Below are 72,089 nucleotides of genomic sequence, written 5' to 3'. Positions count from 1 at the left end.
TTAATTCCTAAAAACCACCTTTAAGAGGAGAAATGCAAATATTTTGACTATCCTATTAGCATTTTATAGATATTTAATACCTTATCAAACATTCTTCAAATTAATAGTGATTTCCACCTGAAAGTGAAATATTTTGCATAATTTTTACATTAAAATGAGATATTATGTAAATAACAAGCTTATCAGAATTCTTAAATTTTGGGGGTTGGAATACAAAGGTACAGATTCAGATGCTTATTAAACCAGGTGAGTGATCATTATATCTTTTTCATAATTATAAAACATTCATAGTCCTGATATCATACACCATATAGTATTTATGTCACTTGTGCAATGAAATCTGTACATACTTCAGCAGTAGCATAAAGCAAAGAATCTGCACTATTTCTAAAAGTCTCTTAAACTTAAAGCATCGGCTCAGAATTGCACAGAAAGCTCCAATTCATGAGAAAGGAGAAATTTTTTAAAAACTTTGAATTAACAGATTTTGCTTCAAGTCTCTAGTCGTATCACCAGTAGAGATAGCTACCATTATTAAGCATCTCTCCACATGAATGATGATTTTTCTGTAGACCTTAACCTTCCCTATCACCACTTGCCTATTTTTAGAAAGAAAATCATTTATGCTTAAACATTAAAATATGACTGAATATTTTATCATCAGTGCAAACTTTGGAAGTCTTCCAGCAGAAAATAGATTATACATGAATGAAAAGTGTTGTTTTCTATAAGCACCATTGATTTTTCTTTCTTTTTCCAGCATATAGATGAAAAATCCAGTAAATTCATAAGGCTGAGAGAGCTCACTCCAAAATACGTATTGCCCATCTGCTTATTCTGTATCAGTGAGTAGCATGGGCCCAGAGAATGTGAATTTTAATGGCTCCTCCAAATGTTTCTGATGTACATTGTCCCTATATTCCATTTTTATATTTGTTTCTCCTAACAGGATGGCATTGTATTGTAGTGAAACCAACAGATCATGTTATACAAGAGTAGAAGTTTGAGCTTGGTGTGAGGGCTTACACCTTTAATCCCAACAAGTAGGTGAATCTCTGAGTTCAAGGCCAGTCTAGTCTACAGAGCAAGTTGCAAGACAGCCAGAGTTCCAAAGAGAAACCCTGTGTCATAAAACAAAAATCAAATCAAAACAAAGCAAAACAAAATTAGAAGTTTGAGAACTAGAACAGGCACTCTGAGTTTGACTGCAGAATTGGCCTTTATCACCATGTAGGCAAACATAGTTTTAGATATTGTACTTCACCATAGTTATTTTTCTGTTTTCTGTAAAAGGTGGAAATTACTATTTGTCATTTACCTCTTAAAATATTATGGAGGTTAAAATGACATAATGGTCATTTGCTATAAAAGTAATATTATGTGATAGCGAACTTATTTTATTTTCCCCCTGATCACAGTTAGATTACCTTTTCTAGACTGTCCACTGCAGTTAACGAGATCATGTAGTTATTTTCTAGTCAATGGAAAGTCATATGTATTACAGTTCACCATGCCTCATCACTGACTCTGTTCTTATTTAAACATCTATATATTAATTTCCTGATTGGAGACAAGACCAAAACCCTCCCCACTGCATTAAGGCTGCACACAGCACCTTTCCATAGAAAATGGGCTCCAAAAGTCAGCTCAAGCACCAGCAAAAGATTCTGTTCCCACTGTCAGGGGCCCCACAAACAAACCTGCCCACACATACAGAGGGCCTAGTTTGGTCCCATTCAGGCTTCCCAGCTGTCGATCTAGAATCCATGATCTACCAGGAGCTCGGATCATTTGTCTCCGTGGAATTCCCCACCATGGTATTGACCCCATTTGCTCATATATTCCTTCCTCCCTCTCTTTGACTGGACTCCTGGAGCTTGGCCTGGTGTTTGGCTGTGGATCTCTGCATCTGCTTCTATCAATTACTGAATGAAGGTTCTATGATGACAGCTAAGGTAGAGGTAGTCATCATTCTGATTATAGGGAAAGGCAATTTAAGGTTCACTCTCCACTGTCCCTAGGAGTCTTAGCTGAGCTCATCCTTGTGGATTCCGGGAATTTACCTAGCATATCATTTTAGTGTACTAAAAAGATACCTGCTGAGAAATTAAAACATCCATTTTTTTATGATCACCTGTATACAGTGTCTGGAATCCTGGTCATTCTAAGATTCTTTAATTCATGGTACTTACCCAAGGCATTTGATGAGCTAGTGATATAGAATAATGAAAACAGCTTGTTTCTAAGGACTGGGACAACCTTCTGAACTGATCTACATCATGAAACTTGGAGTACCATAGAAGAAACTGAATTTATTTGCCTTCAAACACAAACAAAATTAGTTATTCCTGTAGTAATGAAAGCAAAGTGACACATACAAAATTGAATATTTATAAACTTTATGAAAACACTCAAAATATGAGCTTAGTTAACTAGTTAACTTTTTTGATTAGTTTAATTTAAATGTTTAGAAATGTTTTCATTTTTCCAACTTAACTGAAAGTACAGCTCCTGGACCAGATCATAGATTACAAAAAATGACGAGTTTTGTACCCTAGGAAGATAGCTCAAGTGTCAAAATATTTTCCATGAAAGTACAAGGACTTTTGTTCAATTGCCAGTACCCATAGAGGAGAATAGGTTATATATGATCAAAGTGCATTTAATTGATATATAGAGTTCTCAGAAAAAGACAAGAAGGATATATTAACAATAGACGTGCAAAAGTATCAAAATAAATATATAAAAACAGTTATTAATTAAAAATAAGTGGCCTATTTCAAAGAAAAAATGGAATATATTTTTTTAAATGTGAAATCATCTTGAGTGATATAGTACTGGGGATTATGAGACTGGAAAGATGGCTTAGTGGTTAAAAGTCCAGCTGTGATTGCAGAGGACCCAGGTTCAGTTCCCAGAACCTATTTGGAACCTTAAAACTGTCTGTAATTTTAGTTCTAGAGGGTCTAATGGCCTCTTCTGGCCTCTGTAAGATACTTGGTGCATAGATATGCATGCAGGCAAAGCACAAGTACATAAAAAAATGAGTGATTAAGTTAAGGAAATTAAAAAAATTAACATGACATTGTCTGACAAATAGTACTCAAAGTTGTTCTCTGGCCTTTATTAGCAAGCATGTACACCTGGATACACTTAACTCCAGTCTTGTCAGAATATGTATACACACAAAAGAAAATGAATATTTTGGAAAAAGAAAAATGCAATGAAAATTTGGGGATGACTTGCTCTAAACATAATAAATTAAACCTATCACAACATAAAAATGCTATAGTAACGTAACACTCAAATAGTCTAATCCAAACTAATGATGTAGTTTTTTGACTTTTGTAAGGGGACCTGTCACAGCAGAAGACATGTAATGAAACTTACTGTTTCAAAGATAGCTGGATGGAGGCTCTGGGATAGAAGATTATTATGGGTGGTTTCAGTCTGCCCAGTCCCAGAATAATCACACAGAAACCATATTATTTGCAAAACTGTTTGGCCAATACCTTAAACGTATTTCTGGCTAACTCTTACATCTTCAGCTAGCCCATACCCATTAATCTGTGTATTGCTATGTGGCTGTGGCTTACTGGATAAAGTTTCAGTCCCGGAATCTATCTCTGACAGGGCTATTATGTCTTCTCTAAACATCACCTTCTTTCTCCCAGCATTCAGTTTATTTTTCCCTGCCTACTTATATTCTGCCCTGCACAGGCCTAAAACAGTTTCGTTATTAACCAATGGTATTCACAGCATACAGAGGGGAATCCCCCATCAGAAAATTACATATTAGATTGTTTTACTATCATAAAAATTAATTTACCATTAAAATAAATTCTTAAACAGAAAAACAATGCCTGAGTTTCAGTGAAAAGTTTAATAGTTTCTAATGATTTTCTTAAAAAATTAAAGGAAAAAGCTAGCAAGTAACAAATATTTGTTTAACAACAACAAAACAAACAAAATTACAAAAATCAGAAAATTCCATAGGAATATATTATACATGGTAAGATGACATATGATAACAATTCATTATAAATGCAAATGCCCATAAGTGCCATTTATTTAGTAAAACTAGACAATGAGTAGCTTTTATTGGAAAACAGACTCACCAATACATATGGTAAATATCTGACTATAGCAAGAGACACATAGCCATGTATTGTAGGCAATATTGCAGGACTGATTATAACAAATGAAGTTCAGTAAAAGAGAGAGATTAAGCAGAGTGCCAATTTGGTGACAGATTAGACTAACTTAAGCAAGGGAGGTGTCTGAAATCCAATGGTGAGCATCTCTGGCTTACATGTCTTTGAAAAGATTGTCAACCTCCTTCTGGATACTGTGTTCATTTTCATATAGTGTGATCTGGTTAGCTTGATAGTCTGAACAGAATATTCGTTCTTAGCATCATAATAAATCTGAGCAGGCTCTCAAAGAAAGACATATGTGATTTAAACTTAAACAACAACAGAGCATAATGCCAAGGAGGCAAGTGGGGAAGTGATTATTTATGGTCTTAAATACCACATTAAGATATGCAAATTTTGTCCTCAGGGGAATGGAGAGCCATCTTGTTCTGAGCAGACAAGGTATGTGGTCATATTTGCATTTTAGAAAGATCATTCTGACTTCAGTTTAGACAACAGAGTAGAAGGGCAGGACAACCCATCTAATTCATTTTTACATGAAACATAATGAGTTCTGAGAATGTGGTAGTGGTGGTTAGGCTAGAGAATGTAGAATCTGGCAGGAGAAGTGTGATGAAAAAGATAAATCATAGAGGTTCCACTGAGAAAATTGACTGGCCATTATACATTATTGGATTTCAGAGTATATGGAAGAAGATACAAAATTATCCTTTAAAATTCGATCTGAATGGATGGAAAATAAGTATTTAAATTATATGTTGTAATAGTAGCGGCGGGGCTGTGTCCCCAGCACGCCGGCCGCCTGCTAGCTTATGCCTGAAATAACAACACACAAACTGTATTCACTTAAACACTGCTTGGCACATTTCTATCTAGCCTCTTCTAGGCTAACTCTCGCACCTGGACTAGCCCATTTCTTATAATCTATGTAGCCCATGAGGTGGCTTACCAGGGAGATTCTAGCCTACGTCCATCCTGGGTCGGAGCTTCATTGCGTGCGTCTGCCCGGGAGAGGGGAGCATAGCATCTCTCTGAGCTCACTTCCTCTTCCTCCCAGCATTCTGTTCTGTTTACTCCTCCCACCTATGTTTTAGCCTATTCAGGCCAAGCAGTTTCTTTATTGCTTAACCAATGAAATCAACAGATTGATATGACACTCCCACATCACTTCCCCTTTTTCTGTTTAAACAAAAAAAAGAAAGCTTTAACTTTAACATAGGAAAATTACATATAGCAAAACAGTTATCAAGCAAGAATTACAGTTAAAATATTTATATCTATATTATCTTTTATCATAACAATGGCAAACAATAACTATAACTATCTATCTATTCTGCAACTCCATCAAAGACTCCAGAAGAATACAATATTACCTAAGCAAACAAAAAGTAAGCAATTTTCAAAACTCTAGAAATGACAGAGACATCTCGCTGCTGGGACAGTCACCCAAAGTTCCTCTGTACCATTGGGGCATCAATCTTCAGCCTTCAGGCCCATAGTATCCAGCAGACATTTCCATGAAGCAGGAAAATTCAAAGTCAGTTCAGTCACTATCTGTTGTGTCCTGCAGAATGTCTTGCAGACTCCTTCATGAATCAGGAACCCCGAAAGATCATCTCACCTTTAGGCAAGTTCAGTAGTCCTCTCTCTGCAGGTTCTCTGTGTCCAGTTTATGCAATAGTCCAGGCAAGAGCAGTTTCTTGCCCAAATGGCTATCAAACTGCATAAGGTGCCTCTTCAATGCCCATCTTCTTCTTGAAGTAGATTGGTGCCGCCAGGAGCAGAGTGTCTCATTGTCATGAAAAGTGCTAAATTATTAAAACATTAAATGTCCTATTCTATAGTTTTTGAAAGATATGAAGAATATCTATCTAAAATATATCTATGTACATCTAGAAAATCTAACATGACTACAAACTTAACTATTATAGATGACTATCCATTAACAACCTATATACATTACATTTTTAAATGAACTATACAATCACAATACCTTAATCAAGATCAGAAACACATATACATATAACAAAATTGATCTTAAATTTAAATCACTAAAGCAAAATCCATATCAATGTAAATTATTCATACCTATATCATATCCCCATTAAATATAAAAGAACATTTATAAGCAATATTTGGGAATATGGACGTAGTTATTTCTCTCCAAACTGCTTCCTGCTGAATGGGGGCATTGTTAATTAGGTCTTTCATGGTATAACCTGTGTGCTTGTTTCATCTCAGTTGGCAGTTGAGCGAAGCAATTTTCTGAAGATGTTCACAGCAACCCTTCAGGAGGGCGTGGTCCATCATACCATATCGGAATAGAAGAAATGAACAGGGTCTCACCCTCTGTGAAAACAAAATAAGAAACTCCTTCCAAAGTATCATATCCTTAGATCCAAATTCTAAAGTCAAGGTATTTTCAAAATCTCTACATTGGGTTAGTTCAGCAGCATTTATAAACAAATATCTTTTAGCAGCTGTTGCTCCTTACTTAGCATTCAAACAATTCAAAGAGAGCATAATAGCATACAGTATCAAAATTCTCTGTTTATTTTCCATCTTTGTACACCTTTGTTTTAACCTCTATTTCGTTTATTTTTACTTTTAACTTTTTGCTTTTTGAGCGTATATCTTTGACCTGGAATAACTCTGTAGACCAGGCTGTCCTTGAACTCTCAGAGATCCACCTATCTCTGCCTCCTAGGCATTGGGATTAAAGGTGTACGCTACTACACCTTGAACTCACAGAGATCTGTTTGTCTCTGCCTTCTAGGTACTGGGACTAAAGGCATGTGCTACCACACCTTGAAGTCACAGAGGTCAATCTCCCTCTGCCTCCCAAGTGTTGGTATTAAAGGTGTGTACTACCACACCCAACTACCCTCTTTCTTCCTTTTTTTTGCTTTTAAGAACTTTTAACTTTTAGCTTGCATATATTTTTAACACACTGTAAATCATTTAAAAATTTTCTTTGTCTTTGACGCTCTCTTTACTGTATCTTACTCTGTTTTACTGACCACATGAGTCTTTAATTTACCAAGCAATCTCAGTAGAACTAAAGCCATGGCTTTGACGGCTGGATCCAGCCCGTTCCTTAGCTTTCAAGCCTCATGACTGAGGTACTGCTGTAGCCATGTTTATTGCCACAAGTCTACTGTGTTTCAATGTCCCTGCCAGCAAGCGAACTTCAGCAGCCTGTGCTTGCAAACCACTTGAACCTCCTGCGTAAAAGAGTCAGAGTTTGCCCTGGCAGGACAGCCCCGAAAGCTGGCATTTTTAAACGGTGCACCTTTTTTCCTGCTACGGCTGAAAACCGAAAAACATGAATTCAGCTTTTCGTCAACACCGTTTAAGTGTTTCATGGCAGGACCTCTTAAAAGAGCTGCAAGCTTTGCAGCTAAAGCTGAGTCAAGAAGCCTCTCTTAGATGAGAAAACTTGCTTGCCTCTGGCAAGCAGAGTAGACCCGAGAATTGTTGCTACCATGTCGGGCGCCATTCTGTAGCAATAGGAGCTGCAGGGCTGTGTCCCCAGCACCTTGGCCGCCTGCTAGCTTATGCCCGAAATAACAACACACAAACTGTATTCATTTAAACACTGCTTGGCTCATTTCTATCTAGCCTCTTCTAGGCTAACTCTCGCACCTGGACTAGCCCATTTCTTATAATCTATGTAGCCCATGAGGTGGCTTACCAGGGAGATTCTAGCCTACGTCCATCCTGGGTCGGAGCTTCATCGCGTGTGTCTGCCCAGGAGAGGGGAGCATAGCATCTCTCTGAGCTCACTTCCTCTTCCTCCCAGCATTCTGTTCTGTTTACTCCTCCCACCTATGTTTTAGCCTATTAGGGCCAAGCAGTTTCTTTATTGCTTAACCAATGAAATCAACAGATTGATATGACACTCCCACATCAATTATATTAATGTCTATACAAAAGAGGAAATATATATTGATAGTAATATTGAGTACTTGGGAAACATAGAAGAAAGTAGGAAAATGATAAAACTCCAGGAATATAATAGATGTTTGTGTTCACCATTTATATCCCCAATGCCTGGCTCAACAAATATTAGAATGATAAGAAAACTGAAATAAATTCTTTTTTTTGGAAATATCATTAAAGTAATTTCAATATATGGATTCTAAAGAAATCTCAGTCTGTATATTGACCTAGGGTTACTGAACAGCTATTATAGACCAGATAGAATTTTAGGCACATGTTGACAAATACAACAACATAATGAGGCTACAGAATGACTGGAGGTTTTTGTTTTGTTTTTTGAGAACGGGTTTCTCTATATAATATCCCTAGCTGTCCTGGAACTAGCTCGGTAGACCAGGCTGACCTCGAACTCACAGAGATCCATCTGCCTCTACCTCCAAAAAATGTGGGGATTAAAAAAAAAATATGCTACCACCACGAAGCATGGTAGGGTGATTTTAAAAGAAATTTTCAGGGACTGGGGAAATGGCTACAAAACTTTCAGCACAAGCATGAAGACCAGATTTCCAATATCAGCAGTGGCATTAAAGCCAGACATTCATGGCAATCTGCTTATCATATTTGAGCTCAAGATGTAGAGACAAGTGATTCCCAAGGCAAGGTATCTAGTAGCATACTGAATTGGTGAGGTCTAGCTATAGAATGTTTGCCTCAGTACATAAAGTGGAAATCAATTGAAGTAGACATAGAACATCAGCCTCGGGCCTCCATAAGCACAAACAAACATGTATATATGTATACTTAAACATATGAAAGAGTACACACAAACAGAAAGAAAAAACAAATAAAAAGTTTTAAGTTATAGTTTACTGAAAAGGTTTTAAAACTGAACTGAGTGAAATGGAGTATATATCATGTGTCTATCTGTGGGGAAAATAAACACAGCAGTTAAAAACATCCAATGGCCCAGCACTTGGGAGGCAGAGGCAGGCAGATTTTTGTGAGTTCGAGACCAGCCTGGTCTACAAGAGCTAGTTCCAGGACAGGCTCCAAAACCACAGAGAAACCCTGTATCAAAATAAATAAATAAATAAATAAATAAATCCAATGGCAGAGATATACTGCCACCTTTATGTTCAAAGACTAAAAAGCAGATCACTGTGAGGCAGGGAGTTAAACAAGAGAAAGAGAGAAAACTGATAGGGTCAAAGAAAGAAAAGACTAGGCCATGCAGAATTTAAAGCTATTTTTGACATTGCTGCTTAGTCAGATTGAGTGAGAACCACTGGCTGGTTTGGACCTGAGAAGTGACAGGGTATAATTTGTGTTTTCACAGGATCACTTTGGTATACAGACAATAGTTAGTAGAGAGTCAAGGGAAGAAACAAGTGGACCAGTCAGAAGACTCTGAACATTAATTTTGCAATAAGTTTTTAAAATATTTGTCTTCTTATCTATTCATTTATCTTTATAGCTTGCATCAAGGTAGAAACAATTGTAATTGATTGAGTTATAGGTGTATTTCCTGATTTATTTTATTTTTATTTGTTTTTTAATATGTTATTGATGGGGATTATTGTAGTTATTTCTGTGTGTTATGGGATGAAAAGGAAAATAAGGCTGATGGCAATACATTGTAAATAACTACAATTAACTGAAATGGATAAGATGGCAAGAAGGACATGTTTAAGGTTGGCTTATTATTTGGTATTTGTCAACCTCACTTATAAATAATGCTTATTTCATACATAGAGTTAGCAGATACATGAATCATTATTTCAGGTGAGAAGTTTAGTTAGGGGATGTCATAACCATATAGGTAATGTTATAGCCATGCAACTGGTGAGGATTAGCCAATAAATAAATGTAAATAGAAGAGAAAATAGATCTAAGGTTAATATCGGGTCAGGAAGGTAGGTATAAATTATAAAAAAGGATACAGCATAAGAGTTGTATACTAGACAGCATCCTGATATTGTGGGAAGAAAGAAAAAAAAAGCATTAGATAAACAATTTCCAAGGAAGAAAAATTCACATTTGCTGAAATGAGAATTACAAGAAATCTCAGTTCCCTGTCAGTTGACCTTGTTATTTTGATAAACCAGTGGCTTAAAAGAGTGTGGTTGCTAGTCTGTGGTAGAATTAAGTTTTTTTTTTAACATCATGATACCCTAAGAAGAGAAAGAAAGAGGAAGACAAGTTTGCCCACATCCCCCTCCAAGAGCATGCCTTGAGATCAACTCTTAAATTTATTATTTATTCAGGGAATAACAGATTCAAACAAGAGCAAAAGGATAGTATGGTGAGAGAAGAAACAAGGACTATGAGAATTTTAGAAACATGGAAATTAGTACATTACAAAGAAGAGATAAACTTTTCAAAATGTTTTGTGCAAGTCAGGTAAGAAGATCAAATAGCATTGCTTGCTATATTTAGCAACTAGGAAGTCACTTTTGACCTTGACAGCAGCTGTTCAGTAGAATAGAGAAATATGATTTGGATAAAAAGTATGTTTAGAAGGAATCAACAAAAATGATAAAACAGAGAAAGAGGAGTCAATAAATAGGCTTTTGCATGTATTAAAAAATATGGCTATTTATTCAGGATTCCCATAAGTATTTAATAATGCATGACTTTGGGGTATGTCTTTTTTGAGATATATAGAACCATGATTCTTCAGAAGAATATGGGGGTTCTCTACTATTTAAAATTTGGGGGAAAAGTGATGTAATGTTGGTATCAGCATAAGGGACAAATATGTTATAACTTAGGTAGGATACAACAGTAAGAAAATATTTATTCAGAAACCATAACAGAAGGATTAAAAGGTGATCTATATTAATTGCTATTTGAAGTCAAATAGGGCAGTGCAGTGAACTTGACAAAATACGAGCTGGGGCTTTTCTTGTCTCTTCTCTCAGTAGAATGAAATTCTTTCAGTAGGATGAAAAGGGACAATATAGAGACTAAAATGTAAAAAGTCTATTAATCTTAGATTGAGGGCATTGTCCTCAATGATATGCTTGCAAGGAGAAAGTGTCTGTCTGTGTGTGTGAGTATGTGTGTGTGTGTGTGCCCACACATATATGTGTGAGTATGTGTGTATCTGTATGTATGTGTGTAACAATGTCCATGTATTTAATAAAATGTCTACTGACTTCTTTGAAAAATTAACAGTATAGATGGAGAATTTCAACATTTATACACTGAATTCATTTCTTAATAAAGGAAAACTGAATGAATGACTAATATAATTCTAAATTTTATAAAGGTGAATGTTCAGTGATGAAAACATAGAAAACAGTGAGTGAAATTCATATCTTAATGACTTTACAGCTGAAATTAAAGCTTAGTTACAATAATTATATCCTCCCCTTTTCCTGGTATAATTACCTCTTCAATTTCAATGGTTTTTGAACTATTCCTGATGTTTTTTTGAACCACACTTTGATAATGTTCTTCTACTAAGAACTTTTCCCTGTTTGGTCTCTGGGAAACATGTAATTGTAAAAGTAAAATTAAATATAACTTAGAAACTGGCACTGAGACAGAGATCTTGAACAGGAGATAATTCTATTTTGTGTTTCTCTGCTACAAGACTGTATCTGGAAAAGTCACTCAGTAAACAGTTTGACAAGTGGAGTTCTATAGAAAGTAAAGAATTGAGGATTTTAACAATATTCCCTTCCACTAATGTATAGTGGTAGGCTAATATATAGTCCTACTCGATCAAAGGAAAAATATTTTTAAATATCCATTCACCAAATTTCTGAAAAAATATGGACTTTCTTTTTTTTATTTTTGCCCTCTTTTTTCACTTCTTAATTTTATATAGACTTTATCCTCCAATTTTGATTTAACTATTATTTACTCAGCAACCACAGTAATTTACATTTTTAAATATAAAATATAAAGTTCAGTAGAATGTCAAATTGAAATTTTTAATGACTTTTAGTACTCAGAACAAATATCTTTGCAACCACTATTACTAACCTATTTTACAAGTTGAATTAGGATGCTGAAAGAATTTTTTTCAACTTCACACAAGTAGGTAAAAAGGAAAATAGACTTGCAATCCCATGTTGGTGGCACTAAAATCTATGTGCTTAAGTCTCAAGATATATTGTTGCAAATGAATGTTTCCTGTTTGAACCTCATAGTTTCAAATAACTGACTCAGAGGCTAAATATGAATTATAAATTCTTGACCAATATCTGAGGCTTATTATTAAGCAGCTCTTACATTTTAATTTACCCAGTATTCCTTATTTATGTTCTGCCATGTGGCAGTAACTTTATTAGCATGGCACAGTCATCTCCTGTTTCCTCTGTATCTAGCTAGAAACTCCTGACTCTGCCCTTCTCCTTCCTATAATCATTAGTTTGGTCACCCTGTCTTTACTTCCTACCTGACTACTGGCCATTCAGTTTTTTATTAAACCAATTTGAGTGACAAATCTTTACAGTGCACAAGGGGATTATTTCATAGCATATTTTCTTCTTAGGATTAAAATTTCCTATTAAACTCAGAATGCTCATTACCATTTCACTGAACCAAAAGTTGAATTTCAAAGGAAAGGATCAGAAAAAATTCTTAGATAATACAAATAGAAAACAGTATTTTTAGGCAAAAGGTACTGTAATTTTCAGACTTGTAAAATGTTTAATTTGTTTAGACCATGCCTTTTCCTTAACTCGGTAGTTTCCAAAATCTGTTCCTTCATTGGATATCATAGACAGTATATTTTTTAAGGTTTCCATTGGCCTCTTAATCTCTTCATTTTGACTTGGTATGCATATCTCCGTTGACTATTGTGCCCTGAATAAAGAAGTTGCTTTGAATAAGGAAGAGAGCAGGAGAGGTCTATGTATATAAAAGTAAATATTTGAGAAGCCAATTTTCAAGCATGATCATTTAGGAAAATAGCAATAGCAGGTTCCACTATAAGATGTATGACCTCCTTACCTGTGGCTTTTGATCGGCATTACAGTATCAGGCATTACATTTCCTCCCATAAAGCATACCTCAAATCCCATAAAAAGATGAGAATTATCCTATAACAGTTATGCCACTATAGCATCCATAGGCAGATCTTGCCTGTCGAGTCAGTATGGCAATATGCAGAGCCTAGAACTAGATAAGATTTTTGTTCCTCAGCAGCCTGAATATCATTGCTTGGCACTATGTAACCTAGTCAGCAGGGATAAAGTTTCCCAATTTATTTGACATTGTTTTTTCTATGTATTTTTTTTTTTTTTGAGACAGGGTTTCTCTGTGGCTTTGGAGCCTGTCCTGGAACTAGCTCTGTAGACCAGGCTGGTCTCGAACTCACAGAGATTCGCCTGCCTCTGCCTCACGAGTGCTGAAATTAATGGCGTGCACCACCATCGCCCAGCTGTTTTTTCTATGTCTTACAGCCAATTAGGACATCTATATTAATCCCACCACAACAAGGCTCAGGAAACACTGCAGAAGAGAAGGCAGAAAAAAATATATGGGGAGAAGTTCTGTGAAAATGCTTTACTCTGGACATTATGTGGCTATCACAATCATGAAATCACAAAAGATGTTTTTACCTGCTCAACATCAAGCCAACACAGATGAAGTACATGATCTCCAGCTTCCATATTACAATGAATTGGATATTGTCAATGGATAGTTGCTGGTGTAGGTAGAACAATTTGTTTTTTAGGATGTGGCCACTGGTAGGTTTCCTTGAAAAGAAAAACAGCATGAAATTGGGGTAGGAGGTCATGTTGGGGGGATATTGATGGAATTAGAGGGGAGAAATGGGTGATATAATCACTTCTTAGTAAGTACATAAAAGAAATTTTTACAAATAGTGGAAAATCTAGCACTTCTATCAGAAACAACATTTGGTTTATTCTCAGTTCATTAATGCTAAAGATGAATATTTGTCATTTACTTATTGTTTAGATTTATTTATATTGTTTTATTATATGAGTGTTTTTGTCTACATATATGCATGAGCACTGTGTACATGCCTGATAACCATGGAGTTGCAGATGGTTGTGAGCTGCCACATAGGTACTGGTAACCAAAACCCAGGTCATCTACAGGAGTAGTAAGTGCTCTTAATTACTGACCCATCTTTGCCCCTTCCACGCACAAAGAGATGTCATTTTGCAAATCTTTGCATTGCCTTGGATAGGCTAATATGTCTTTGAAACTTTGAGTTATGAGCATGTATTGGCAATTTCACTTGGAACTTGTTTATCTCAAAGTACCTTGCTCACATGTGTACCCTACACATTTTGGCTAACTTGATAATCCCTATGATTCTCTGGTATGTGTTGGAATTAACTAAAATACACTCAGATATCTGCATCCACTTAAGAAACACAGTGTTCCTTCTTGTAAGATGCAAGATATGGTGTTTCCAAAATAATGCCTTCTATACATGGTATTCTTCATGGGGGATTATTGTAAAGATGTTGGTTCTTTTGTAATAACTCTTTTCTTACTATCAAAGTAATGCCATGGGATAATGTTCTTTTACCCTTTAAAGATTTGTCACTCATGTTGATTTAATACAACACTGATTGGCCAGTAACCAGGCCAGTATAGGTGGTTGACCAAACCAGGATAATTCTGAGAAGAAAAAAAGGTTCAGTTTGCAGTCACCATCTGGATGCAGAGGAAGCAAGATGAAAATGCTACACTGAGAAAAGGGACCAACCCTCTTGGCTAAACATGGATAAGAATTATGGTTTGATTTAATTTGTAAGAGCTAGTTAATAATTAGCCTAACCTAATAGACAAAACAGTTTATAATTAATACAAATCTCTGTGTGATTCTTTGGGACTGAAAGGATGCAGGACCAGGTGGGACAAAAATTTCTGTCTACAATAATATCTTCAGATTTTGCTCCAAAGTTCTATAGAAAGATTTTATAGATGTCCTGTTACTCACATACTCGTAACTATCATCAATGGTGTCCCTAATACTAAGAAATACAAATTTGTGGTTTCTCATCTTTGTAAATCTTAGGGGAATACAGCACTTTGATTTTTTCCAAAAAAGTCTTTGTAATTGTATGGTTTTATCTGAGTAGTAGCCAATATAAACACTAAGGCATTTAAAGCATAAGAGAATAAGAAAGTGAATTTGTTTCTTGATTATTATCATAGTTTGACTTTAATGAGGTCATGTATAGTATTATATTTCTTTAACAATGATGTGAAAATGTTTATAGTAATGGGAAATCACAAGATATAAATAAATTGGAGAAGTGATACCTTGATTCTCACTTTTTTTTGAGAAAAGCAACCCCTCAATTATATGTACCAAAAAATTACATGCTGAAATGTAAACTTATTTTCTTCTAGAATGCTTTAGAATTAAAAGGTAACTATAATTTTGTGCCCAATTTTATGGCTATTAAGTGAAAAGGAGAAATTTTATTTCCTTAATTAACAAGACCAATTGAGTTGTGAGCAGGAAAGGTTCTCACAGAGTGGTTACATCTGAAGCCTTGTACAGACTGAAAGGAAGAGCATGCTCATGCATGTTCACCCCACCACAAGACATTTGTACTTAGAATTTCCAAATTGATATAATCACAGGAAATGATAGAATAACAGAATTTAAATAAGCCACTCACTCATATACCTAATTGTGTCAACAATATATGTACTAGTTTCAACAAGACATAAAACATTTCTATAAAAAGATTCTATAATGTTTTCATTTATTGCTAAAGAGCATAAAGTCATTGGTCATTTTGGGAGGGTAAATACTACAATGGCAGGAATACAACTTTGAGATGCAAAATAACTTGTAAATGAATGTATAAAAATGTGCCTAGTTATTCTAATACTATCAAAATTTCAGTTAATAACAATAATATATACAGTACAATATTTACAGCTATGACAAAAAACAAAAAATAAACATGTATGCACATGGCATGATTTTTGTGTGGCTTCAGCACTTATGAGAAATGTGTATTTCTTATTTTTGTTGTATTGGTAATCAGCATTGTGAGTGTGAAGTCTGATTCATCTTGCATGTTTGTGTCATCACCACTGTAAGGGAAGCAAATATAGTGATCATCTTAAATGGCTTTAAAAATCATGTCCTCAAATAATATATTCAATCTTAACATGTTCATGGATGAAAGATGCTGACTTTAGCTACTGCAATACTGCTTACATGACCATGTGGAAATTTATTCTTCAAGAGTAAAATAGTTCTACTCTACCTATTTATAGGTGTGTTGTAAACATTCATTTAATGTCATTCATAAAATGTCTCAAATTTTCTCTGGCCTAAGCATTGCATTTCTCCTCCTGCTAGCTTTTCCTCCCCTTTATTCTAGTGTTCTTTAATACATCTTTCACAAATCACCCATTTGAATATTTAAAAGTAGCAATTCTGTCTGTGCATACTTATCTGCATCTAAGCACTGGACTGAGCTGCTAAAGTCCAATTGTAGAGCTGGAGTAGTGAGAATATGAGCAAAGAGGTCAAGACCATGATTGTTATACCCACTGAAACAGTCTATCTGAGCTAATGGGAGCTCATCAACTCCAGCTGGACAGGGAAGAATAGGTCCAAACTGGTCCCCCTGAATGTGGTTGACAGTTGCAAGGCTGGGGCAGACTGAGGGGCCAGTGGCAGTGGCACCAGAATTTATCCCTTTTGCATGCACTAGCTTTTTGGGAACCTATTCTCTTTGGATGGATACCTTGCTCAGTTTATACATGGTAGGGAGGACCTTGTACCTTCTCCAAAGCAATGTTCCTTACCGTCTCTGTGGAGTGGATGGGGGGGGGTGGAGGGAATGGGAGGAGGGAAGTGAGTGGCAACATGGATTGGTATATACAATGAAAAAGAGATAGTTTGTTCTCTTTTTTAAAAAAATTAAAAGTGCAATTTAAAATGTCAAACTTTCAAGTTATCATTACTATTTACCATTGCGTGACCTAACCTAAACTTGTTATACATGCCAAGCTTGCCTTGAACTCACAGAGATTCACCTGACAGTGATTCCAGGGTGCTGGGATTGCAGGTGTGTGCCATCACATTCAGATTCTTACATACTTTCTTGACACTTAATCTTATGTTCTTTCCAAAATTTTACATATGGAGCAAACATATGCTACAAAGCACCTGGAGTGTTTATTAAAAATTGTTTTGAGAAACTTCTTGCCAAAAATAAAATTTTTGAGAGTTGGTCTCAGAATTCTACACTTATAATTGTAATGAATAGAACAAAATCCCAGTTGGTTTAGTTGTTCTGCTAGGATTGGGAACCTCTGATGTGAATGTCGTCCTTCTACCTCATATACAGGGCCAGCAATTACCCTACCAAGAAGTTTTCTACTAAATATCACTTTGAACCCAGATAGGAACATACACAGAAGAAACATAGATTATGCTACAATATAAAATAAATACAATCTTCATCTTTAAAATTGAATTATTTTTCTATTTAATAAAATAAAACTGGAAAGTCATAAAACTTATCTACAAAATATCAAAGTATAAGATTGTTAAGTGTTACTAAAATATATTAAAGCAGTATAGTGGTAACAAAAATATTAATAATAATTAATAAATAAATGTTCTCTAATCACAAGTTGTAGTCTTGTAAAGTTGTTGACTTTGCTTAAGTTAATTTAAAAATTGAAGCAATTCAGTGAAGTTTTAACAGGTTCCATTTTTATAAATTGACCATATTAATTATAAAGTGCCAGAATAAATGTTATAATTTTGATAAAATGAATACACTGGAAAATCAGTTTCAGAGTTATTTTAAAGCAGCCATAATTTAAGCAGAAAGATGAAGAGTATAACATAATGTAGAACTTCTAAGTTATATAGTAGAACTAGAAAGAGACACATACATACACATAGTCAGCACCTGTTTCTTGACAATTTTCAAGGGCAGGACTGAAAGGATGGACAGCATCAGTTGTTAGAATAGATATATGAAATGACTATCTTTCTTATATTGTTTGTGAGCACAGCCATTGGTCTTAAAGTTGACATGGGTAACTGTTTGATAGTTTCTTATAAAATGAACAGTTGCTTACTATATGAACCTATAATCCTATTCTTAATATATTTATTATTCAAAGAAGTAAACAATTGACTGCATGAAAATTTCATATAAATACTTGTAGTAAATTAATTCATATATGGTAGAAAGAAAAATGCATGCCAAATATTGATTTGGCCATAATTTCATTTTCCTGGCTAAAATTTCCTTCACATTACTGAGACTGAGTGTTTTCATTTCCTAGTATTTTCAGACTTCCATAATTTCCTTGAAAGCAGATCAACTTCATGCAGAAACACAATAAAGACATATTTCTCTCTTGTCTTCCCCTTGTGTCTTCAAAAATGTGGAGTCATGCGTACTCAAAGTTAAAAAGGATTTGAACTTCCAAAAGAATGTTCTGTGTTGCATAAGACAATTTAAAGACCATTACAAGGAAAAGTAAATTGGAAATCATAGAGCAATGATTTTCTTATAGAAAAAAATATTTATACAATATATTCTGATCATGCTTTATTCATCCCTTAACTCTTTCAGATCCCACTGACCCATCCACCCAAATCTATGCCTTTTTCTTTCTCTCTTTAGAGAAAAAACAAAAATCTAAACAATTCTCCCCAAAATGTCAAGAATATGTCCTCCTCCCACTCTATATCTCCCTACTCTGTTTCTTGCATGCACATGTGTACACACATACACACACAGACAGACAAAACACTAAACTGGAAATCATAACATACAAGCAAAGGACCAATGAAAAACAAGCAAAACTGTCCACACAAATAATATGAAACAAAAAAAAATCTACAAAAATGCCATTGACTTTGTTGTATGGTGTCCCTTACTACAGGCATGGAGTGTATTCTTAAGTGTAGTTAATATAAAGAATGAGACATCATTGGAGAAAACTAATTTTACCTTAGCAACCAAGTACCGACTGTAGAGAGTTCCTTGATTATGTGTGGGAGTCCATGTCCACTCGCTTCTCACAGCACTGGGACGTGTCTGGCTTGAATCAGTGTAGGCCCTGTGCTGTTGTTGGAGGTTTCTGTCCCACCCAATCCCACAATAAATACACAGAAACTATATTATTTAGATCACTGCTTGGCCCATTAGCTCTAGCTTCTTATTGGCTAACTCTTACATCTTAATTTAACCCATTTCTTAACCCATTTCTATTAATCTGCATATCACTACAAGTCTGTGGTTTACCAGGTAAAGTTCAGGCATATATATCCGGTGGGGCTACATGGCTTCTCCTGACTCTGCCTTCTTTCTCCCAGAATTCAGTTTAGTTTTCTCCACCTACCTCTGTTCTGCCATGCTATAGGTCCAAAGCAGTTTCTTTATTAATCAATGGTAATCACAACATACAGAGGGGAATCCCACATCATTGTGTGTACTAACTCAGTTTTTGAGGGTTTACATGAACATCAGTCCTGTTGTGTCTGAAAGGCTTTGTTCTCTGGAGTTATCGATCCCCATCTGGCTCTTAAAGTCTTTTCACTTACACTTCTTCATAGTTTCCTAAGCCCTGAATCAGGGGGTTTGAAGAATACATCCCATTTAAGATTAAGTATTCCAAAATCCCTCACTTTTTATAAATTGTCAGTCATGGCCCTCTGTATTTGTTCCCAATTACTGAAAGAGGAAGCTTCTCTGATAATAACTGAATGAGGCACTGATCTATGGGTACAGTAGAATGCCATTAGCAATCATTTTATTGCTATCTTCCTTTAGTAGAAAAATTATATGTGATTTTCCCCTAGGCCCATTGTCTACCTAATATCAGGATTTTGGATATCATAGATGTGGGTTTCATCTCCTGGAGTAGGACTTAAATCCAACTAGGTAGTAACTGGTTTCTCACACAGTTTGTGCCATGGTTGTACCAACAATTCACACAGGCAGTTCACCAATGTAGACTGCAGAATTTGTAGCTGGATTAGTGGTCCCTTTATCCACAGGTAGTATACAGATTTTCTCTAGTATAATGAACACTACTAAGAGAAGAAGAACTAGTTAGGTACCAGCTTAAATTCTTGGTGTTCAACGAAATAGGTAAGTGTTGCCTTCAGCAATAGAGCCTTATCATCAGTTTGTGAAGATCAAAAAATAGCCTTGGCAATAATAGTATGAGATATCTGAGGGTTTCCAGAGTCTATTTGGCCAAGGACTTGACTAGATGCAAGGCATTACTGGCACTGCAGTTTTCACTTGGTGGCAAAATATGTCGATTTGTGGGCAATGTCTCCCATGAACCTTAGTTATACCATATAGATTTATTTCAGATATGTATATATTTTTAGGAAGCTTCTATAGTAGATGATTTTTATAAAACCCCTTAAATGGCCATCAGGAACACTATTTTTGGTATTTGCATGCATGTAACACAATATATAAACACAGAAACTTTGCGGCACAACTCCAAAAACCCATAGTGAAAGAAGTGACGTAAGTCTCTAAGCACATATAGCGTGGTAAATGCACTCTCACATACATATACACATGTATAGACACACACACACACACACACACACACACACACACATACACAGAGAAAGAGAGCGATTGACAGAGTAATTTTATAGCAAATTATTAGACTTGTATATATGTGTGTGTATGGGTATATGAGTGTATATGTGTAAAATTCCATTATTTGACATTTCTGAGTATGCATGTGTCAGTACGTTGTCTTCTACCTCTTCTAAAGTGCATACTCAGAATACAGGTTTTCTTTCCAGAAGTAACTTAGCATAGTGAAAGGTATGTACAAGTTAAATTGGAAACCTGTGTTTTTACTTTAATTTTACAATGTATTCATCACACAATTGGATATTCTTTAGAATTATTTGACATTATTTTAATCTCATGTAAAATGAGAAGTACTGTGCATTTTATCACAAAGTATTTTGTAGAATGAATATGACAATATGTGTTAAAATCTTGCCAAATGTATTGAACAGATTTTTGTGCCAACATAATAAGACTGTCTATTTAATTTCCAAATTAGAATGCAGCATCCTTATTAATAGTTTCAATTTTATTATAGAATAATCTATTGATTTAACTTATTCCTTAAATTATTATTTCTAGAAATCAATTAAATTATATATGTATAAATGCAATTTAATTTAAATAATAATTTCATGGTATTATTAATGTTATTAATTATTATTAATGTTCTTAGTAATAACATTAAATTATTATTTCTAGAGCATAATATTTCTAGAAACAACTGAAATCATGTTTTCATCATATGCTCATATATTTGAAGAAAAAAAACTTTGTGGATCAGCAGACAGACATTGAAGATAATATGTTACATGAAAATTTTTTTTTCAGGACTGAGGAATATTTATTAAGAAGATACAGAAGGAGGGAGAACATGAGCAAAGAAGTCGGGACCACGAGGCGTGCACCCACCCACTGAGACAGTGGAGCTGATCTACTGGGAGCTCACCAAGGCCAGCTGGACTGTGACCGAAAAAGCATGGGATAAAACCGGACTCTCTGAACATGGCGAACAATGAGGGCTGATGAGACGCCAAGGACAATGGCACGGGGTTTTGATCCTACTTAATGTGCTGGCTTTGTGGAAGCCTAGCCAGTTTGGATGTTCACCTTCCTAGATATGGACGGAGGGGGGAGGACCTAGGACTTACCACAGGGCAGGGAACCTGGACTGCTCTGTGGACTGGAGAGGGAGGGGGAGAGGAGTGGGGGAAAAAATAATAATAATAAAAAAAGAAGATACAATTAATTACCACTATAGTGAGTAGAAACTGCTTGTAAGATGGCTTACTTATCAGCAACTATGCATTTATAGGATAAATAGACATAATTTATCATTGCTAAGGCCTAGCAACTGGTAGAGATAATTTAAAAGTAAAGTTTCATTAGCACGTATAATTCAAAGTGGTAAATCATGGTGGAATAGCTTAAGTAGTGTTGGCCAGAAATCATAAGGAGAAGAAATACAGGAAGTCGTCAGAGAAAGATAGATTCTTCTGTGGTATTCCCCATGTTGTATCTTTCTGTTATAGCCCCTACATCTTGCTTTGCACAGCTTTCAATAATTGCACCACGTTATGAATTTATCAAGGGATGACTCCTTTGATATCATCACAGCCTTCCTGGTAGAATGTTCTCTGGTAATGAAATCTGCAAAACTCCTACACTAAGCTGTCTGTACAGAAAAGGAAACAATAGACTTGCAAAGGAAGCCTAGAGGATGAGAGAAAATATTTGTAAGACATATATTTTATAAGAAATACTGCATGGAAATTAGTATATGATGATTTTACACAGCTCAACAGCAACTCATCCAAGGAAAACAAAACCTAACTATGAACTTATAATGATTCAATTTAAAAAAGGTTTAAGTACTTTTGATTTTCCTCCAATTTAGACATGCATTTGCCCAACAGGTACATGAGAAGAAGCTCAGCACCATTAACCATCAGGGAAATGAAAGTCAAATTCAAATAATAAAATCTCCATTCTTATTAAGGTTGCTACTATATGAATACAGTACAAGCACTGGTGAGGTTGAAACTATTGAAATCATTCATGCACTTGATATTTTAATTCTTCAAAACATTAACCTAAAAATATTGTATGGCTTTTCAATACAAATTCTGGACATTTAAGCCAAATTGAAAGCTCTATATCAGATATATACTCCTGTGATCCTTATATTATTCCTTATATATTCCTTATATTATTATTCACAATAATCAAGGCATGGGAACATCTTTTTTTCACTTTTTGGCTAAGAACAAAGGATAGATATAAACAATCTTATTTTGATGAAGAGATTAAAAAGGTACAGGTATTACAGTATATTTAGATAATAGAACACTGTTAACATTAAGTAAAATTGAGATAATAGTGTCTTATTTAACATCATGGATTAACCAGAATGGTAACACACTAAGTGAAGTAAGCCAGCCACAGAAAGATAACTATTAGATTGTTCAATTATAGAAGGAATCTAGAACAAACTTACTTGAGAGAACAGAGTGGTATGATGGTTGTTAGGTCACAATGAGCTGTTTCTCCAGGAACTAGCCTAATATCAGTTACTAATTGGTGCTAAATTTCATAATTCTTATATGTATATACATGGCAAGCCAACAAGTCTAACTAAGTCAGTAAATTAGATGCTTTTCCTTAAAAAAAAGACGTAATAAATTTGCTTATTAATGTGACTAAATTTATAGATTTCTTGGTAACTTAACTTTAAATGTTCCAAAAAATATCAACAAAGACTATGCTTCTCTAAATTTGTCGAGTTTTTTGTTTGTCTTCAAGTTCAGACAACCAGAACTATGAGACAAAATCATTCATTTTGCTCCAGCATGGGAACTTGTCCTTAAGTTTTTAAGATTCTTTGATACGCTGAGATTTCCTTGAGTTGGACAGTTCAGTGTACTTAATCATTCTTGTTTTTAGCAGCACTCCTATAGCAAGCCAGCAAGAAAGAAGAAAAAGATTCATCACCAGATGGAGAAAGGCATTAATGATACTTGACCTTTCAAGTGTTGCATTACTGTTTTCTAGGCCCGCATAGAGATATTTCTGTCAGGTAGATGACAACACCTCAGGATGATACCTTATTGAATGCAGTGTGCCCCAAAGTGAAAGCTAAAAGAGAACATTAATGAACAAAAGAACAGTGTCTCAACACATTAGTCTACAAAAAGAAAATTCCAGAGTTACCTTTAGAAGATGTATGAGGAAGTGCAAGGCAGAAGAGTGGCAAAGGAGAAAAATCTGTTCACTGCTTTTAATAAAAATAGCATGAAAAGGATTTTTTTAATCTCTAATTTTTATAAAATAAGTACTCTGACTTTGTCTAACTCAAGTTATTCATCATAGCCAAAGTCTTTTGAGAAATTATTTATTTTTGTGTCAAGGCCTCACGATGTATTCCTTTATGGCTTGAAGCTCACTATGTAGACCAGGCTGCACTGGAACTTGGAAAGCTCTGCCTACTGAGTACTGAGATAATGAGGTGTGTGACACCACTCAGGTGACAAAAGAATTTTTAATCTATTTTTGGTGAATTCTGTCTGAGATTTCTAAAATGTCTTATTTTTTGTTGAGTAAAGTAGCTTATACTACTTGTAACATTTAATTTCCTTGTTGCCTTATTCTGAGCTGCCACAAAGAACAGAATGACAGTAAAAGAAGTTTGAGTCTGATCATAGTAACAAACAAATTTATATACGTAAGGAAATAAGGAGAGATAATCATTACCAGCTATGGCATGACAAATGGAGGAGTATTTGTTAAAAATTTTGAAAATTTTCAGCTCTTTCTACATTTACCAAAAAAATACCACAGCAATTATTTCTGCTCCCTCCACCACATATAAAATGAAGTAAAACTCAAATATAGAACCTCAGAAGTGTGAAATGGCATGTTGATTTAACAAATGGTTCTTGGCCTTCCTCTCACTTGTAGCTTCAGGTTGAAGTTAAAGCCAGTCTGACTCTGTACCACTCTGCGTTGGAAACAGACATTTCTGTTTTTCTCTTCTGAATCTTTATAAGGTAAGGAACTGTCCTGCTTTCCTGCTCTCCCCAAATCTGTTCTCCACAGGGCCTCACTGCTTTATATTTGCCAACATATATGGAATCCTATGAGAAGGGGTAGACACAAGTGTTTTGTCAGGAGAATACAGCATCGGTTTCACTATGAACTGAGTGGAGTAGGACACACAGCCTATAGTTAGAGTGGACTCACTATCTCCAGCCTTTTGATATTTGATCCACAATAGTCTATCATTTAAGAACCACGTAGAACTGAAAAGATAATCCAGCCTTGCTTCTTTGACTCTAAGCCAAAACAGAAGTCAACCTCTGAATGTTGGCATTGTTGTCAGAAAGGATGAGCTCACCAAGACCCCCTTTTCTCAAACAGCATATCAGAAATTGCACAATAAGGAAATTGAAAACTGGCTCTTTCTTACAGAGAAGGAGACAAAACTGAAAATACGGACAAAAGAAAGTTAAAGATCATTTCCTCTGTACATTGAAATCAGACTCTAGGTCAGCTGGAGAACATAAGGACCCTATGTTAAAATAGCTAAGCAGGCAAAGGGAATTTCTCTTGCTAAGAACTATATAAAATCTGCACTGCTTAATTCCTTCAACCCTGGTGTGCCTGCAATGAATTAGAACATCACAAATTCCTGCATCAAAAGTTTCATTTGAGCTTAGCACCTTACACCCACTGATAGAAGTAGGAATTACTCCCCACTAGCTTGGGCTTCAGGACTTTAAAAACAATAAATCCCATCTTTCTTTAAGGACCTTGCTGAACTCAAAGGATATACAAACTCTGGCAATTGGCTAAGAAAATACCTTGACTTTTGTCTTTCCTAATTTAAATCGAAAATGAATAGGTGGAAGTGCAGGCAAGTGTATAACAGAATTTTTCTGTGGTATTGAAATGAAGTGAGATTTTTGCCTAAACAATGTAAATCCTCAGAGTCTAGGAGAAGCATCACTACAGGGAATTGTGTGAAGTGCTGTATCTTTGAAGGAAAAGGAGCCTTTACTTTTCTAAGCAAATACTGCAAAACTACCATGTTGGGTTTATTTCTCCTTATGTATTCATTCAATGAAAACAACACATTTCAGTATCCACACTGGCAGGTCTACTGCTAGCACTGTCTAAATATGCTCCATACATGGCCCTTTCCTTAAGAAAAACAAAAATGAATTAAGAAAAACTGAATGAAAAATAAATCTGAACATAAGTAAAGAGATAATTTGGGTTTTTTTAAGTTTATTTATTTTTTTAATTGAGAAAAGGAGAAAAGAAAAAAAAACAAGTTTCCACCTGCTCCCAGCCTCCAATTTCCCTCCCCCTCCTCCCACCCTTCTCCCCCTTCCCCCACTCCTTTCCCCCTACCTCTCCAGTCCAAAGAGCAGTCAGGGTTTTCTGCCCTGTGGTAAGACCTAGGACCTCCCACCTCCGTCCATATCTAGGAAGGTGAACATCCAAACTGGCTAGGCTCCCACAAAGCCATCACATTACGTAGGATCAAACCCTCGTGCCATTGTCCTTTGCGTCTCATCAGCCCTCATTGTTCGCCATGTTCAGAGAGTCCAGTTTTATCCCATGCTTTTTTAGTCACAGTCCAGCTTTAGGGTTGGCAAGAGACCTGACCCTAGAGGGGCTCCCAGGTGCCCAAGCTGAGGTCCCCATTTAGTTCCTCGGGCAGTTGAGGATAGGGAACCTGAAATGACCCTATCCTAGAGCAATACTGACGAATATCTTGCATATCATCATAGAACCTTCATCTGGTGATGGATGGAGATAGAGACAGAGACCCACACTGGAGCACTGGACTGAGCTTCCAAGGTCCCAATGAGCAGCAGAAGGAGGGAGAACATGAGCAAAGAAGTCGGGACCACCCACCCACTGAGACAGTGGAGCTGGTCTATTGAGAGCTCAGCAAGACCAGAAGTTTATTTATTTTTTATTGAAAAGAATTCCGCCTCCTCCCCCTCTCCCATTTCCCTCCTCCTCCTTCCACTCCTCTCCCCCTCCCCTGACTTTTCTCCCCCCCCCCAGTCTGAAGAGCAGTCAGGATTCCCTGCCCTGTGGGAAGTCCAAAGTCCTCCCCCCCTCCATCCAGGTCCCAGAAGGGAGCACCCAAACAGGCTAGGCTCCCACAAAGCCAGTTCATTCAGTAGGCTCAAAACCCAGTGCCATTGTCCTTGGCTTCTCATCAGCCCTCATTGTCCGCCATGTTCAGAGAGTCTGTTTTTATCCCATGCTTATTCAGTCCTAGTCCAGCTGGCCTTGGTGAGCTCCCAATAGATCAGCCCCACTTTTGTTGAATGGAGGGAGGGTCCTTTTGCAAAGAGAAGGGTTGTTCCATAGTCAGGCACGGGGAAGAATGAAGAGTAAAGAAAAAATTAGGAGTCAGGAAGTACAGTGAATGGCTGGGGGATAGTTAGACTGAATCTGAGAATACATTGTCTAGAAATCAGGCAGCTTTGGAAAGCAGCCCATAAAGAAGGCTGAAGGCAGGTCAGAGTTCAAGATCTTGGAAGAGAAGAAAAGACTGAGAAAACCTGGTTACATTTTAGTTAATAATTTATGAACAAAAGATTAAAATATGGGAGGTCAGAGTTTACCTGGGTCCTGTATATCCCAGTGAAATATTCTCATGTGTTTCTCATATATCATACACAATTTCAGGGTAAACCAGGGTGAAGTGTTTGTTAAAACTGTCATTCCTCTCCAGGAGCAAAAGACTGAGGAAAAATTAACATCATGAGCAGGCCATGACCAGGACATTCATTTACATGAGCAGCTAAAAATGTATCTGATACATTACATTGACATTTTTTGTTAGTCATGTTTGATTCTATGCTAGGTTTCTGGGCTTTCCAGCCTTCGGGTCCTGGACCTCCAAGCAGTGTCAGGGAGCTTGTATGGGTCTGACCCAGGTCCTGTACATATAGGTTATGGCTTTGTATCTTAGAATTCTTGTGGGTCTCCTAACAGTGGTAAAGCGGGGTATCTCTGTCTCTTTTGCCTAGTTGTGGGACCTTTTTCAGCACACTGATTTGCTTTGCCCAGTTATTATATAAGGGTTTTTGCGTATTCTTAATGTAACTTGTTATGCCATGTTTGGTTGATATCTCTGGGATGCCTGCTCTTTTCTGAAGGGAAACTAAAAAGGAGTTAATGGGAAATAAGGAAAGGAGGAGGAGGGCTGAGAGGGAAGGAGGGAGGGGGAAACTGAAGTAAGGATATTATCTAGGAGAGAAGAATAAAATTATTAATTAAAAATGAATGCATACAAATGTATGAATTTTATACAAAATTGATTAAAGACTGTTTGGCATATAGAGGAGAATCCCATTAAGTGGGATTAATGACAAAATTACATAGAACAAAAATTACTCTGAGGTGGGGTCTCAGAAACTGATTCATTCAACTACAAGACTGAACTTCCTTCTCATAGTTTTTTTCAACCTTCCTACACTAAGACCTTCATCTACATACATATGTCTTTCCTGTGCTATACAAATGTGAACTTTCATCTTACAGTTTTAATCACCCTGTCAAAATTATTATGACTTTTAGAGAAGAGTTGATATAGATGTTAGGGATATAGACTGAATAAATCATGTTAGCATTCATAACTTTGTGAATTTTATAATTAGAGATAATGATGTTCTACATGTAGATGATAGTTACTGACTAGAGGAAAGTGGGAAGATTCCAGATCTACAAAAAAGATATAATGAATGATATTTGTTCAGAGATTGAGGATGGCTTTCATAGGCAAACATAAGAAGAAGAAAGGAGGAGCTATTAAGTTCATCCTGTGGTGTAGTTATTTTGTGGGTATAGAGTTATACTGTGTATGTACTATTTCTCATGCCTCATGCATGACTTTTAGTGAGTTTTGGAGCACTTTCTAATATTCTAGAAAATTCATTTTCTTTTCTTAAAACAATTCAGATTGGCTTTATCTCTTTTTCTAACAAATGGACACAAAGAATACATACACAGCACTGTTTCCCACAAACCTTTCATACACTACACCTCACTTGCATTCCTGAATCTCCTAATTAGGTGTTTTGTTTTTGCTGCTTTTTCTACCTCCTTGCCTCTCATCCTAATAATTTAGGACTTAGGTAGGACTTTGGTCTGTGACAATCATGATCATTTTCTTAATTAGGCACATTGGCAATACAGTAAAATTTAAACTCCTATAGTTTGCTTTTAGTACACTTAACTCTTTCTAGAATATGTAATGCTTATTTCTACATATGACTATATGTATATACAAGTTTTATATTCTGTGAATGGCAAAACCATGGTAGATAGGTACCACATGTTTTCTATGTCTGTGGATCAGTGACACACACATAATATCAAGATCTTTAATGAGTGAATTCTTTCACCTCCTTACTTATCTTCATTAAACCATATCTGTGTTATCAATTGCTGTTGGAGGGGCCTACTTGTTTGTCCAGGCCTCCAAGAACCAAAATAACTACACAGAAACTGAATTATTTAAATCACTGCTTGGTTCATTAGCTCTAGCTTCTTACTGGCTAAGTCTTACATCTTAATTTAACCCATCTCCATTAATCTGTGCATCATCATGAGGTCGTGGTCTAACAGCAAAATTTCAGCATGTTTGTCACCAGCAGTGGCTCCATGACTTCTCTCTGACTCTACCTCCTTTCTCCCAACAATCATCTTAGTTTCCCCCACCACCACCTAGCTCTTTTCCCCTATAGCACTTCTATAGGCCCAAAGCAGTTCCTTTGTTTATCAGTGGTAATCACAGCATACAGAGAGAAATCCCATATCAGATTGCCTTGGTCATCATTGACTCTTCTTTATCCTTACCCTGCATCCAATCATTTGCTTTTCTTTGTGTTTCACCATTCTCTCATCTTCTAAATTCATACCATCTATCATCTGGAGCAACATTTCTAAAGCTTTCATCCCATTGTGCCAGACTTCAGGGACATAATATTCCTATTTGTACCAGGAGCTGAAGGAGATCACACTATTATTAAGTAATGATCACTCCTTCTCATTTATCTTGTATGGCAGGAGTATTTTCTCTGTCCTGTTGATGCTAGGCTTGCCTTTATACCTGCTTTGGTCAATTGTCTGATGCAGCAGAAGTTTGCTAAGAGCTATTGTGGTTGAACTTGCCCTCCTGTGCTTATGGCATTCTCAGAAAATAACTTCTCGTAGGTGGCTAGCTATGTATAGAACAGTAACAAAAATAAAATAAAGACAGATTTGAAGCTATACATTGAAAAGAGATATGCTTTTATCAGGCTATATCAGCCATTCTATTGACATACATTCTGAAGCAGAACCTCTGAAATTAGCTAAAAGAATCATTCTTCAAAACAATTGAATGATGATATAGACTCGAGTTTGGAGGAAAAATTTCAGGATGTAAAAGTTTATTGACACTCTAATTTTATAATTATATTAGTAACATCATAACCACTTTATTTTCTCTTTAATATTTATAGAGTTCCATCTCATTCTCCTAAAATAAGAAATATACCCATTCAAAAAACGTCGATGACTCTATGTTGTCTGTAAAAAGATCAAACTTATCATAACATTCAAAGTTTCTAGACTTTATCTCAAACTTCATCTGCTGTCATAGTCATTATCATATTTATTAATTTAGTAAACATTAGGTTACTAAGTGCCAAATTAGGTGTAATGAGAAAAATTGCATGGAAACTGGAACATAATATAACAATATGACAGAATGTGACCAAGAGAATTGTTTTGAGGAATGTAGAATATACCTGCTGTATTCAAAAGCCTAATGCTAAAAGAGAACAACACTTGAATGCAATTCTATCCATTTAGTTCAGTAGATTATACAAAATATTAAAAGAAAAAAAGGATCCATTTGCATGAATGCATTGTTGTCTGAATATTAGATAATTAGCCATGAATAATGAATAACAAAATTGGAATGGCTGATTAGCATTTTGACTATCGTTAGTGATGTATTGGAGAATATGTTTAAAATCTTTTCTATCCATTTCTTTCATTTTTCTTACTTTTTTGTATGTGTAGATGTGTGCAGGTACATATATGTATGCAACTTGAGTTTTGTTTATCTGGAACATTCCACCTATGTGGACTATTGTGGCTTCTACAAAATATTTTTAGAAAAGTTGACAATAAAGAACCTTGAACACAATCCTTAGGCATGACAGAAAAATATACAAGTGTAACTATATGAAACTACAAAATTTCCATTTATGACAGGTACAATGAAAACTTATTCTAAAAATTGGCAGAAAATATCTGCAAATCACTTATCTGATAAACAGATAATATTAAAAATAATAAAGAATTCACACAACCCACAGGAAATAATAACCTCAATCAAAATGAACAAAGGTAGAAAAAGACATTTTCAAAGAAACATAATAATGACCAAATATTATAAGAAAAATTGTTTGCTATAATTCATCATTAGGAAAAAAGTAAAAGCTACAATGAGGTTAACAAAGCAAGAGTAACAGAAAAAACCTTCATACACTATTGGTAGAACGGTAAGCTAGTACAACTGCTGTGGAAAATAATATGTAGGATTCCCAAAAACATGAAAAATAAAACTAACTACATAACCAAGAAAGCTCTCTGCTGGATGTACAAACAAAAGGAAATAAATCCAGGCCATATGGAGACAAGTTTCAAGTTTCAATGCATCTTTGTGTGTGTGTCTGTGTGTCTGACGTGGACATGTTGTGTACAACTTAAATATATAAAACAAAAATCAACCATGTGAACTTCAAAAATAATAGAACAAAATAACAATAATTACTTCAAATGGTTGTAGGCAATAAGAACTTGACAAATCAAAGTGGATTTTCTCTATTTTAATTTCATCCTGAAGGCAAATGGAAACCATTGAAGGGGCTTCAGTAAGGCTTGAGGCTAAAGATATCTTCAGTAACTGATGTTGCATGGAAAATTAATGATAAACTATGTCAGAACATGGAGAACAGCATCAGGGTGGCTTAATAAGAGTTAAATCACAGCCCATCATGTGGTCAATGGGGTAGAAAGGAGGCCATGGGGATAACATCCATATCTTCTTGATGTACGATGATGGAAAAGGATCATGATGAAATCAGCCAGTTATAGTATCCATATAGCTGAGGAGTAGACCTCCTAGAAGACAATGACAAGACAACAGTTGTGTGAAGGGAGAATGGTAAAGTCATTTTGACACCTCTGAACTTGAGGTGTAAGGTATCGTGATGGCCATGGCATGTAAGTAGAGTTGCTGCCACTCAAGGAGTGACAAGCTTTGACCACACTGAGTTATTTATTCCCCTGAGAAGACTGTGCTCACTTACCTTTCTCTGTTTTGCCATTAACTATTGGTTATAGGCTAATTTTTCTCTCCTCTTATATTAGAGGTACATTTCGTCAACTTTAAATAAACAAGGGTAATCTGGGAAGAGGATATCAGTTGAGAGAATGAGTCTATCTAACTGGCCTGTTAGTGAGGCTGTAGGGACATTTTCTTGAATAGTGATAGAAAACGGTGCATCTAACCTATTGGAATCTTTGCCACTCCTGGACAGGTATTCATGTGCTATATAAGATAGGTAACTGAGTAAGCCATGGGATCAAGACAGTTAGCAATGTTCCTCCACGACTCTGCTTCGGTGTCTGCCTAGAGGTTCCTGCCTTTGAATCCCTGTTCTGGCTTCCCTTCATTTTTTTCTCCACAGGTGGCTTTTGGTCATGGTGTTTGCCATAGCAACAGAAAGCAAATAAGACACCCCATATTATCCTCAAAATTTTAGATCACCATGCTCCTCTACCATGAAGTTTTTCTTCCTTTTCATCGCTAAACATCAGATTTTTGTGAGTACATTGCCTTTATTAATGATCATTGAGTATGTATTGCTCCAGCTATTCAGTCATTTTCTTTGAATATTTGTATCTTGTTCTAGACTCTTACTCTTGTATACTTGTGTATTTGCTCTAATGTTTCTGCCTCCTTCAGTTTCAGCCCAGAGAAAACACAAGGTACATAGGCAATAAATATGGATCAACTTTAATTTAAATAATATATTCTGTTAAGGAGCTGTTTGCAGAAAAAAAATAGGAATGTATTTTTTTCTCTCAAAAAAGTGTTACAATTCAATCCTTTCACCAAAAATCTAAAGCACAAAAACTCCTGTTTGTCACTTGCCCTTGGTAGTGCAGGACAACAAGGTATAGAACGTTTTAAAAGGTGATAGATTTTGATGAGCTTTTCTGAAGCTCACTTCTCCTGCTTTGAATCTGCCCTTTAACTTACTCTTGGCATAACCCTGCTGCTGCTAGATTTGCTGATTCTATGATTCCCTGAAGAATCCCACTATCTTTTCTACACTCAGCTTTTGCTTCGGTATTGCTCAGTATTTTTGACCTGATTCTTGTCTAGCATTTCTCAGTCTATCCCTTGTCTACGCAATTTTGTTTGAAATTCTTGATCTTTTTGTAGGACATAGAGACATACAATTGTTTTTGTATTTGTCTTGTATAAAATTCAAGCAGGTCTTACACCAGAAGAGCCTGGGTAGGCAGCTCTGCTGTCTTTCAGCAACACTAAACCCAGTTGGTCATTGTGTTATTTTTTTAATGCCACTTTTGCTTCCTGAACTCTTTAGCCCCTTGGTTTTCCCTTTGACTATCTAGATAGATACATAAACATACATACACATACACACACACACACACACACACACACACACACACACACACTCAGCTCTGAGCACCTTAGGTGATTTGGATGCAGAGGGCACACAGAAAAAGAAATTAGTAAAAACAAATCTCAAAGCTACAGTCATACAGTCATTGATGGGCTTTGCTTTCTGGTCTTGTTCCCTTTTATTACACTTCTCCTTAGACATCTATCTCAATGGAAAACATCTTCATAAACTTATGACTGTAAAGTCACTTTCACCATTGATCCTCATTTCCATTTTATTCTCTACTTCTGCAAAGTCTGTATAACTCACAGCTGGTAATCGTGGTGCTTACTTTAATCCCTGCACTTACTCACAAGACAGAGACAGGTGGTTCTCCATGAGTTCCAGGGCAGCTTCGACTACCGAGTGAGTTAATATTTTCCCCACTTAAACTCTGCTCCTCACTCCTTTTAGTTGATCTTCAATATACCAGATAATAGCTTGTCTTGTCTTAAGCAAGATTTATGATGCCATTGCTTTTGAAAACTTTTGTTGACTTCCTAATGTATAGGAATAAATTCTACTCATAACAGGCTCTTCACTAGCTTGGTATTCAGTCCCTTGACCCAGAGGCCAAATTTGTTCACCGTTTTATTTTTATCAATAAATGTTATTAGAAACACAGAAACATCAATAATTTTACTTATTGTTTCTCTCTTTCTTATCCTACAAGAGCATAGTCAGCTACTTGTAATGGAGATACCATGGATGCTGAATTCTCTAATATTTATTCTCTGGTACTTTGCAAAAATGTCAACCTATAGTTAGAAATGTCTACTATTGTGATGCAGCTGTTACTTTCCTCACCACATGGGTGCATAGCTCATATTGTTCCCTTAGCCTCATATACCTCCTCCAACCCGTGTTCAACAACTAATATGAACTTCTCAGTATTTTAAATTGAATGTCATTTCCAAGGAAGATCTTTAAGTGGCTGACCCTGCCCTTTGTTCTGGTCTGATAGTGAATTAGACTGAATTAAAGAAAAGTCTTTATAACAGTCTCACATATGACTCCTTGAGAGTATATTTAAATCCATCTCACTCACTACTGATCTGAGCTGTACTAGCTTGACATGTGATAATGATAAAAGAATCTAAGAAAGGCCTGGTCTGTCATATGCCTGAAATATTATCATCTGTTTGATTAATGCATTCTCTTTTCCTACCTCTTGACATTGTCTTTTAAAATGACATTTTAAAATCTGGTATCTGGCTGTGAATTAGGAAAATACACTAATAAACAAAAAGCAGCTTTAAACATAAATTTTTAGTATGAGTTACAGTACATGAATGCTGTCATGAAGAAGGTGTTGAGTGAGCTGTTGTGGGACTTCCAATGCGGGATAAAGTGGTAGTAGCATCAGGGTTACATGACTATGGAGATAAGAAAGATAAAGGATCATTATGTCCTGCCCTCATCAACATTTAAACATGTTAGTGCTTGAATTGAAAGAAGTATTTTTATTTCTCTCTAATTTTCTTAAATTTAATGAAAAATTAATTAAGCAAAGATTATTTATTCATTTAACTCTGTGACTAAAAGAAGTGAAACAGGAGTTCAAAGCATAAATCTGTTAATTTTGAATGAGTTACCAGTACCTGAAGGAATAGATTTTGTAATTAAAAGGCTCAGGGACTATGGCATAGTTACCTTTGATGAGTTTCTCACTAATAGTATTGAACTAAATCAAAATCATAATTGCATTAACAGCCATCACAGAATGCTCCCCAAATCTTAAAAAAGCATAGAAAGACTGAAGAATAAAAATCCTTAAAATCTGAAGACATATTTTTCCTCTTCTTTTAAAGATAACTTTCTATTTCAGTAAAATGAATTTGCAATGAATATTAATGAGTACATCTTTTTATAGTGAAGATAATTTTCACTTGTTTCTAGTATTTTCTATTGATCTACAACCTAAACTACAACAACTATAATTCACTGGAATAAATTATAATTGCATCTAATTAAGTGTAAATTTTTAAAAAAAAATGACCCAAATACAATTACCGAAGAGGATACAATGATACCAAACTTTGTACTTCATTTACTATCTCAAAGTGCAGCTAAAAAATTGAATTTTTGGATAGAAATAATAAATACAAGAAAATCCTTGATTCTGGTACTATAATGCCATCTTCAGTGCAGTGGATGGAGGAAGCTATTTTTCCTTTGTAAAATGCTAACACTCGAAGCAAAAGCATTGGCAATTGGAGAAATTATTGAATTTTTTTATCTAATAAACATGATGCTTAATATATAAATAGCATTTGCTGATTATTGATTGGCATGAATTAATGCATAGAAGGTAGAAGGCATTGTTTACTAATAAACTAAAATAGATCAAGTTTTTTAATGCCCAGGATACATTTTTCTTGATAATTTTGACTTGAATTGTACTGGCACGTACTCCAGAAACTTTTTACATACACTTCTTCCAAGATCATTTAGTGTAAGCCTTTATAGGAATGATTGCTTTTACATACCTTTTTTTTTTTCTTTTCTGGACCATTCTCACCTTGGACACTGAGGATAAAGAAGTCCAGGCCCTATAGCTAGTTCTTTCTACTTGCATGCTGCTGCGGAACCCTATAAAAATTACAGTTGTGCCTCAATGGATTTTCTTGTATAGCCTTACACATAGATTCTCACAGTTTCTCTGGAATTCAAAATAAAACAAAACAGTACAATGAAAATATTATCCTGTGTGTCAGGAGATCCTCGACCAGAGTGGCAATGATAGATCATGTGACCTTGTGTAAGTCATCCTCCTGTTCAATACTTTTTTGAAGTGATAGGGACCAAATCATCTTCTTTTGATGATCCTTAACAGGGAAGATGTCTATTCACAAATATTTACTTGGTCTACCTTTATTATGATGAAGAGTATGCTGTTTCAAAGACTATTTAGTGTAGTTTTACCCAGGTATAATAAGATTAATGTGAAAGTCCAAGCTTTTTAGATATATTTTTATTCAAATGACAATCTGAATTCATATATGCATTTGGGATTAAATAATCAAGCCTGTGATCACACAGTTGGCTTTGTGGCATGGTATAAGCACCTGGAAATAGTAAACAGAGAGCAGAGAGTGGAAATGCTGCCCACAGGCTAAGCATTACTTCTTTATAATATACATAATGGAGCCTATTGACAAAAATGACAAATTCAAAGGGAGATTGGTGGACCTAGATGTAATTTTTAATTAAATGCTTCTATTTGATTCTCTTAATACCTTCTTTTCTTAAGTATGCGCTGACTGACTTTTTTAATTCTGATGGTTTTATTCAGTTTCCAATACACATTTCTGTGTAACTGCTTAATTACTTACTGAAAATAAGGATTTGTGAATTTCCATGATAAGAATTGATGCAACAGCATTTCAGCAGCTGTACCAAATCTAACAAAAAACAAATATTTTTTGAAGTTCTGAGTGTGAGGAGAAAATAATAGCCATGTCTGTGGCAACCATGTGGCAACCTTACCAAGAGGTCTGCAATAGTGTACTTCCGTAATTAAAGTAGGGGGTTTCAGAGTGCAAAGTGATTGTTCAGATTCTGTCTTGACCAAAAACATCTTGCAAAAGTTGAATTTTCTGCTGCTAACTCTGTCTTCTTATACTTATTTTTGTTTCAGCATGATATACTGCACTGAATTTTCTGTATTTCTAAAACTTTTAAGAAGAAACTGGTAATGCAAAGTGTGAGAATTCTTTCTTAAAAATAAGTGTGTTTCCAGAGTGGAGAGTAGTTTCTACTTTGAAGAATAGTATTTTTTTTTTAGACTTTTTTATTTTTATTTATTTATTAAGGATTTCTGCCTCCTCCCTGCAACCGCTTCCCATTTCCCTCCCCCCCATCAAGTCCCCCTCCCTCATCTGCTGGAAGAGCAATCAGGGTTCCCTGACCTGTGGGGAGCCCAAGGACCGCCCACCTCTATCCAGGTCTCCTAAGGTGAGCATCCAAACTGCCTAGGCTCCCCCAAAGCCAATACATGCAGTAGGATCAAAAACCCACTGCGATTGTTCTTGAGTTCTCAGTATGGGATGTACTCACTCATATTTGGTTTCTAGCCATAAATAAAGGACAATGAGCTTATAATTCATGTTCCTAGAGAAGCTAAATAAGAAGGTGAATCCAAAGACAAACACATAGGCATCCTCATAAATATTAATCTTCATCAGGCGATGAAAGGAGACAGAGACAGAGACCCACATTGGAGCACCGGACAGAAATCTCAAGGTCCAAATCAGGAGCAGAAGGAGACGGAGCACGAGCAAGGAACTCAGGACCACGAGGGGTGCACCCACACACTGAGACAATGGGCATGTTCTATCGGGAACTCACCAAGGCCAGCTGGCCTAGGTCTGAAAAAGCATGGGATAAATCCGGACTAGCTGAACATAGCAGACAATGAGGAATACTGAGAACTGAAGAATAGTATTGAATAAAATGACAAGCATTTCCTGTGGGAAGGAGGATAACTGATGAACAAAAAGAAAGATTCAGTGTGGAAAATACACAAAACTCTTGGGTATCGTAATCTTATGCTGGCAAATTGATGCTTAGCCCCAGAATCTTATAGTTACATATATATTACCACTAGAAAAAAAAAAACTCCCTAAGCTAGTCTGTGCCATAGATAGTGCTGGCTGTTCATAACAGCAGAAGAGAATAATTTTCAGCAGGAAGGACTTGGCAAAGATGGCATATCCTGCTATGGAGCAAAAGGATCCATGGCAGATACATGATTTCCTGGGGATCCATGCAGGAAATGGTTTCTGAAATAAGCACTTGATATTTTCTACTGAAGTAAATTTTCTGAAAACAAATCAGAAAACCTTGCAACATTTTATTATGCCATTGGAACTTAAATGCTTAAAACAATCTATTTGAGTCCCTAAAATAATCTTTGGTACAATATGCATGTTTTATCTACTTCTATTATACAAAAATATTGCTTGACATTATTTTAATAGAAATATCAAATAAGAAGGCTTTAACATCAATCCATAAATTCTTCCAACAACAGAAAAAAATGTATCATCCAAGGGATATGTTTTATTTTACTAGTTTACCTGAAAAAAGATAATTAGGATTGCTGTACTGGAACTTCTTAGATTTCATATTAATTTAAAAGAAATAGATCACAGTTAAAGTAAAGAAAATGAGTTTAACATTTGGTATATTTTTACCAAGAAGACTTTTCAGCAATTAGGTTTTGAGATCTGATATCTGTTTTTGTGAATACTTCTTTGACCTTATTGTCGTACCTAATCTCTAGTCTCCAGTTTCAACCAAATTCTCCTTCTTTTAAAACAGATTTGCATGTTCTAGTAATTTTTAATCACAAATCTCACCAAAGAATTCCTTGTTTTTTATATAGATGATTTGATATACATAGTACCCACATGCTTCTCTGAGCTTGTTTATACATCTTGTAGCAAGCTTGATTTGCAACATGGCTGGTGTTCTGTAAATAGCACGTGATATTCATTTAATAAGCATACAAATTATGAGCCAAATGAGAAATTGAATAAACGAGGAAAATCAAAAATCAAATCACTTGACAACTGTGTGACTGAAAACCGAGGTCATAAGCTCAGTCCAATTCCTACTATATACTATGCAATGGTTATATTTCAATTTAAAATGAAAAAAGTTATCAAGGAGGATGAAATAACTATGATATCTGAAAAATTTAAATAAGTCAGGAACATTTCAATATTTAACAACTAGTATTTGTGTATATCATGCAGTGTTGTGTGTATTATTTTCTGTGTGCATGTGCAGATATAACTTTCATACTTATTTTACATAAAGTAATAGGGTACCCAATATCAAGTAAATAGCAAATTAATTGAATTTCTCTTTGTACTTGAGCTTTGCTAAAATAAGACTAATAAAAACACTGAATGGCTACACATATGACCTATAAGAAAAAAACTTTTATTCTTGAAAACAGCATTAAAGTTACTCCATACCAATTCCAGAATTTTATCACAATAATTCAGTTCACATAAAACAATGATGTAAATATACATTGTAATTTCTTAGTAAGGAGGACAATGCTTAATGCAATTCTTAAATGTTTCCATAATTAATATCAATTGCACAACATGGGTTCCTTAGATGTTTACCAACAGCATTTGATACAATTTTTTTGTGAGTTCCTAACTGAGAGAAATACATTGTTCAGGTTCTCTAAAAGACTTCCTTGTCTCTCTATAGCCATTTTAAAAGTAAAGGCAGGTATTTATTCATTACATACTCCCATTAGCTCTCTAAGAACTTTATTCATAAATTTTAAAGCAATTTTCCATTATATCATAATATTAGAATGGCTAGAATTTGTGATTATGTGCAAGCAATGTCTACAAAAGCAAACTATAGTGGAATATTTACTTGTTATCACTTGGTTCTGGGTTCTATTGCAATTGTAACTTGTAATTACCAAACAATGTAGAACTCAGATCTTTTATATTCCCAGTGTCTTATTTTCTGGACCCAAAGTATTCAATTGCCTCAGATCTTCAATGCATTTCCCCTGTGTAAATATAAGAACAACAAAATAAAAAAAAAAGTTTTGCAAAATTATAGAATACCATAGTATTTCATATAAAAGATAATAGAGCCAATTTCTTTAATTTTTCCTTCTCCAATTATATTCTATAAATCACTAGAAACTAAATAAAATAAAGAAAATAATACAATAAAATTAAATTAAAATTTACACACACATAGCTTTTGTAAAAAACAAATAAGTTATTAAGGTTCATTTAATCTCCCATTTGGTTTTAATTTAACAAAAGAGAGATCCCCTAGAAATCTGCAATTGAGAGATAAAAATTGTCAGTTAAACTTGAAACTATCCCTAGTAAGGGATATTGCCAACAGTTCAGTTCAGTTAATCTGACCTGTAACTAATTGAATGAACACTGAACATGAGTATGGCTCTTGACAGCATGTCACTTGTCTATACTGGAGTGGTTAAGAACCTTGTGCTTCTTATCTATATTGTGCCAACTTCCAGCACAGTTTATGTATAGTTATAAAGCCACAGAAATCTCATTTTATACTTCTGTGCACTCTTTTTTCAATTAGCTTAAGAATACATGATTTAAAATCACTTTATGGCATATGAGTCTTTCAATATTTTTTCTGCACTCAATTTAACAATAATGCAATTAGTGCATTTTTTTCAACCACAGAAAATATATCAAGTAATTGACTGATATTTTTGGTTACCTTAAAAGAAGCTAAGTTAAAAATAGTCATTATGTGTGTAAGCAACTTGAAATTAGTCAAGCTTGCTATGGAATGTAGAGGTTCTGAAGTTTCTATGAAAATATTTGAGTTGATAGTTCAGATTGAATACTAATATTTGCCTATTTGAAGTTATGTTGGATTCTAAATGATGAGAATACAGAAGGATCATAGAATGTTGATTTTGACACTGTCTGACAACTGTTCTCTGAGGGACTGCCACTACAAAGGAATAAAATTGAAACTACATTTATAAAGGAAAAAAATCTTTTAACAGAGGCTTAAAAATTAAGTTGAGTGTGAACAGTATTATAAAGCTATATATATATATGTATATATATATGTACACACACATATATATCACCCTTAAATTTGAGTTATATAATCAGTTTGGTGACTGTTTTATTTATTTTTTTCTGAAAAACAATGAAAAGATTAATATACTTAACAAACAGTGGCTTCAGAAATAACTTTGTACCAAACAATTTTATTAATGGTTCCAGAAAAATGACATCTAATAAATTCTAATACCTTGGTGTAATTCAAAGCAAACAAAATTCATTAGAACTGTTCTTTCTGTGATTTACATTAGATTTTATAGCATCACCTGCTTTTATTAATTAATCTAAAATAGAAATAATTGAACCAGGGTAAAAACAATATAATACATACTCTCTACTTTATTTCAAAATAGTAACTATAAATACATTCTTAATATATTTTCTTCCTAACTCTTTGGATGCAATGATGAGAAAAAATTAAAGAAAAAAATGAAAGATGAAAGAAAATCTCACTGTGCTCATTTCAGAAACGATCCATGTAAGTCTTGCAAATGATATTTTAGATAAATATTATCACTATACATTTCTATATTGACTTTGATATTTCTGAAATACCTGTGGCATTACTCATGAGGCCATGTCCTTTAATATTTTTGCTTCCTTATGGAGCACAAAACTAAAGGTTTATGAAAAGCAACAAATGGTAATGGTCTGTAATATCTTTTCAATTAACATATTTGTTGATAGTGTTATTTAGAATGGAAAACTAAGTATTGGATATAAATTGCCTTATGTATTTGAATCACTGTACTTTAATAGCTGCTTTCTCATAAAATTAAACAAAGATTTACTTTTAAAGAATTGAATCATTTTTATTGATTTCATAAAAAAATAATTTAAAACTTGATTTATATTACACGAACACAATATATTATCTCACCCCTTCACTGATTTCATAAGATCTAGTGTTCTCTGCAACTGTTCTAACACAGTTCATACACAAGAATACAATGCCAAGAAGACCATGATGTGTTATTCCACATTAGAGATGATCACTTCTTGGCTTTTTAAGATTTGAATCAAAGCCTACTAAAAAAAAATGTTTTACCATGTACATATCATATCTGAAGGGGTTAAACTACATCAAGAATATAGGCTGAAGCCAAAAAACACAGATGCAGTATTTAAACTGCTCTTGTACTCAACTAAGAATTTATATGTAACTACAGTACCATAAATGATACAAGAACTAATGATAGACAGGTGCAAAATAGCATACACTGTATAATGTAGGCACAATGACTTTAGTTAAGGATAGCATATTACCTTAACCAAGAATTCATTAACTTCCATTTACAAGTAGAACCTCCAAATAAGCACATACAGTTAAATTACTCTTTTTTTCTTAAAAGTTTTTGAGCATTTATAGCTTTCAGCAGTAGAGTGTGAGATAGCTGATATACTACAGCAAGCTTTGAGATTGTGCTAGGTACTCTTGCCGCTGACAATTCTGCAGAAACCTTGAAACATCTTCCAAGCATCATCACACTGAATAAAAAGGCATGATCCCAACAACCTATTAGTCCCAGATTACGCATGGAGTTTACTGGTTCCTCCTAAGTGTCCATTTAAGATTTCTGAATTCACACTTTATTGACAGGAAAAACAAAAACACTTTGTTGGAAGCCTTCGCATCTTTATCTTGTCAGTGTGCATTAGGAGCCCTTTAATCCATGGATGCATGCATGCATGGTAATGGCATATTAAATGTCCTTATGAAACTGCAGATGAAAATTAGCATTTGAACGCACTTTTCTTTCAATATCAGAAAGCATTGTTTGTTTGGATGTACTTATATTTATATAAAGTTTCACAGGTTGTCATGAAACTGAAAATTACACATTAAAGTTTTAAGAGCACCAGCACATATATAGGGAGATTTTATTTGCTATCTAAAAAAAAAACACCAAATTAACTATATATATGAATATACACCCAAATACACATGTGTGCACACACACACATATACATACACTTGTAATAATATCAGATTTTCTTTAAAAAATTGGAACCAACAAATAAAATCTTGAAATTAGTATTTAATAAAGGGACTGTTGTTACAACGTTAACTGTAATATCCTTTTAGAAGCTACACCAAAATATCTGCTACTTGAAATTCATGAAGAATACCTGTTTGCTTTCTTGGCTTCCTTACTGAATAATACAATAATTAATCACACCACAACACACACACACACACACACACACACACACAAAACTGGACAAGAAGGCAAAGGCAATGAGTTTCAGAATATTGATTTTCTAATCAGAGATATTAAACATCTTCAGATATCAACAAATTATCAAATACTTCATTCATTTGATCAATTTTGATCTAGAACTTAACAGTACACACAAACACAGGGGCATATCAGCTGTAGTTGTAGATCATGAATTCATCTGAGTCCAGTGCAAGCATTTTACACTGTGGCTTTGATAGCCAAGATTTGCTGTGATGTTTACAGTTCTACTAGATTATCTGATAGTAGTCACAATGATGAAAGAACAGGATATTGATACATACAAGATATATTAACCTTAGTCATTATTTTGTTAAATATTGTAATTAAAACTATTTGAATTAAGCTCATAGAATCCTGAAAAGCAAGACAATTGATGGCAAATAACAACTGCCCCAGACACAATACTATAAAACTAAGGAGCTTATTTTAAAATGCACAGTTGGTAACAAATCTGAAGATAATACGCTAAATTCACAAGAAGAGCACAGATTTTTTTTTTTAAATTTTGTGGGTATTTTTTGTATTTTTTTTCTACTTTTAAATTACACCTGATCAGAAAGCCCAAAATATTTCTGTACACATTAGCTTCAGTTTCATTTTAATGTTTTTTTTCTTATCGCAATTTATACTTACTGATAAATTTGCTGTGATCAGGAATATAAGTCGGGCATATTAAATACATATTAAGGAGTACATGTTCTCCTATTTAGTATATAAAGTACTTCATAAATGTGAATTATGTTACAAAAATAGCTTTGGGTGCGCTCACACGGTAAGCACTTTGCTAATTTGGGACAACCTTTAAGGATTGTGGGTATTTGACATAACTGAGAACAAACTCTAGTTTAATTTGAGCCATGTTTAATTCTGATAAACATCATATTTTTCTCTAGATCACCACAAATGCTATGCAACTCACATTGATTTTTTTCTCCTTTAGGATTTTATATATAGACAGGTAATATTTAAAGTGTTCAAATTTATTTTATAGTTATGTAATGCATGATATATTTTAAACAAGTATTTGCACAATTTAACATTATAAATCCAGCAGTTTCAAGATGCAGGCCATATATTTTACCAATTTACAAATACTATCAAATGTTCTCTCTTTGCATGCTTGTTTTGTACACTTTTCAGGTAATCTTTACACAGAGTTGTTACAATGCCACAAATCAAGAAGGGTTATTCCAGTTTCACCAACTTAATCTACGTGCAAGATGAAGGACCCAGCTGAGGTACAAACACTGGTACCAGTTTTCTTGAGTTTGCTTTACAAAGCAAAAAGAGACAAAGGTTTTGTATCAGAGTACAAAACTGATTTGCCTCTTAAGGTTAAATTCAGTATATTATATTTATAAAGCATCCCTTTGGCAATAGAGTTTGCAGTATCCCCACAGGACTCCACAGTATACGTTTTATGTAGTAAAATCTATTAAAGAAAGTCTCTTCTACTTGACACATCTTTAGAGCTACAGTTAATCAGATGCCCTTGGAAACACCTGCCTCTATGCCTAATGATAATATAGTATTTGGAAATTAGAAGTCAACAAAAGGCACTTTCATCATTAAATAATGTCCTCTGTATGAAGTCGGATTACATGGCCTATATCTTATTCAAAGCTGTTTGCTCCTCAAGGACCTGTAGGTAGTCAGGGGAACTCTGAAGTTTTGCCTTCAGTTCAAAATACTCACTCTTCCTTTGTTCCACAACAATTTTGCTGTGGTTACCACCTATCAGTGACTTCTTGTTTTTTTTTATCTTGTTTTTCTGGATAGCGAATCTCAAAGCCACTGACACCAATGCTGTTATACTCCTTTTTGCTTTCAAGAAAATTTTGAATAAACACATTGGAATCTCTGCTTGGGAATAGTTCATCCAGCTCATCAATTGTGCTCAGTCTCTTCCTGGTATCTACATGCAGTAAATCTTTGTCTTTGTCAGCAGCATTTCTCATCATGACCTTCTGCCCCGGAGGATCTGAAAACATGAACCCAGTTTCAGACTCTTTCAGGCCACAGCTGTGACTCTTGCTCATCTGTTTTATGGTTTGTGGAATGAATGCTTCTGTGCTCTGTCCATCTTTTTTATTGGTTTTGTGGTCATGCTTCCTTAGTTGCAGCTGCATGGAGCCACACTCAGGATTCCCCAGACCTTCGTGCTTCACTGTGGGTTTCTTGTTGCGTCTCAGCACAAAAACAAGAAGGCAAAATGCAACAAACACAGTTAAAATGAGGACCACCAATATGCTTAAGATTAAAATAGACAGAGGCACTGGACCCCCTGGAGGACTTCGAATGGGACCCAATGGAGTGGTAAATGTAATTGCAGGTGGAGGGCTTGTGAATGGTGAAGATGGCTTGTTTAAGAGTTTAGGACATAAGATTTCATTTTTGAGGGACTTCAGTTCAATGTTGGCAAACTGAACAGGAGTCTCACATTTCAGTTCTTTCACAACAATCCCATCATTTAGCTTCTCTAGCCACAGCTTTAATGCTACCAAGTCACAAGTGCAGTCCCAAGGGTTGCCCTCCAAATCAATCTGGGTAAGAGACTGCAACTGATCAAGGACTCCACTGACAGGTAAGTACATGAATTTGTTGTTTCTCAGGTTCAGTCTAGCAAGGGGTGCTCCAGAGAAAATGTAAACTGGCAGGCTTTTTAAGAGATTGTAGTTCAGGTACAGTAGCTGCAAATTGGGCATGGAGTCAAAAGTGCCTGCTAAGATTTCCTTAATCAAATTGTATTCCAAATACAGATACTGCAGGTTGTGAAGGCCTGAAAATATTTCAGGGTACAGCCTTTTGATTTGGTTGCCATTGATATAAAGCCTGCGCAGATTGGTAAGATTGTGGAACACTTCACCTTTGATCACTGTGATTTGATTGCTGCCTAAATGGAGCAAATCCAGTCCTTCAAACTCCGTGAAGTCTGAAATGTCCACATCTTTGATGTTATTGCCATTGACATGCAACTTCTTGGCATTTAAAGGTTTTGGTATCAGTTCAGACATGGACTGTATATTTTTCTCCTGGCAATTCACACTCAGTCCTAAATCAGAAGGATGTGTTTTGCAAAAGCAAGGTGCTGGGCAAGGTGTAAGAGGAGGCACTCTTGTTTGGTATGACACAATTTGACTGAGATTTCGGTTGGAGAAGGCTTTGCCTGCCACTATTCCAGAGATTTTGGAAGGATTTGTTGTTTTGGGTGGTTTGGTCACTAATCTGTGCAAGGTTGTTTGAGTAGTGTGACCATTTGGAGTAGTGAAGCCATTTTCCAGTTGAGATGGGGGCAGAATGCGAACGTCAAAATCACTCCCTGTGCCCATGGGGCATAATTCTTGCTTGTTGGTTTCCTTTAAAAGCCTTCCATACAAGTCACTGGGAGTTTCACAGATAGCTTCTCCTATGTAAATGTTATATGGCATATTCTCCAACCAAGCCTTTAGAGGCAACAAATCACAGCTACAGTTCCAAGGGTTATCTTCCAGCTGCAATTCAACAACCCGGCCAATATGTTCCAGAACTCCAATGTAGGGGAGTTTCTGGATTCTGTTTCCTCGTACATCCAGATGGGTTAAAGATGTGAATCGAAAAATATTATCAGGAAGGAACGAAATCAGATTGTCATTAAGAATGAGAACTTTCAGTTTGTGGAGCTTATTGAAGTCTCCTCATTCAATATACTTGATTAAATTGTAGTCAGCCTGGAGATACTCCAAGTTCTCTATGCCAAGGAAAGTGTCAGCTCGGAGAATCTTTAATTCATTGTTGTTCAAGTGCAACTGCTTTAATGCACTGAGCCCAAGAAAGGCTCCTCCCTCAATGTTCTGCAGCTTATTATTTCCCAAATGCAGAGAAACTGCATGTGAAAAATTCACGAATGTATTTGGATAGAGAATATTTAAAAAATTGTTTTGGAAATTGAGGTGATAAAAATTAGACCAAGGTGGTTTTAGCTGGTTTGGCCTGTAGACTGAAACCTTCTCACAGTTGACATAGAGCACATTCTCTACTGACACGCAGGAACACACATTGCAAATTTCCACTGATATGTCAGAATCAGTATTTGTTGAAGAAATCAGGGCTGACACAATCAGAAAGAGCCAAAGAAACATCTTCTTGCAATCAGCAAACAAATCTATGCTTCTGAATAAAGAGAAATAATCTAAAAAATAAAAAGAAAACAGTTTTTCAATGATCATTCCTTGAAAAATATATGTGTACTTAAATTATCTCATTGTGAATACATGGCTACAATCTCTAGCATTGTAATTTTTAAGGAAGCCAGATTTGTACACCACTGAACAGTACTTTATATCTGTAATTTGTGCATGTGTAGAATATACAACAAATGGTAACAAAAGAGACTTTAAATTATACTTACATGTTAATAAATTCAATTTTTAACTTGAACCACCAAAATTTGCCCTTAAGCACTAACCTAGAGCTTGAAATTTGCAACTAAAATGAATATACCTAGAGCATCATTCATTTCATGTCCTGTACACCACAAACATACCACAATTGGTTTAAATCTATTCTCTAGGTTTCTGCTAGAAACTAAAATTAGTTAGAGACCATAATTGAACTCGGATTTCAGTGAAGGATGGCAGTGGGACGACTGGATTCCTTTAAAGAAGACAGTTAAAAGAGATACATGGAATGTGCCCTGGAAAGAAATTTGTCTGCGTTTTGGTACTTAGGTAAGCACATTGCCACGAATCAGTTAGCTCATGTAATCTGCTTTCAAAAGCACAGGTGACCCTATGGGGTTCTAGAAAACTGGAAGATTAATAAACAGCACCTTCTTTGCTGTCTGTCATTTCCAAAATAGAGTTAAAATGTTTTTTGTTTTGGGGTCCCTGGAAGCAGAAAAGGAACCAGCTTATTCTTGCACTGCTCAGCTGATTTCCAGGCAGAATTTCCACCCACCAGAAATGGCTTTTTTGCCTGTCTGGTCCTTTCCTGTTCTTCACTTGTCAGTTTGAACCCAGTCCCTACAGACCCCTTCATTTAAGCACATATCACCTTCGCTTTGGTCACAGCCTGTCACTGCTGAGGAAGAGGAGTCCACATGTCACAGTCCTTGGGCACAGTCCTTGGGCACAGTCCTTGACAGAAGCAGATATATTCAATTCTAAATATTTCAGTTCCAAAACACCCTCCCTAAAAGATAACTTCATGTCCCTGCCTGTAAACAAATGAAGAATTACTTCTTGCAAGAGTTTAATGGCTCAAAAATTAACCCTTTGAAGCCAGCCCCATAAAAACCTGTGTGCACACACACATACGTGCGAGGAAGAAAGGGAGGGAGGGAGGGAGAGAGAGTTTCTGCCTCATGGAAAGGAAATTAATGGAACACATATGGGACACAAACAGTATGCATTTTATCATTTTACTGATGCAATTTTAGGCTTGTGAATCTTTCCAGTAGTGAATGGGAGGAAGCTGGCTTCAATTGTCATATGATCACCACCAAATATTAATTAAGTAAATAAATTCCTCAGCTAAACAATGAGAAAATGGGGCAAAGAAAAAATGTGTCACACAAAAAATCTTTTTTTCTTCTTCTCCTTTTCCTCACAAGGAATCAGCTAGTGGTAAAAATCAAATGTGACTCAAGGTAGACAATCATTCGCCAAGATCCAGGAAGGCTTTCATTTTAAGAATCTAGCCAGCGTCACGGAGATGCTATTTGTTTGCCATATAGGTGGGCATTTCCTTTATTCACTGTTATAGCATGACTGTCGTTGCAAAAAGAAGTCATAATTTTTTAAGCATGACATCACCCAAAACAACTTCAATTGCAAAATCAAAATTTCACTTGGTCCTTTTTGTCTTGTGTTGATGTAGCTTTCAACAGCTATTTTAGTTCAATTGAGTCATTTTTTGTTCCCAACCACCCCCACCCAAAAACAAAGAAACCAAAATGCAACCAAACTAAAAACAAACAAAACACAAAAAGCAAAACAAAACAAAATAAAATTCAAATAACCAGAATTCAGCACAAAAGCATAACAGATGTGAAAAATATATGAAGCTGCCCTCTTATTAGTAATTTCTACTTTAAGTAGCAAAGGGAGTGGGGGAGGCGCAAGGATGAGCTAGGAAGTTCCCAAATGCAATTCCAGTGAAACAGACTAAGCCAAAAGCAGCTGGATCAAACAAGCAAGGCAGAGTCAGCCCACCAAGGAGAGCCCAACAGGCAGTGATAGGGCAATAGATACTGAGAGCTGGAGAACTGTGGAAAACGAGGTTAGAAAAAAAAAAGAAGCCAGGAAGAGTAACCATAAGGAAAAGAGATGCCATTAATATATTCTAAAAATCGTGACAAACAGCAAAAATACACACCAAGAAGAAAAAAAAAACAGCATGTAAACTATGGGTTGGGAACCCCAAACCACCTCTCAGGCTTCCAAGAGAGTCGGATTTGCCTTTCAGCATTTCCATCTCTTGGTGATGCCTAGCAAGACCTTCAGCTCCCTAGGCTGCCCAGGACTGCACAAACCCATCATCCACCAGAGTTCCGCTCCTAGCGCTCCATGCCCAAGCGGAGAAAACGAGCCTGCAGAGTGCAACCCACTGCCAAAGGGGTCAGCAAGTCGATGTGGCACCATAGCAGAAGACATGAGAAACCTTAGCTGCCCCCTCCCTGAGAACCGAGGTGGGGGTAGGGTGGGGGAGAACAGTGGAGAGCCCGGCCGTTGTCGCCCCCATTGAGCGCTAGCTTGAGCTGGAGGCGACGGATGGAGGGGCCACTGGCGCGTACCGCAATGTTTTGCCGCATCCTGGTGCCCAGAGTAGGCGCGCAGCCCCCTCCTGGGTACCCTGCCTGAGCAGCAGCCTCTCAGGCTGGGTGGCACGGGCGGGGGCGGGGTACTGTGCTCGGTGTCGCGGGGGCCTTCAGTCCCGCTGTGCACACATTTCTCCGCGTGCTCCCATCCCACAAGAGGTAGCTGCTGGAGTTTTCTTTGGCCTTTCTAGATCCGGACATGCATTTGGTGTGCAAGAAGAAGAGATGACTAGTTCAGGCCAGGAGGGGTATAGCACTGGGGCATCAAAGACCCATTTGACACAGTCAGAGTGACTCTATAGTTCTGTTCCCTCGAGCTGTGGCCGGGTCATTGCACCCTGCCACCACCTGCCAAGCCAGCAATAGGATCCTGTTCACCCACCCAGGCAGAAATCAGCTCAACATTTAGAAACCTAGCAAAGTGTCGCTGTCCGGCTTTGCTGGGCTCTCAGAGTTACCCACAGGCTCTTCCACACATATTGCCTATCTCGCTGAGTACCAGCAGTCTCCGAGCAGTCCTCCGGCCACCGCCTGAAAAACCACATCCAAGTCCCCGCACAGTGCCTGAGAGTAGGACACTGAGCACAAAGCCCAGCCCAGCAGAAGCCCCGACAGCTCACAGTGCCACAGACCAGGACACTTTTCCTGTTGCCCAGGCTCCTCCAGGGGCAGGGATGTTAAGGAAACCAGGATTCTTTCAGCCCTCTAGAACAAGAGATCACGCCATGGATAGGCAAGTGGGAGGTGTGTGTGTGTGTGTGTGTGTGTGTGTGTGTGCGGTGTTGGGGGTGGGGGTTTGTCAACGTTTCCACTTTGTCTACTCAACGGACCCCAAACCAACACGACTCCAACTAAAAATAATAAGATACCTGCTTCCCTCTGAGCGCGCGCACATGCACTGTGCCAAGCCCAGCCTGGAAGAGGCTGCGCGCCTTTCCTTGGAGCTCGCACAGCCCGGACTAGAAATTTACTCACCTCTGGAGCCCGAAGTCCTGTAGAGGGCCCACCGCGTTCCGGCTCACTCCTCAGTTTCCGCCGCGGTCTCTAAGATATCGGGATCCAGCTTCTTGGCGCCCGCTTGCCGGTCAAAACCAACGAACAGCCTTTAGCAGGCAAGCAAGCGGGCAGTGGCGCGCGCGTGCACACGGCCAGACACCGCGCGCGCACCCAGACTCTCGCACATAGGCTGCACCTTTACTTACACGCGCCCGAATCTCCGCCCCCGCCTCCGCCCCCTGGCTCTCACGCAACCCTCCCTCCGGACACCCGAACCACTTCGATCTGGGCTCATTCCTGAGCCACTTGACCCTCCAACAGAAACCCACACTTGAGTCCTTTTCTACCCACGCACTGGGAAAGACAAACGCTTTTCTTCCGGTATCCACCTCGTCTTTTGCCTAAAACATCCCCTAGGAAGGAGCGACCCTGATCCCCAGGCAATGGAACCCTAGTTTCCTAACGCGGTTGCACTAACCTCCATCACCCTACCACATAAGCACACTCGAGTCCGTTCTCTTCCTCCAGCACACTAACAAGGAAAGGAACGAGCGCGCGCACGCGCGAACACACACACACACACACACACACACACAGAGAGAGAGAGAGAGAGAGAGAGAGAGAGAGAGAGAGAGAGAGAGAGAGAGAAACATACACGAGGTGTTCCGCTGAGAGAGCAAACAAGAATCCAGGAGGATTGAAAAGAAATTTTGGAAAGCCTGGGCTGAGGAGGTGGAGTGGGGGCTGGGGCAGGGGACGGACATTAGGGTCTTCAAATCTACAGTGGAATCGAATAATTCCAGAGTAGAGGGATGAGTCAACAACAATGACATTGAAAAGCACCAGTTGTACTTTGGTTTTCTATCGTGGCTATGGTACCTTTGGCTAATTGTCACCAGGCAGAACAGGGGGCTCTGGGACTATTTCAGTAGCCAAGGATTCTGGATGGAGCCTTCTTGGGACTAATTTCCTGGATCCAGTGGTGTTCGCACTCCCCCTACCTGTCTGTGCGTGAGGGACCAGAAGCTTTAAGGTAAAAGTGTGAGGCTTTAGCCCAAAGTAAGCTTATATAGCAAGGTTAGGAGATGATTTAATAATTCTATGTATTTTAAAACTCCACAGGCCTTCAGCTAAAAGGCGTTAAGTAGGAATTTAAGGAGCTAATGGCAAGGGACAGGGGATTAAGGGTAGAGGAAAGAGAGGTGTGGGACAGGGAGAAATGATGGGTTTGAAACTAAAGGGGAAGGGAAAAAGGAAATAGAAAAAAAAAACGGGGAAAAAAGATGCTTTGGCTACTGAGCATGCCCAGTTTCGAGCTCAAGCCCTATAACAGAGGCATTGTGTGCATTGCACTTCTCCGGGCTTTGGAGGTGACCAGGAGGAGACTTTGGTTGGGGGTGGCCGGGGCAGGGGTAGATGGGAGTCTTTAGGGAGGGGGTGAAGGATATATGGTTTAGGCTGAACAAAGGGAACTGCTAAGAGTGAAGAAGCAGCGAAACACTAGGGAGATTGAAGAGGGAAAATGATTAAGAAGAGTCACTTCTTTGGTACCCACTTGCCTATATTAATGAGACTTTAGCATCCGACTGTCAAAATCTAAAGGTTGCAGATCTCAACCCTAGATAATCTACATCTCTTGTTCCTAAAGATTAATATTTGCACAAAAGAGTAGGAATGTCCTGAGGAAGAGCTAATTTTCAAACCAGTTTCTTGCAGATTGACAATTTAGTTAAAAAAGCAAAGGGACCCAGGGGAGAAGGAAGGTATCAGTTATGTTGCCTGCACACCTTTCAAATATTTGATTTCTAAACAAGAAACTTTGATTTTCCTTCTTTCCCTTAATTGCTATTTTGTAGGTGTTTGGCTAAGAAAAAAAGTCTCTCTTTACTTTCTGGGTGAAAAATGACTTTAGGTAAATAGGTCCAACTTATAAATGAGATACTTTCCCCTAGAGTTTTGAAAACCCCATTCTTTGCCATAATTCCATTACAACTTTCAGACCTATTTCTTTGAGATCTGTCCTCTGCTCATTTCACTCACTCAAATCTCAGTGTCTCACGCCACAGTCCAGCATAGCCAGTATCCAGAAATGCTTTTGATTAAAAATGATAAATTCATTAAGCTGAAACTAGCAAAAGTTTTGAAATCAGAGTTGTTAGATACCTGAATTCCTAAAGTTAAACATTTTCAGTAATTGGTTGATGTCTAAGGCCCGAAATCTTGGAAAACAAACAAACAAACAAATAGTGGGCAAAGGATTCATGATGCTACTTTCAATAATATCTTACCCTTTACATTATATAGATTTCTGTTTCTGTTTTCTTTATTAATTTTTGTCATTTCATGAAGCAGCCTTCAGTTTATATTCATGCAAATGCAAATCTTAGTTGAACACATTATGTTTAACAGAGATGCATATACATTATTTACGTATTTTAAATAGATATATGTGTGTAGACTTATTTCTTCACAAAATTTCATAAAGAATTCTTCCTCTAATAACACTCTCCATTGCCTTGATTTTTTATTGTCTTATCTTTTGAAAACAACCTAGAGGCAGAAATTGAGTGGGCAACAAAGGTAAAATTTGTCATATCCATTGTGAAACCCACTATGAAATAGTGTAGCTTAAAGAAATACTAAAGGATCAGTCCAAAGCAACATGTGTAATGGTGTGTCTTCTCTCACTGATGTGAAATCTGTCTTCTACATAGGTAACAGGTGCAATATGTTGAAAAATTCCTCCACTGTTGTTTATTTGAGTAAAACAGGTCAAGAGCTCAAATTTGCATTAGATATCATAGTGCAATTTAGAACTGGCGATGGCTAACAAAACAAGTTGGCATTTTATTTTAAATGCAAAGAATTCAGGAAGTTACCATGTACTTTATCAGGCTAGATGAATTGTTTGTCCTTTTCTATAAATGTTAAAAAGATTCAATAGAATGAACAATTTTGGACAGAAAATATAATGCGAGTTTCAAGTACTGAGGTATCTCAAAAGGCCAGAGTTGGACAGTAAATATCAAATTATTTAAATGCCCAAATTTATTCAACTTTTGAAAGTGTTCTCAGGCTTAACTATATTTAACATCGATAACAAGGGAAAGTTTTGTTTTACACAACTATGGCGAGAAAAATTTGAAAGCAAAAGCATCTAGAACACTGATAAACTGCAATTAATATTACTACTTAGGCTGTATTGGTGATAGATATTCAGTTCCCTAAAATGAAGCTTTAAAATGACATTTTTTCTACTTAAAATGTTAAACATAACAATAAAATAGAAGTAACAGTTATATGCTTTGCGTTTCTTTTTCTTTAGAAGTTATTTAAAATTGAGACTTGGATTCCTGCAGTTGCTTTTCCACTTCCTATATGTTTGGGTAGTACTCAGGTAAAACAACAGCAAACTCAAAGAAAATTTAGGTATGCAGAAAGAAATCCATATAGAAAATAGAAGTGCTAAGTAAACTTTAGTACTATTGATGGTAATTAAAAAAATAGAGTTGATGCTCTTCATGAAGTACAGAAATTCAAATATGCACTGTTTTTAAGCTACCTCCCTTATTTCTCCAAATGTTGTACCGAATATAATCTTATCTTTATAAGAGTACTTCCAATAATATGATGATTTTCACATATGTTATGTATCTCTCACTGAGGACAAACAATTTCAATAGGAATTTAAATGAGATCTTTAGTATCTTGAGTTCCAAACAAAGTTTCAATTATTAAAAAACAGTAAGTCTACATGAATTTAATGCCAAATCATGGCCTTAAGCACTATGATTTCACTTTTGTAGCATTCCTCAACTTTCTGCCATCACATTTTTACAATCTAATCTTGTAACATGAACGGGGCAAGGCCTGCTTACTTGTGTTTTTGCCTTGCCCGGTTCCCCACAAGTGTTTAGCCCCAAAGAAAAATCACACATAGGTCTTGGAGAATTGTCTGTATTCCGTCAATCATGTTATAAATAAATGCTGATTGGCCAGGCAGGAAATATAGGTGGGAAAACCAGATAGGAAGTAGAAATGATGTAATGAGAACAGGAGAATTCTGGGAAGGAGAAAGTTGATTACTTCCACTCCTTCCCAGACCGCCGAAGCAGCAGGATGTGATCTGCCTCACTGAAAAAAGGTACTGAGCCACATGGCTAACATAGATCAGAAAAATGGGTTAATGAAGAGGTGAGAGTTAGCCAGTGAGAGGCTAGAGCTAATGAGCCAATCAGTTTATAATTCATGGAGACCTATGTGTGATTTCTTTGGGGCTAAACAGTTGTGAGGAACCTGGCAGGACAGAAACCCCCAACAACAACAAACAGAACCCACCATGTTACATAGTCTTAATTTTGGTATGCAGATACAACAAAGCATTAAAGTTAATATGAAATATTTACTCTACATAATCTGGTATTTTAGCAGTTAAGAATTTGGCAATTCTTATTTCTCTAACTGGAACAGGGGAAAAACATTCATAACTAGTTAATAATCTGGGAAGGGATCTTTTCATGATGCAATGAGTTTATAAGTTTGATAGTTTATAAAACTGAACAGGATCTTTTATAAATTTTAGGATTTCTCAAAATATTTAATTACTTTTAAATTAATTTTTATTTACTAAGGTAAAGGGGATGTGGCATGTAGCAAACTTCTTTGACAATTGAATCTACTTATTATTACACTTTAAAAATCTTGTACTGATTGTTTATTTGTGCAAATGTAATCTAGGAGGTGAAAGAAAGCATTTGGGTCATAATTTAATGGTATAATGGTAGCTATTACTTAGTGAATGCCTTTCCTTAGCCACTATTTAGTACAAGTTAGAGTGATTATTATGTTTCTTTAAAAAACATCCATCAGGGAAGCTAAATAATTTCCTGAGGATCACAAAGTAAATTAGTGACAGAATTTGATTCTATGTCTTGCAGTCTTTCCTACTACTTCAAAAGTCCTTTTCTTTAGAGTGGTTTTGGCACCATTAAGTTTAAAAATAGAATAGATTTAAATGCATGATAAATATTCCCAAAGGTAAATACTCAAGACATAATTGTTTTTAAGTATTAAAATATCAATATTTAGCACAAGAATAAATCGATGAAGTGTGTGAAAATCAGTTTATATCAATAATGTATGATAGAATATCTTAAATCAAGCATATTTACCCTTTGCCAATAGTGTGCTTGTGGTATGAATGTGGTCTGCTGGTTCTCAAATCAAGGTGATCTTGTTTCCAATGATGTCTCAGTTGTCCCTTGTTAGGGACAATTCCTTTTGCTACTGCCAAGAGAAATTATGTAAAGGAGTAATGTTCATCCCATGGTTTATTCCAGGCTAACAACAAAAGTCCTCCTATCTAATATGACAGAATGAATTGGAGGATGTGAGTGAGACTGTTTAATCATTTATATAGAATGCATTAACTAACTTGACCTTTTGTGTTATCCAGATTTATTTATAAAATGGCTAATAACATTTCTTACTGAAAAATTGTGTGGTGCGTGGTTAACACCTTAATGTCTGAGTATTCAAGTCATTGACAAAGTCATGGAACTACATTCATACATTAGTATTTGTTGAAGAGCCATAAAGAAATGTGTACTGTATTGAAGGATATATCTAATTATGTTTCGTAATGAGTATTTGTTCACATGGCTCATTAGTACCACTTGCATTGTCTACAATAATATTTGTTTTTTTCCCCATGGATGCTAACATGGAAACATTGTTGCTTTGTTTACTATTTTTCTTTATGTGTATTCTTTAACTTGGGCAATTTTAATCTTTCTCACTGACTGTCAAGGATTAGGGCCTAGATAAAAGCTGAGCTAACATCAACAACTCTAAGATAATAAAGATTGGAAAATAAAAAAATATGAAGTTAGGATCTACACAATCTTGTGTAAGACTTAATCCCACGCGCTGAACAAGTTCCATAATACCACCTAAGGCTTCATCAGTGAGACAGAAATGATAAGAATCTTTTAGTTTACCATTCTCAACTCTGTTTAGGGACAAAGATTGCTAAGTCTAGCCAGCAAAACATTATCATCATTAATGTTTTTCAGAAGGACTGAGGATTCTTTTTACCCCCTAATGCTTTTGTAAGAGTATTATTTTTCCTCAGAAATATGAACTTATACCTTTCTTTGAAAATTGATCCTCTTACTAACATATCCTCTTTTATTTTAGAAACTCCTTGAACATTTTAGATCTTGGGTCAAAATCAGGAGCATTAAAACAAAGCAAAAATCCCATAATATGAAATACATGAGTTATAGTATGACTATACCCAATTACTATATCAAAAATAAAATTTATCACTTTCTGATCTTCAAAGAATGAGTCAGAGGAAGACAGAACATCTGTGTAAGCTAGTGTCAGATATCTTTGATTGACTACTTTTTTTTTTTCAGTTCAAAATTGGAGCTTCTAATTCCCCACTCTGACTCAAATTGAATAATGTCCACCCACATAAGGTTGTCATAAGAAAACTGTCCTCAGTACCATGCCAAAGGATTAGTATAGCAAAAAAAGTGTCATCACAGAGAATTGCTGCTACTTTTAATGCACAAAATATTCTTGTTAAATGAAAATTTAGAGCTTTAAGAGACTAGGAAGTTCTATTTTAACCACCCTCAAGTTTGAAGTATACATTAGGTAAACAATCACTGTTTTGATGAAACCCAGTGACAGAAAGCTCACTGAGAAATATTCTTCAGTCATATCCCAGAATAAAAATTATAGAATATTTGAAATCTGCCTTTGTAAATGAAAGGAATAAAGTTACACCTATTAGGACATAAGGCATATGAAATTGCTCCTCAAATAAACACATCTGAAATTCTTACTTCCCTGCTTAATATGTGTATGATATTTAGGACAGTTGTCTTCCCTGTTTGAATTTCTTCATCTGTCTAAATGGGATTGAGAAACCATTTCTCCCTGAATTAATGAAGATTAGCTAAACAATGTTCGCCAAACACCTAATATTATATACCTTTCTAGAAAGTTATTTTTATTTTCATTTTTCAAAATCAGAATAATCTTTACATATACAAAAAGCAAAGCTTAGAGATTTTACATTAATTTCCTACTTAAGTGTAAATTTAGCAAGTAAACAATCAGATGAAATTAAATGTAAAGTTTGTGTTTATAATTGTTAAATTATTTCAAAGTCAGTTATTGTTTTTTAAATAAATCTACAAAGTCTTACTCTTACTGTTATCCTTTATTTTTTTTTATTTTCACTTCATTAATTGTGGGTTTTTTAAATTAACAACAATATCACTGGCAAGCTAAGCATTATAAACTCAGTAAGCATTTTCAAAATCTGACTTGTCAGATTAGATTGAAGACTCTGCATTTCCAAAGCTCAACACAATAAGCATTGCTAATATTTCAGAAAAATCCCTTGTCATGTTGCCAGAGAGATTATTAAAAACTATTGTTTTCAGAATCTTATCACTAAAAATCTTTAAAGGAAAATAAGAACTGAGAAAGAAATTGAACAGAGTGTTTTCAAATTTATTTTTAGCATGTAAAATAGGTACAAATGATTTGGGAGCATTAATTTATTGTTTTATCAATAGAAACTAATATATTATAGTAACTTAATAACCTAACTCATATTTTTCTGTCTGAGAACAGTATGTAATAAGAGTAACATGTGCTGTTTTTAGAGAATAGAAAGTCATACCTGGCAAGATGTAATACAATCATACTTAAGATAACATTAATGTGATAAATTACCTGCAAATTAATTTAATCTCAGTTATACAATAAATATTCAAAGAGATATAATACCTACTATACCTACTGTTAATTAAGTATTCTTAGATATTCATTGCTGGAAGAGCTGAGCTATAACTTATGTTAACTGGATGATTTCTTTTTTTTTTTTACAGTCTTATAGCAAAATTATTCTAAGCTAAAACTAGATAGTTCAGGGCTGACCTCTAGTTACTACTTTACCTTTACCACAGAGGTAAATGATAGGTAATATCCCTAACATTTATACTTTACCACAGTGGTAAAGGTTTTGAGTATCCTACTTCCATTTATAACTGAAGCTATTTTATAAAATTTCATTTTTATTATCTTTATGGGTGAAGGAATATTTAGCATGCCAAAACTATGAGATTCAAGTACTCAGGTTGATGAGAAAAAAATATAAATGAACCATACAGTGATGACTCCTTTCATCTGCCTGTGTCTCAAGAGATATGAGTTTCCTGAACCTTAACAGAAGATTCTCACGGGTAGTCATTCTAATTTTCTCCTTGAAAATTTGTCCTATGTAACACATGATAGGGCATCCCTATCTCTGGACTATCATTCTGGAAATCTGTTGGAGTTTTTTCCCCCATATAACTCTGCTTGAAGACCAATTCTGAGTATTGATTTAAGTATAGGAAATAACAGACTTGTGCTTGTCATTTTTGTTCAACTGAATGTCTCTTTAATATCCCTAACATTTAAACTTAATTTTAACTATACTAACAAGAGTTATTTCCTTTGGTAAAAAGTATGTTTATAAGTTTTACTATATTTTAGGAAAGAGAATTTTTTAAGACAGCAAAGTCTCATAAAAGCAATTGAATTTGAGAAACATAATGGGAATGCTGTAAGAAAATTCTTCCATGTATAACTACCATAGTGGTAATAGATATACAAGACTTAATGGTTAAGTGGAATTTATCTCAAAAGATAAATGTATCTGGATCACTTTTTCAGCTCACCATTGGAAATTATTATATAAGATGCCTCCAATTCATTAGAGATTCTGCTTTTATCATTTATTAAGACTAGTGGCAAGAACAGACTATCCTAGAGGGGGAAAATGGATAAAGAAGAAACAGATGACATTTCAGCATACTCATGAATTTAATTTATAAATAACACAAAACTCTAAGAAGGTATTTTTCCTCATTCAAATTGTTACTTATTTCAAATAATTAACTGTTTGCTAACCAAAGATTTTCTACTCTTTCTCATTCACTGAAACCTCTGAACTAAACACAGTTGCACTCAGAGCTTTTCTAGAAAGAAAGTTATTGCTTAGGTTCTTAAGAAGTCTGTTGCATCATATAATATGCACATAAACTCTCAAAATTATGAAAAATTGAATCATAACTGTCCATATTTCCTATACTCATCCTATAGTAATATTTGGTAGCTTCCCATTAAAAGATCAAACAAAACAAGGTAACATTTTTCATGCAAGCTATCCTAAAAATAGAAATTTCTTTTCAGTTTAGACTCAAAAAACTTTAAGAATTTCCAAAACGTAGATATTTTAGTCAGTGATGCCTACAGTGAAATTTTCTGTTCAATCAGAAATTTTAGGCCATTAAATCTTCATTGAACACTTAATGAGACATCAGGTTTTAGATAACAAGCAAAACGAACTGCCTGTCCTCAAAGACATGGCATTTTAGTGATAATTCTTGGAACTGGATTATAACAAATGCTGTATTATAATGCATAAAAATGATCTTGAGCTTCTGGATGTTCACCTTCAAACTTTATAAAATATCTTACTTTTATTAAATGTTGTGAAATACCAGAGTTGAACGCAATAATAGTAGCTGTCCATGGCACATAGTCAAAGAAATTAAGAAAATCAGTACATTGTCTTCCATCAAATGGTAAGGTCGGTAATTTGTATGTCCTTATGGAGATGACACAGTCCAAAACTTTGATATTCCTCCAGAATACAGTCACAATTCATTATGTGCCAGGCATATTTGGAAAGGACAGCAGCAGGAAATGTTCTATAAAATAAGAAATCAAATCACTTGGAAAGGCCAGAAATGAAAATAACCCACATAAGCAAAAGACAGAAAATGAAAGAAGACATCAAACAAATGGGATCTTGTTGCGGGAGGTCCTCCCACTCCTCCAGCCTATCACCGCTGAGGTACCAGCCCACTGGGGCGTGGTTTCTCTCCCTTTAAAAAAGCGGCCACTTCCCTCTTCTCTCTCTCTTCACTTCCTGCTCCGCCTGCGACTAGACTCCTTTCCTGGTTGCAAAGAGGGCTGTTGCCTGGGACAGTGATCTGTAAGTTTTTTCCCCTTTAAATAAATACCACCCTAATAATCATAACCCCGAATTGGTGTGGCATTGTTTGTGACTTACGCCTTCATTTTGGCGCCCAACATTTGGTTTTAGAACCTCTCCTTTCCCCACTCGCAGCCGCGAGTTCGGCTTGGCGGCCCCAAGTTCGGCTTGGCGGCTGCGGGCTTGGCGGGCGCAAGTTCAGCTTGGCGGCCGCGGGCTTGGCGGGCTCTAGTTCGGCTTGGCGGGAGCCCTCCCCTTCCTCAGCTGCCAGCGGCCTTGGACTCCCCACGTGGATTTAAACTTCACAGGCCCGCGTAGTCTCTGGCCGCGTGGTTTGCTCTTTTCTGAGTCATTTTTAAATCTCCCTTGCAAGTACAGCTCTTAAGTGGCACGAACCAGAGCACGTGGTTGCTGAAAGCTGCAACCCCTCAGGGTGACTTGTTCCGTCTCAGGAATTGATTTAATTAGATTTATTTTGTTGAGAAACTTGAATTTTCCAGTTTTTAACATCTACTAAGGCACTGAAACAGGACCATGTTTTCACCGCGACTCTGCAACAGCGCCACCTGCTGGATAATAGGTAATATTGCAGTTTTTGTTTCTAACGCAAATTTTACTGCTTTGTTTTCACTAATACAATGGATTAGTAAATTTATATTTACTAATACAATGAATTACATCATACAAGGTTTATATGATTATGGGGATACCTTAATTTGCTTGTTACTAGCCTTCAGTTTTCTTTTCCATATTCTATCATTAAGGAAGAATATGGCACTCCTAAGAACGATTGAATCTTTACGTACTAATAATGAACAGAAGAATATGGCACTCCTAAGAATGATAGAATCTTTACGAACTAATAATGAACAACTAATTGACAGGATTAAAATTATTGAAAATCAGAGGTTATCTGAACAAGTGGATACTATGACAGACAAAATTGATTCCATATCCAAGGGTATTAGAAAGTTACCTGAAAGGGTTCAGGCTGTTGAATTTGACGTTCAGACTTTATCACAAAGTTTTGATAAGGTAACAGACAGAATGTACCTCCAAGATGGGAATCTACATGATATACAAGAAAAGTTTAAGGAGGACATGTTATCTTTGAAGGAAAAAATTAAAGCTTTGGAATCACAGGTGCAGAATGGGGACCAAAAAATTGATACCTCAGTGAAATCACTGGAAATATATACAGGTCAGGAGATTCAGGATTTAAGAGAGACAATGATAAAAAGATTTGAAAAGATTGGGGAAATTATTGCAGCTGGTGAACAGAGTAAGGAGGCACAAGGACAGGATACAAGGCCTCCACCAGCTATTAGAACTGGCTTACCCAGGGTTCTAGCGACATACCCTATACTTAATTCTGAAAAAGCATCAACTTCTAAAGGCTCAAAGGGAGTCAGAGAAGCTAGATGGACGCCAATAGCAATGAATGATCTGAAAGAAATTAAGCAAGCTGTTGTTAATTTTGGCTTGCACAATGCATATGTAAAGGAAATGATAAGGACTTGGGCTTCTAATGCTAGAGCTACTCCCCATGATTTCCATCAGTTAGTGTCTGCAGTTTTAGATAATGGACCTTCCTTGATGTTTGGAATTTATTTCAGAGAAGAATCCAAACATATGGAACAGCAAGGAAGAGCAAAAGGTATTGAGGTTTCCCAAGATCAAATTCTTGGTGCAGGAGAATATGCTGATCCACAGGTCCAAGCTCTTTATGACGATGAAGTACTGTGTCTATGTCACCAAGCAGCTTTAAATGCTTGGAATAGGATACAAGATCCAGCAAAAAGGGTCGAATCATATACCAGAATTAGGCAGGGACAGAGAGAACCCTTTATTGACTTTTTGCAAAGATTAATTAAGGCTCTGGACATAGGGGTAACAGACCCAGAAGCTAGACGAATACTTCTTGAATCTCTAGCTTTTGAGAATGCAAACATAGAATGCAAAAAGATAATTGGGCCTTTAAAGTCTAGATCAGCACCTATGGATGAATGGATTCAGCATACGATGAATGTTGAGACGTTTAGCTATAATGATGAATCTTGGGTAGGAGAAGCGATTTCCAAAGCAATGAGGAGACATCAAACTGCCAGGTGTTTTAATTGTGGTAAATTAGGACATTTGCAAAGGAATTGCAGGCAAAGAATTTCTAGGAATAATATCTCTTCTGGGAATGACAAAAATAGGAGACCTCGGCCTTCAGGTATATGTAGGAGATGCGGTAAAGGCAGGCATTGGTCCAACGAATGTAGGTCAACAACAGACAGACGGGGCAATCCGATATCATCGGGAAACTCCTTGGGGGGCCTCTCGCAGGCCCCCAAGCCAACAGTGGCCCAGTCATTCCCAGTCACAGTGGAGAACGTGCCTCACCAAGAAAATTAAAAGCTCCAATTTCTGCTGTAAAAAGTAATACTGGTCTAAATGAAGAATTACGTGTGGAGGATGAGTCAAAAAACCCAATAGGACAGAGTAAACGTATATTTTGGCAGACTTCTATTAATGATCAAAGACCAAAGCTAAGAGTCTGTATAAATGGCACTTTTATTGAAGGCTTATTAGACACAGGTGCGGATGTAAGTATCATTACCCCAGAATCTTGGCATCCGAATTGGCCTCTTCAAGAGGTAGATGTTCAATTCCTGGGAATTGGAACCCTATCTCGTGTAAAACAAAGCACAAGATGGGTTGAATGCATAGGGCCCGAAGGGCAAATAGGAAGACTAAGGCCATATATAGCCAATATTGCCATAAATTTATGGGGCCGTGACCTGCTACAGCAATGGAATACCCAGATTAACATTCCTGTATTTCCAGGAACTCATAATTCTGGGAAGGATATGATGAGGTATTATGGGAAAAGGTCACCAGCCATTCAGGCTGTACAAGAACATACAGCAAATACCAAACCTTTAGAGGTACCAACGGCCCTACCTTTAAAATGGCTAACTGAGAAGCCAATATGGACCAAACAATGGCCTCTAGCTGAAGATAAACTACAGGCATTGGAACAGCTGGTGCAAGAGCAACTAGATGCTCACCATATTGAAGAATCAACCAGCCCTTGGAATTCTCCTGTATTTGTTGTAAAAAAGAAATCTGGTAAATGGAGAATGGTGACAGATCTAAGAGCTGTCAACAAAGTAATTCAACCTATGGGCCCACTACAATCTGGAATTCCTTTGCCTTCTCTGTTACCAAAAGGATGGCCTCTTATAGTTATTGATTTGAAAGATTGTTTTTTCACTATACCGTTACAAGAAAAGGATAGAGAAAAATTTGCCTTCACAGTGCCTACTTATAATAATTCTCAGCCTAATAGGAGATATCAGTGGACTGTCCTCCCACAGGGTATGCTCAATAGTCCTACACTGTGCCAATATTTTGTAAGTAAGCCATTGGAAATAATTCGTAAACAATTCCCCAAGTCCATCATTTATCATTACATGGATGACATCTTATTATCTGATTCAAATAAAGATACTTTAGAAAGGATGTTTGAAGAAGTAAAGAAAGTCTTGCCTAGGTGGGGATTACAAATTGCCCCTGAAAAGATTCAAAGAGGAAATTCTATTAATTACCTAGGTTACAGAATAGGGTTAGAGAAAATTAAAACGCAAAAGGCACAAATTAGGAGAGACCGGTTAAAGACTCTTAATGACTTCCAAAGATTGTTAGGAGACATTTCCAGTCTACGACCAGCTGTTGGGATAACACCTGATCTAATAGTTCATTTAAACAAAACCTTAGATGGTGATAAAGATTTGAATAGTCCAAGAGAACTGACAGCTGAAGCAGAAAAGGAACTGACAATGATTGAGGAAAAATTACAGGAGGCACATGTGGATAGGGTGAACCCAAATCTTAGCTGCATCCTAGTCATATTGCCTTCCAGAATTTCTCCTACAGGGATTCTAATGCAGAGGGAAGATATTATTTTAGAGTGGATATTTATACCTAATAAACCAAGTAAAAAATTAAAAACTTATGTGGAAAAGGTCTCTGAATTAATTATAAAAGGTAAGCTGAGACTTCGTCAACTAGCAGGTATAGATCCAGCAGAAATTATAGTGCCTTTTACTACTGAAGAAATAAAAAAGTTATGGGAAGACAATGAACCGTGGCAAAGAGCTTGTGCTAACTTTTTGGGAGAAATTAATAGCAACTATCCCAAAAGTGATAGACTTAATCTCATAAAAAGAACTTCTTGGATTCTTCCTAGAATTGTACGTGATGCTCCAATAACTGGAGCCCGTACGTTCTATACTGATGCAAATAAATCAGGGAAAGCAGGTTACAAGTCAGATGAATTGAGTAAGGTGGAACAAAGCCCTTATATTTCTGTCCAGAAGGCAGAATTATATGCCATTCTTATGGTGCTAAGGGATTTTAAAGAACCTCTTAATATAGTTACAGATTCACAATATGCAGAAAGAGTTATCTTGCATATTGAAACCGCTGAATTTATACCAGATGACACAGAGTTGACTTCACTGTTTATCCAGGTACAAGACATAATCAGGAACAGGCTTTGTCCGATGTACATAACACACATCCGGTCCCATACAGGTCTGCCTGGTCCTCTAGCCCAAGGCAATGCTGAGATTGATCAATTATTGATTGGAAGTGTGTTGCAGGCCTCGGAATTTCATAAGAAGCATCATGTCAATAGTAAAGGCCTAAAGAAAGAATTTTCCATTACTTGGCAACAAGCTAAGGACATTATAAAGAGATGCCCTACTTGTTCTTTCTATAATCAAACACCGTTGCCTGCAGGGAGTAACCGAAGGGTACTAAGAGAAATGAAATCTGGCAGATGGATGTGTTCCACTTTATGGAATTTGGTAAATTAAAATATGTACACCACACCATAGACACGTATTCAGGTTTTCAATGGGCTACTGCCCTGAGCTCAGAAAAGGCTGATTCAGTAATCACACATTTATTGGAAGTTATGGCCATCATGGGTATACCTGCGCAAATAAAGACAGATAATGGTCCAGCATATGTATCTAAGAAAATGAAACGCTTTTTTGATTATTATAATATAAAACACATTACAGGTATACCAAATAATCCTACAGGTCAGGCAGTTATAGAAAGATCAAATCGTACTATAAAGGATATGCTGAACAAACAGAAAGGGACTGAAAATACCCCCAGAAATAGATTACATAATGCTTTATTAACCTTGAATTTTCTTAACGCTAATGAGAAAGGAACGACAGCAGCAGAAAGACATTGGATAATGGAAAAGTCTGCTGAACTAAATCAACCGATTTATTTCAAAGTTGTGCTGACCTCTCAGTGGAAGCCAGGAGATGTGCTACGTTGGGGAAGGGGTTTTGCTCTTGTTTCCACAGGAGAAGAAAAATTGTGGATACCATCAAAATTAATAAAGTTTCGATTTGAAGAGGAGAAACCTCTTGGAAAGGAGAAATGACAACTCATCCACAACGATGATATTCATACAGGTGGTAAGAAAAACATATAGAATGGGGGCAGGGTTCTGTTCTTATCTCCACAGGAAAACACTCATCTTTGAGAAATTCAAGGGACCCTGGATGTTTGGATACTGACAAATGGAAAAATACCTGCCCAATAGGAAATATGAAGACAACTGAATGGATTGTGTAAGTAATATTAAACCATATTTCTAAATTTTTATAAAGCTGGTTTTGAAGTTGGACTTTGGCTCAGTCCCTCTCCAATTCCAAGCCTGTTAGTAAGAGAAAAACCCAGAGTTTCTGGAGTTTCTGTCTCATGTCAAGAGCCATGATATGGGACAGAAAGAAATATGAGTTTAGAAAACATCTTTGCTTTTCTTCATATCTATCATACTTTTCATTGAATATATCTATCATGTCTTTCATTGAATATATATATATATATATATGTTTATATATGTCTATATGATTAATGTTTAAGTTTTTCATAATGAACAATGAGTTTTTCCTGAAGTGACATTTGAAGTTTCCAGGAAGAAGATGGGGCCCCATAACAACAACTCCACCTGGTTGATATGACGTCATGATGCTGATAGCGCTACTACAAGACCTGCTTTTGGTACCAGCTGCACAAGACAGTTCCAACTTGGTTAGCTGAAATGGTGCACATCTTATACAACATTTTGGCCAGACCTGCACAAAATACTCAGAGACTATTGGCAATTTTAAAAGACATTGATCTTGAAATTTAACCATCATTTCACTTTCACAGGATCCCCCAGAAAGAACGTCGCCCCCATGACAGCTGGAAGTAATTCTAGAGGACGACGTCCCCTTTCCCAGTAAAACTTGCCCTTGGGTTTAGGGACATCATTTAGGGGTTGATTATAATTAGTATACGATTGAGGGTTGGGGGAGGAATTTTATACGCTCAGGGATCATTTAAAAAAAAAAAAAAAAAAAAAAAAGAGGGATGATGGGATAATAGATTTGTAATTGTGAGTTACTGTTTTTAGACAAATACATTGGTATAGATTCTTGTATATTGATACAAAGTTAAATTATATTGACTATTGTACGCATGCATGTTTCTACCTCTGTTTAAAACATTTTTTTTATGTATTGACATATATTGTATTGATATATATATATATATATATTGTATATATTTACCATATTGCAGTGTACATTTCTACCTCTGATTAAGATACTTATATAATGATTGTGTATTGATATATATTTGCCTACTGCAATGTATATTTGTACATTGTTTATATTTGGAGGTCATTGTCCTCATTTGTTTCACAGTCGTTTATTGTCTTAGTCTTTAAGTTAGATAGATATTGAGAATTATATAGACTAATAGTCATCTAAGTTTGTCATTTATAATAGACTAATCAGGTTCTTTAGATATATAGAGATTATACTCAGTATAGATAGATAATCTTCAACTTCTTCAAAGAGCTGTAGAAAATGGCCTTTAATCTAACTCAGAGTTTTGTGGTAGTAAGACACAATTGCTCCTGGCAACACCACTCTATTCCCGAGAGAATGTTGAGCACCAAAGACACTCCACCTGGAGCCTTTCTTTTTGGCAGAACTGGCGTTTGGGCAAAGAAATGCCCATACCTCAACAACTGACAAAGATACAGAGCATGCATCAATGGATAAAACAGGACTGTCATATCCTGCCAAGACAGGGTAAGATAGTTTTGAAAAGTTGCTTGCCTTAGAAAATGGTATGTCAGTTATGTTAGGCCTTAGCCAAAGTTGGTTGCTTCAACGCTGCTAATGTGACTTTGGGTGATTGCCCAGGTAGCTAGTTGTCTCTGTAATTTGTTGCATGTTTTGGAAGTTGTTCTACTGAACTTCCTAATTACCCAGGTAACATTATTTCCCTTCTCAGATCTTCGATGGGGTTGAAGACTATATAAATGTAGTTACTTTCTCTCATGACTTGGCCAAGTTATTTATTATACAAGACCTAAGCTAGTTAGAATAGGATATTTGTACTTATTGTATATAATTTCATAGTAGGTTTAGAACTCTCTTATTTAAACAAAAGGGGGAGGTGTTGCGGGAGGTCCTCCCACTCCTCCAGCCTATCACCGCTGAGGTACCAGCCCACTGGGGCGTGGTTTCTCTCCCTTTAAAAAAGCGGCCACTTCCCTCTTCTCTCTCTCTTCACTTCCTGCTCCGCCTGCGACTAGACTCCTTTCCTGGTTGCAAAGAGGGCTGTTGCCTGGGACAGTGATCTGTAAGTTTTTTCCCCTTTAAATAAATACCACCCTAATAATCATAACCCCGAATTGGTGTGGCATTGTTTGTGACTTACGCCTTCAGGATCTTATTGAATTTGTTGTCCATACTATGGAAACTTAAGGGTGGGTGAAATAAGAATTGTCAGAAATCACACAACTGTTGGGGACTTGGTTTGTCAAGTGGAACTAAGAACAACATACACATCTTTCACAATATATATATATATATATATATATATATATATATATATATATATTCATAAGCCTCTAGTAATTGAAAACCAACAATGACAAGAAAAATTGAACTTAGTCTCAAAAAACATGAGCAGCTGACAGTAGCACCCTAAGTAGAAGCATTACAGTTTTATATTACTATGTTTTCAATAATTCTCATATAGGTGCAACAGTATTTAAATGGGTCATTCAGAAAATATTTCAAAAATGAGAGGAATCCTATTCAAACAATTTCACCAAAATTGAAAATTTAATTCCTATCTGCCTTTGTTTTCATAGGTCAAAAGCCTGCAGCTTCACTTCTTGTCTTCTTTTAGCCTTGGGATTCCCACCTTAGCTGAATGGTTATTCTCATTCTTGATTATGGCTATCAATATATTTTACATTTTCTTTCTTCCTCTGTTTTGATCTGATTTTTTTTTCTAAGATAGAATTTAATTTGTGTATTTTTTCATCCCACCACCAATAAACAATCTCACCCATTGCTGGTGGGAATGCAAACTTGTGCAACCACTCTGGAAAGCAGTGTTTCGGTTTCTCAGGAAATTTGGGATCAACCTACCCCTGGATCCAGCAATACCACTCTTGGGAATATACCCAAGAGAGGCCCTATCATACAACAAAAGTATATGCTCAACTATGTTCATGGCAGCATTGTTTGTAATAGCCAGAACCTGGAAACAACCTAGATGCCCTTCAACGGAAGAATGGATGTCCTAAGTTTTTGAAGACATTGTTTCATCAGAAAAAAAAATGTAGCATTCTAAAAACAATAATTATTGCTACTTTATTTATCAAACGGTTGTGCTTCATAAAACAGTATGAGTACTTCATCTTTTAGAAATAATCAGTCCATCCTTCTTCACACATTGTTATAGTTCTCACAAGACTATTGTTTTATTAATCTTCGTATGTCCCCATTAAGACAGACTACTATGTAGTTTTTATATTTCTAATACATGCGCAGTCCACCTAATGAATGCCACACAGGTGAAACAGAATGAAATGGATAATATGGAGTTGGACTTATTCTTGATAAAATAGAATAATGTTCTTGTTTTTCCTAAATTAAGTATAACTGATTAGAAAATCTTGAAGTCTGATTCTGAATTTGATTAACTAGCCAATATTAATCTAGAGATATTTATTTAAAAAGCTTGTCAGAAGGTACATAAATAAAGCCCATGCCAAAGAACTGGAAATAAGAAAGAAAAAAAGAAACATTTGGACCCGGGCTAGGCATTCACATTTAAAGTGTTCACACTTATAGTCAGTGGCTAATTTCTCTGCACTAGAATTTGTTTGCCAGTGCCTGGTGACCTTCCAGCAGTTTTGCTCTTGTTCCCCTGGCCAATCAGCTAGTAATTACAGCTTCCTATGTGTCACACTAAATTGTGGTACCCCGCAAAGCAGGTTAAAGTATTGCTTCCTGGATAACTTCCTTTAGTTCATCAGTGACTATTGCTAACCCACCCTGATGAAATTGAATTTTAATGATTTATGTTGCCTTTCCAAATAAGTCTATTGTAAAACCCTGTGAATCATTGCACATTCCTGACAGCAATATCAATGTATTTAATCATTTTTTTAAAATAATTTTTAATAAGCCAACATCTTATGATCTTCTATACAATTAAAAATGTCATCCTGGATTGTAGAATGTATCGTTCAATATATTTTTGGTTTGCTGTGGTTTGGCTCTTCTAAATGTATTTGTTGTATCATCGGTTTTAAGATTATAATATTTATGCTACTAGAACATTCATTTGTGAAATATGCTCATTGATATTTGCCTCTTTTGTCAAATTATACAGTCAAAACTTTATAATTTCTTGCAATAATTTTTCTTACAAATCACAAAGGACTCTATCCAGCAGATCCCATATCACTAAGCTCTCTTTCTACTTTCTTCTGATCTATACCCTGATACAGTAAATGTTCTTGTTATTTTACCATAGTGCTTACATTTCAACAACTTCTTTCATTGTCCCAATTTACTTAGTAAGAGTCAGCCTTTCCCTATTTTAACTCAATTTGGCTATACACCTGCTTCCTGCATCTTACACTTCCCTCATCAAATACTTTGCTTTAGGGTTGTTAAATAGTGACTTATTTGTATTCCTTGTACTCTACATTTGTACCATTTTTATACTTTCATGCCATTTATATATTTTTAAGACTGTTATTTTTTGTCTAATATAGCTTATTAGGTTCCAAGAAGAAATCAATGTTATTCATTTTGTATAAGACTATACAAAATTAGACTTCCCATTGCTACAAATGATGAGCATAGTATTTTAAAAGAGAGAAAAAAACATATGCTTCCTTTGATTTAACAATTAGTGCTGGATAGAAGAGATTTGCTTCATTAATGCTGTAATATATTTGACTTAATTTATATTTTTCCTACTGTTAGGGCCTGTTATTATGTTCTATGTTGTTCTTTTTTATTTCTTTCACATTGTGAGCATTTTTAGGTCAATTTTAACTTTACATCAAAACTGAGTGTAGAAGGAATAGAGACAGCTCATGTGTCTCTTTCTCCACATATACATAGACTCTTCCACTATCAGTGATCTCCATTAAAGCTGTACATTTCTTAAAACTGAAGAACACACATGGATACACCACAATATTCCCAACCTCTGAGTTAGTTTAGCATTCATTTTTAGTATTGTATATTCTCTTGCTCTGTACAAATGCATAATGATATTTATCTGCCAGTACATTCTCATACATCATAGTAAGACTCTGAAATGATGTATGTTTTTATATTATGTGTTACTAAGAAAAAAGAAATGAATAAAAGAGATATGAAGAGTCTTTATAGATTCCTTCAATTTTTTAGTCTCTATATTAATATTTTATTTTTGTTAATATATATATATATATATAAGAAAATTTATGATACATTTAAAATCTACCTTATAATTTCATGTAGCAAAAAGCAAATCCATGTGAAATAAATATGTTTGTACAAATATATATATATATA

The 72,089-nt window shown here is 35.9% G+C and overlaps 1 protein-coding gene across 1 annotated transcript; it reads right to left on the bottom strand.

Annotated features, from left to right (window-relative positions):
- Window positions 1–44,120: 44,120 nt before the first annotated feature.
- Window positions 44,121–51,108, bottom strand: LOC121437530 (SLIT and NTRK-like protein 4). Its single transcript, XM_041637396.1, is given in 3 exon segments — window positions 44,121–45,036; window positions 45,038–47,444; window positions 51,048–51,108. Coding segments are annotated over 2 exon segments (2,511 nt in total). The 5' UTR covers window positions 47,395–47,444; window positions 51,048–51,108; the 3' UTR covers window positions 44,121–44,882.
- Between the last annotated feature and the right edge of the window lie 20,981 nt (window positions 51,109–72,089).

This window comes from Microtus oregoni, unplaced genomic scaffold (genome assembly GCF_018167655.1).
Source record: "Microtus oregoni isolate MIOR12 unplaced genomic scaffold, Mior012 000052F_ref0000163, whole genome shotgun sequence".
Lineage (NCBI taxonomy): Eukaryota > Metazoa > Chordata > Mammalia > Rodentia > Cricetidae > Microtus > Microtus oregoni.
The sequence above is the reverse complement of the archived record's forward strand: the minus strand, read 5'-3'. Positions and strand labels throughout refer to the sequence as shown.